The 72,089-nt window shown below is 32.8% G+C and overlaps 4 protein-coding genes and 2 pseudogenes across 4 annotated transcripts; 2 read left to right on the top strand and 4 right to left on the bottom strand.

Annotated features, from left to right (window-relative positions):
* Positions 1-8,889: 8,889 nt before the first annotated feature.
* LOC100925589 (olfactory receptor 13D1-like) lies at positions 8,890-9,831 on the top strand. Its single transcript, XM_031949529.1, has one exon. The coding sequence runs from the start codon at positions 8,890-8,892 to the stop codon at positions 9,829-9,831; it is 942 nt and encodes a 313-aa protein (XP_031805389.1).
* Positions 9,832-21,088: 11,257 nt separating this feature from the next.
* Positions 21,089-22,030, bottom strand: LOC100925331 (olfactory receptor 13D1-like). The gene has a single exon (XM_012543921.2). It carries the CDS (start codon positions 22,028-22,030, stop codon positions 21,089-21,091), a length of 942 nt encoding a protein of 313 aa, XP_012399375.2.
* A 5,597-nt stretch (positions 22,031-27,627) lies between these two features.
* Positions 27,628-28,682, bottom strand: LOC100925074 (annotated as a pseudogene).
* A 5,329-nt stretch (positions 28,683-34,011) lies between these two features.
* On the bottom strand, positions 34,012-34,869 carry LOC100924817 (annotated as a pseudogene).
* A 10,832-nt stretch (positions 34,870-45,701) lies between these two features.
* On the bottom strand, positions 45,702-50,838 carry LOC100923758 (olfactory receptor 13D1-like). The gene is made up of 2 exons (XM_003762771.2): positions 49,933-50,838; positions 45,702-45,737 (listed from the first exon to the last, which is right to left on the bottom strand). The coding sequence occupies exons 1-2, from the start codon at positions 50,836-50,838 to the stop codon at positions 45,702-45,704; spliced, it is 942 nt and encodes a 313-aa protein (XP_003762819.2).
* Positions 50,839-66,288: 15,450 nt separating this feature from the next.
* Positions 66,289-67,240, top strand: LOC100924552 (olfactory receptor 13D1-like). Its single transcript, XM_003762773.2, has one exon. It carries the CDS (start codon positions 66,289-66,291, stop codon positions 67,225-67,227), a length of 939 nt encoding a protein of 312 aa, XP_003762821.1. The 3' UTR covers positions 67,228-67,240.
* The last annotated feature ends 4,849 nt before the right edge of the window (positions 67,241-72,089 follow it).

The following is a 72,089-nucleotide window of genomic DNA, read 5'->3' as shown; positions in this document are numbered from 1 at the left end:
ATGGGTTCTTTCAATAATTATTTTGTTATCTGGCTCTAGCATAAGAGAGTAGTTTGATGATTACTTGAAGATTGCCATCCAAAACTGAGTGCATGCCCATCAATTGGAGAATGGCTGAATAAATTGTGGTATATGAATATTGTGGAATATTATTGTTTGGTAAGAAATGACCAACAGGATGATTACAGAAAGGCCCGGAGAGACTTACATGAACTGATGCTGAGTGAAATGAGCAGGATCAGGAGATCATTATATACTTCAACAATACTATATGATGATCAATTCTGATGGACGTGGCCATCTCCAGCAATGAGATGAACCAAGTCAGCTCCAATAGAGCAGTAATGAATTGAACCAGCTACACCCAATGAAAGAACTCTGAGAAATGACTATGAACCATTACATAGAATTCCCAATCCCTATATTTTTGTCAGCCTACATTTTTGATTTCCTTCACAGGATAATAGTACACTATTTCAAAGTCCAATTCTTTTTGTACAGCAAAATAACTGTTTGGACATGCATACTTATGTTGTATTTAATTTATACTTTAACATATTTAACATATGTTGGTCAACCTGCCATCTGGGGAAGGGGATGGGGGGAAGGAGGGAAAAAACTGGAACAAAAGGTTTGGAAATTGTCAATGCTATAAAATTACCCATGCATATAACTTGTAAATAAAAAGCTATAATTAAAAAGAAGAAGAAGAAGATTGCTATCCAAACTCTTTCTTTGATTATGGTTTTAAATTGTTTCTCCTGGATCTGTTTTCCAGGTCAGTTGTTTTTACAATAAAGGATTTTACTTCTTCTTCTATTTTTTCATTTGTTTTAGTTTTTTGTTTTATTCTTATGTCTTATGGAGTCATTAGCTTCTACTTGCCCAATTTTAGTTTTAATGTATTATTTTCTTTAGTCAGCTTTTGTATCTCTTTTTTTCCCATTTGGTTACTTTTACTTTTAAAAGTGTTTTCTTCAGTAGGCTTTTTAAAATTTTTACATTTGGCCAATTGTATTTTTGAAAGAATTGCTTTCTTTAAGGTGTTGGCTCTCTCTTGAATACCTCTTGTTTTCTTTTCTAATTCTTCTATTATCTCTCTTCAAAGTTTGTAAGATGCTTAATTATGCTACAAAGTAATTTTTTCATTTCCCTGTTGCCTTGATATTGAAAAGGAGGGAGAGATTGATCTTTGTGAGTTTGGTTGTGCCATCATTAATGATGAGAAATTATTTAAAATTGTTTGGAGGAGAATTTAGGAGAGTTCAGATAAGTCCCTGTCTTTTCTCCACCTCTTGGTTCTTCCTTCATTCTTTCTTAATCTTAGTGCCTTCCTTGTAAAAGTACATTCAATATGTCCTAGATATATATTTTGTTTTTATATAATTGTTTGCATGTGTCTGCTCCATAAAACCAAGCTCCTTGAGAGCAAGATGTATTTTCTTTTTGTCTTTCTTTGTATCCCTAGCATTTACCATATTTTCTGACACATAATAACTATTTCAAAATACTAGTTGATTAACTAACATAAACATTTATAGGTTCATGTCTCCTATAAGTATTGATATCAATATTCTAGAATGAAATAGAAGTGGAACTTATGTAACTCTACAAATATTGGTGCGCATGTCCAAGTGTGTGTAGAAGGGAAGGAGAATTGGAGAATAGAATGTCGTAAAATAAATATATTTGATCCAGAGTTTTCAATAGTTGTCATTATACAGAAATTTCAGAGAAATATAGAAATCTGACTTAATCCTACAGATAACTGTGTCACACTCACAATGTTTGACTAGGCAGGAAAAAACACTTTAATTTTTCCCATTTTATGTTCTTCATTGTGCCATCTCTTCAACTAATTAATGTAATTAGATTGTTAGTACTTTATCCCTAAAGCAACAAAAAGTTGCTAGCTTCTACACAGCTCTTTCATACCACTTTAAATTACTTCAGGGAATAGAAACAGTTTCTAAAAACACGGGGGCGGGGTTGTGGTGGGAAGAAGAATGTTAAATTGGCATCTGTAGCTAATGGTTGATCCTTTGGAAATTTCTAGGAAACATTAGTTATAACATACGCTTATAATTGATCTGAAAATGCATTGCCCCTCTCTACAAGTTGTTGTCATAGCAATAGTAAAAATGCTGGCATTCTGTTGATTCTGCCAATTTTTCACAGTATTTCTAAATTGTAAATTGACTCTTTGATCATATCATCTCATAGGAACAACTGAGAAAGAAAGAGGAAATTGTAAACTGGCTTCAGCAGAATTAATTTTATCCTCATATAAAACAGGGATATAGCAGCAGAGAGCATATTTCTGGAAATATGTTTAAAATAATTTATTTGTTCAGAATGCTGGAGAAACATCAGCTAAGTGACCTGGCATAAACAAAGAAGAAGTCTTGGATCTTACTCTGAGAGGTAAATAAAAATGGTTGGAAGAACCCCGGGAAGGATAATTTTCAGAGATGAAAATGGAAGTGGGAATAGGCAATGCAACTTGGGAAAGAAATGTTGAATGTAAACTAAATGTAGGATAGATGTAACCAGGAAGATATCCTAACATGTCAGGTTAATTAGTTTTAAACAATGAAAATACAAATTGAACAGGAGACTTGAAGATATTTTGTGTTGAAGTGGGAAGGACATATTTCTGACAATTAAAATCTCCCATCCATCTTGCTTATGAATGATTGCACTATCATTACAATTTTTATTGAACTCTATCTAGCTTTTCTAGTAATGACACATTTCTGTACTTTTTCTGATAGTCAAGTGTCTCCTTTACAAAAATCACCCATTACAGCTCTCACATTCTGTGTTAATTCTATTAATATTAAACAAGTATCCATTATGCTCTATGTTCTAAGCTTCCTTTCACCTTGCCATTCTTTCTAGCTTCTATGTTCTAAAGTATTGTGCAAAACTGATATTCCAAATTCTTTTCCCTAAAATACCATTTCAACTCTAACATTTTATGTTCCAGTTTCTAACCTCTATTCTCATTTTTAAATTTTTGTTCTGTATCTTGTGTCCTCCAAGCCTTAATGAAAAATAACTTGCTATTGTGGGTAGAGTTAGCCTTGAAGCTTAAAAAAACTTGGTTTCAAGTCACTATGTTGGCTGTGTGGACTTAAGATCACCATTTCTGAGCAATCTGAGTAATTCTAAAAATATGAGTTCAAGAGAAGGTGGGGATCTGCATTGCTAGAGAGAATTCCCTTCCTAATCTATATCCTTAATAATTTATATTTTGATAATTCTAGATCTACTGTTACTGAATTCAAGAAAGTAATAGATAAACTAATTACCAGAGTATGAATTTTAGCAAGAAACCAATTATGCCATCCTTATTTTTCTATTCCAAAGTATTTTCAAGAGATTAGATATTATCAAAAGTAAATAAATCAAAGCAACTGTGGAAAATAAGCATCTAGTTGGTGAATAAGTGTTCATGGGCCTTAAATTAAAGATTTCTTATTGAGGTTGTCTACCCCAACTTGGTAGAGGCAGTTACCTGTAGAGGAATTGTTACAACCAAGGGAGCAGTTGAAAAAATCTGTTCTTGAGAGGCATAATATTTGAGACCTCTTTACTGGCCATGCAATAAGCTAAAATAGATGAAACCCTAACAAAAAAGAAGGAAAGAGTAAGGAGAATCTCAATAGATTAGTAAAAATATATTAGAAGAAACTGGTAGTATAATAGTACAACACAAGACTAAGATCAAAAGAAACTTTCTTTCAGAATAAGGGAAGAAAAAACTTGTTTGTAGAAAGGAAAGACCAAATGAAAAGGAAAAGATTAAAAGAAAGGAAAATAATTGACATAGCAAAGGCATGGTAGGAAAGGTTAGGATCAAGAATATGGACATAAAAATAAGCCTTGGAAAAAAGTAGAGACATTTCTTCCTCACAGATAAAAGCAAAGGTAGGAATATTGAGAAATTTTAAAATTATGAGGAGGGGAATTTAGATAATACAAAGTCTGCAGAGTCTCCTGATTCTGATTTTTTTAGGTCAAAGATAGAAATGAATATATTTAAAACAACTATACATAATTATTTTTAGTTAAAATTCTAGCTAGGGTAGCTAGATGATGTGGTACATAGTGCACCAGGCCTAGAATCAATATGAGAGTTCAAAACTGGCTTCAGATACTTACTAGCTGTGTGATCCTGAACAAGTCACTTAATCCCTATTTGCCTTTGTAAAACACAAAAGAGAAGGAAACAGCAAAACATTCTAGTATCTTTGCCAAGAAATTCAATGGAGTCATGAATACTCCTACATTATTAAATGACTGAACAATAGCAACAAAATCATAGCTACTTTGTGGTGATTTAATCAATAAGTTCATTCAATGTATTACTTCCTAATAGAGAAATAATGGACCAAATATTCAGAATGAGACACACATCTTTGGACATGACCAATTTGGAAATGCATTTTTATTTGAATGTGCAGATTTGTTATAAAAATTGTTATTTTTTCATAACTCAAGGAGTGAGAGGGAAAGGAAACAAGTACTTGTTAATTGAAGCAAATAATTAAAATTAAATTAATTCAATGGAAATGTAGGAGTTAATGTTTCTAATTAGAATTCTAATTCCTCTATATTCTTTTTCCAAGGACAGTGTAAGTAGACTGTGCAGCAAGTATTCTAGTTATGGAACCAAAAAATCTTTGCATGCCCTTTACTAATCATATAACCTTAGGCAAGTCAATTAACTAATATTCTGAGTCTAAATTTAATTATCTGTAAAACAGAAAATAATAACATTTTTTCATTCCCTAAGGAGTTTTTGTGATAATAAAATGAAATAATGAAAAGTATTTTAAAATAATAGAGTGCTACATACAAGTGTGAGTTTAATTATTAATATTGTTGTTATTTATTTTTACTTGATCTGGCCTGTCTCTAGGAAAATAAGTTTCCTATGGTTGAAAATGTTTGAGAAAAGAATACTTTAACTTAATACTTTTTTACTTTAAATTTTATTAATCTCTTTTTTATTTTCGAATTTCAAATTTATTATTTAATTGATTTGTAAAAATTTGTTCTTTTTCTAGTTGCCAGATTTTTTAGTTGCCAGCCCAATTAACTGATCTTCTCTTTGTCTGTTTTATTCAAGTAAGCATCTAGAGATATAAAACCTTCCCTAAGAAGTGCTTTGGCTGCATCCCATAAATTTTAGAATGTTGCCTTATTATTGTCATTTTCTTGGATGAAACTATTGATTGTGTTCATGATTTGTTGTATCACCCACTCATTTTTAGGATTAGATTATTTAGTTTCCAATTAATTTTTATTCTATTTTCTCCTGGTCTTTTTATTGCATATAGTTTTTATTGAATCATGATCTGAAAAAAATGCATTTTTTTTTTACCATTTCTGCTTTTCTGCATTTAATTTTGAAGTTTTTATGTCCTAATATATGGTCAATTTTTGTGTAAGTTTCATGAATGCCAAGAAAAATGTATATTCCTTTTTGTCTTCACCCAATGTTCTCCAAAAGTCTACCATGCCTAATTTTTCTAAAATTCTATTTACCTCATTAACTTCTTTCTGGTTTGATTTATCTTCTTCTCAGAGAGCAAAATTGAAGCAACCCACTAGTATAGTTTGCTGTCTAATACTTCTTGAAGCTCTCTTAACTTGCTAGAAATTTGGATGCTATGCCATTTGGAATATATATATATATATATATATATATATATATATATATATATATAATTGATACTGCTAAATTATTTATGGTATTCTTTATCAAGATATAGTTTTCTTCCTTATCTCTTTTAAATGGATCTATTTTTGCTTTTGCTTGATCTCAGATCAGGATCACTACTCATGTGATTTTTTTTTTTAACTTCAGCTGAAGCATAATAGATTCTGTTCCAGCCTTTTACTTTACTCTGTATGTATCATTCTGCTTGGAATATGTTTCTTGCAAACAACAAATTGTAGGATTCTGGCTTTTAATCCACTGCTATCCACTTCTGTTTTATGTGAGGGTTCATCCCATTTACATTCACAGTTAAAATTGTTAACTCTGTATTTCCTGTCATCTTATTTTCCCTTTTCTCTTTCCTTTTCCCCTTTTCCTCTTCCCTAGTATTTTGCTTCTGACCACCACCTCCCTCAAACAGTTCTCCCCTGTTCTCCCTTCCTTTAGCCTTCCTCTTTCCTTTCCCCTTTCCCCTCCTACTGGTCTACAAGAAGTTTTTCTGTGAAGCTAAATATGTCTGATATTCTCTCTTTGAGTCAAATCTGATGAGAGTAAGATTAACACAATGCTCATCTTCCTCCCTTTCCCCCCTCAATTGTAATAGGTCTTTTTTTTTACCTCTTCATGAGATGAAATGTACCCCATTTTAATTCTAATTTTCTCTTCTTACATACAATCCCCTTTCCACCTCTAGTTTCTTTTTTATATAATCAAAATAATATCAAATTTTACCTACATCTTCTAGGTATCCCATAACATAGATACAGTTCTCAAGAGTTAAACATATCATCTTCCCATAGAGGAATGTAAACTTTTTAACTTTTAAAAGAAACAGTTATTTTTCTTTACTTTTTACCTTTTATGTTTCTCTTCAGTTCTGTATTTGAATATCAATTTTTCTTTTCATCTTTGGTCTTTTCACCTGTTTCATTGAATGTTCATCTTTTCTCCTGAAAGATAGTGCTTAATTTTGCTAGAGAGTTGATTCTTGGTCACAATTCAAATTCCTCTTCCTTTCAGAATTTCCCATTCCAGGCCTCTAAATCTTTTAAAGTGGAAATTGATAGGACTGGGATAATCCTGATTGTGGCTCCTCAATATTTGAATTGTTTCTTTCTGACTGCTTACAATATATTCTCCTTGATCTGATAATTCTGAAATTTAGCTACTATATTCCTTAGAGTTTTTATTTTGGGAGTTCTTTCAGGAGGTGATTGGTGAATTCTTTCAATAGCTCTTTTACCCTCTTATTCTAGAATATCAAGGCAGTTTTCCTTGATGATTTCCTGAAAGGTTTAGGCTCCTTTTTTTCATCATTCTTCTTCCTGGATCCATTTTCCAGGTCAATTGCTTTTCCAATAAAGTATTCTACATTTTCTTCTATTTGGGGGGTTTTGTTTGATTGCTTCTTGATGTCTCATTGAATCATTCAATTCCATTTGGTCAGTTCTAATTTTTAGTGAATTATTTTCTTTAGTTAGCTTTTTTATTTCTTTTTGAATTTAGCTAATTTAACCTTTAAATGAGTTGGTTTGTTCATTGGATTTCTTTTCCATTTCACAAATCATGTTTTTCGATGAGTTGACTTCTTTTTCAAATTTATTTTGTAAGAAATTATATAGTTTTTCTATTTCACCGTATCTATTTTTTTTAAGTTTTCTTCAAATAATTTCTGTTTCATTTTCCAAACTCTCTTCCAAAGTTTTCATTCCTTTCCCCTTTTTTCTTCTAATTTTATTTTAAAATCCTTTTTTTAATTCTTCCAAGAAAGCTCTGTGAGATGGGGAACCAACTCATATGACCCTTTGGGACTTGATCTGAAGATGATTTGCCTTTAGTGTCCTCCGTGTTTGAGGTCTATTCTTCTGTTTTCATAAAAGGTATCTATAATCAGTTCTTTTTTGCTTTTTGCTTACTTTTTTAAAGGTTAATGTCTGCTCTTAAGGAAATGGGGAGATTGTCCCAAGCTTTCTCTATAGGTAACAGTGGATTTATGCTATCCTGAGCCTCTGCTGCTGACTTCCATCCTATGCTGGGTAGGCATGGTCAAGTCTCACATTATTCTGGGATTCAGAAGTTCACTATTTGCTTTTTGTATTTGTGTTTGTTGTCTCACACCTAATATGCTGTTCCACTGACTTTTGAACCAGGGATTGAGTAGCCAAGGCAGCTCTATTTTGAGTAAGAGCCTCCCAGTAGATTCCCCAGATGGACTATACACTGCCCTGTTGCCCTGCACTGGGCCTGTGCTCAGCTGCCTTCCCCTCATCATTCCTTCCTTCCCCTCCTGCCTGATTGAAACAGATATATTTTGACATTCTTCCAAAATATGTTCTGCTATAAATTTGTTGCACTCTAAATATTTGTGGGTTCTGTCACTCCAAAACGAGTTCAGAAGCTTAATCTGGTGTCAATCTGAAAGATGCCAAGAAGATCTCAGACAAAGGCCTGTCTACTTTTCACCATATTGGCTCCCCTTCCCACAGGAATTTTAAATGTTTTAATGAAAATAGTTTTCTAAATTGACATCATACCATTAAGAACTATTTTTAATCCTTTTCATTAGCAAATATGTTAAATGTATGTCCAAAGGACAGGTCATGGGAAGGTGTACAGGATTAGATTTTTTAAAAGTTTTATTGTATTTAATAACCTTCAGCAAGAAACTTTAATCACCTCTTGTTTGCTTAGGCCACACTGTTGACCTTCTAATGGTTCTTTCACTCTTAATTTGATGGTCTACAACTGCTATTGCAAGAAGTTAGATATTGATCTTGCTAAAAAATTGAACAGATAACAACAGTAAGAGCTGATATTTATGTTACACTTTTTGGACCCCTTTAAGCTCTTAAAAATAATGAGGAAACCAAGGAGCTTTTGTTTATGTGAATTACATCCCAATATTTGCCATATTAGAAATTAAAACTGATAAATTTATTATACATGTATAATGATCAATATCAGGTTTTTATTTAAGTTCAAATGTTCCCATTTATTCATATTTGAACTTCTGTACCCAGAAATGGAAACAAAATAAAATTATTAACAAACATAAAAAGTAATATATACAATAAAATATAAATCACTATGACTGTTCAATTGAATTGCTATGACCAGTGTCCTTCCATCACTCCCATAGGTGACACCGATGAAATAAGATGGACAAAAGAAATTACACAGCTGTGACTGAGTTCCTCTTGATTGGACTTTCTCAGTACCCTCATCTCCAGATGCTTCTTTATGTGATCTGCCTAGTGATGTACTTGGTGATCCTTTTAGGAAACAGCATTCTTATTATCATTAGCATCCTAGATCCCAAACTTCATACTCCTATGTACTTTTTCCTTGGGAACCTCTCCTTCTTGGATATCTGCTACACATCTGCCTCTCTTCCCCAAATTCTAGTTAATTTCATGTCTGAGAAAAAATCCATTTCCTTCACTAGGTGTGCACTTCAGATGTTTATGTCCCTTGGATTGGGGTCCACAGAGTGTCTTCTGTTGGCAGTGATGGCCTATGATAGATATGTTGCCATCTGCAATCCCCTAAGATACACAATTATTATGAATAAGAAACTCTGCATGCAAATGGCTGCTTGGACTTGGATTATAGGATGTCTGAATTCCCTGGCACAAACGATACTAGCTATGATAATGCCATTCTGTGGGAATATCATTGAACACATTAGTTGTGAGATCCTGGCCCTTCTTAAGCTTATTTGTATAGACATTTCTCTCAATGTGTTTATCATGACAATTGCAAGTATTGTTTTCTTAATTACTCCTCTTTTGCTCATTTTCTTCTCATATGTTTTTATCCTCTCCACCATTCTAAGGATCAACTCTAGAGAGGGGAGGAAAAAAGCCTTTTCCACCTGTTCAGCCCATCTGACTGTGGTGATCTTGTTCTATGGGTCAGCTCTTTTCATGTACATGAAGCCTAAGTCCAAGGAATCAAAGACTTCTGATGAGATAATAGCCCTGTCCTATGGAGTGGTTACCCCAATGCTTAATCCCATCATCTATAGTTTAAGAAATAAGGATGTAAAAGGAGCTATGGAGAAAATTCTATTCAGAAATTTATTCTTCAGAAAGATATGAAAAGTCTGAGGCTTTCAGTTTATTCTTATGTAGGGGGAACTTATTTCTAGGTATTCAACCATAGCTCAGCTCTTCATGTCTGAATATGACAAAAAGTACTCTTCTGTATACAGATAACAAATATCTGAAGTACAGTATCTCTCACCTCACTCTACTTCTCTACTGCCTTGGCAACTTCGCTACTCTGAAGCCTGGGGTTTATGGTGTCTTTCATTAAAGTATGCTACATACATTCAAGTTAATGACATAAACTGATGAAAAATGAAATTTCAAAATGTCAAATTCAGAAGAATTATTAGAAACTGTTGCTAAACTACTAAAGCTTATCTATAGTCAAATAAAAAGCTATAAATCACTATTGATTAAGGAAATAAAATAAAACAATTCTGAGATCTTACACCTATCAGATTAGCTAATATGAGATAAAAGGAAAACAACAAATGTTGGAGAGGATATGAGAAAATTGGAACATTGAAGCAGTGTTGGTAGATTGTGACTTGATCCAAACCTTCTGGAGAACAATTTCAAAATACACCCAAAGGATTGTAAAATTTTGATCCAATAATACCACTACTAAAGCTTTATTCTAATGATATTTTTCTAAGTGGAAAAGGACCTATAGATACAAAAATATTTATAACAGTTCTTTTAGTGGTGGCAAAGAATTGGAAATTGAGAGGATTCCCATTAAGGAATGACTGTACAAGTTGTGGTATGTGAATATAAATGGAGTACTAAAAGAAATGATGAGCAGGTGAATTTCAGAAAAAAAAACTTGGAAAGAATTAAAGTTTCTGACTTATAGTTTGCAGTTTCCATTTTAATTTATTTTTGAGATTTGGAACATTTATCTTTTCCTATTTCTATTACCTCTTTTGGACTGTACATAATCCTCAAATATCTGTGGCTCAGAATCAGGAATTACAACACTATTTCTCAGTACCATGTGATTTGAGTTCATCACATCATATTTTTAACATCATCTTTTTTGTTATGCTTTCCTGAACAATAAAGAAAAATGATAAATGAGAAGATAGGTACAGATAATTAGAGTGCAAATAAGGCTATGGTAAATATAAAGAGCATTACAGAAAGCTAATATATCATAAGGAAGATATTATTCCCAGGGAAGGTTATATGTAGGAGCTGTCATGTGACAAGGGCTTAGAGAAAGAGATTAAAAACAACCAAACAAAACAATTTCATACCATGGATCACAGATCAGTAACAAAATATATCCATTTGTGTCACTTTTAACTCATATAACATAAATGAGTCAAATTATTTTTAAAAAGAATAACTTTTTAAAAGATAATTGAATGATACAAATGAGAAACATAAGAAGTTATCAACACAACTTCTATTCAAATTATAAATCTTCTTTACAAAAGCCCCAATAAATATGCATCAAAGTTCTGATTAAATATCTCCAGTCATATGAGAATCATTATCTAATGAAACAAAAAATTCCATTTTTGGAAATTTCTAATTATGAGAAACTTTTCATTTATTGAGCTGAAATCTTCCAATATTTGTTATTTTTCTTCTCCATAGTATTTACATGCTCCTCCATTCTCAAAGAAAGAGTAATTTAAATCCCAATTTTTAAATAATATTTGAAGCATTATAAATAGAACTACAAATTGTCAGATTTCAGATATCCAGACCTAAGGGGAAAAGTGATTATCACACTATATGATAAATAGTTTAATTTCACATGATTAATATCCTAAAAAAAGAAGTGACATTAATCTTTATGAAGACTCTGTATTGTAATTGTAATTACATCATTTAGAAAGTAGGAACTGAAAGACCATTGGAGAAAATCTAGGAATCTAGGTGGAGGTAGTTTCAGGAATGGAGCCAAGACAGTGGAGTAAAGACAGGAAATTGCTCAAGCTCTTCAAGTTTCTCTCAAAAATCACATGAAAACATGCTTCTGAACGGAGTTTAATAGAATAAAAACACTCTCTAACTCAAGATAAATTGAAAGTACTTCAATAAAAGTCAGTTTCACTGGAGTGAAAAAGTCCAGCTCAGATTGTGAGTGGAAACCCAGCAAGAGGATCTTAATCAAAGCAGGAAAACAAATACAATCCTTGGTTCTGTCTCAGTAGCAGAGAAGACTAATGAGGCAACCTCCAGTCCCAGCTCAGAAGGCGAATTGACAGCCAGGAAACCAGGCTGTTTCCCAGAGAAAATAAGTAGGGCTACCCTCTGCTGTGAGAAAAATCAACAAATACAAGGGGCCCCTGTGGTCAAAGTCAACAAAGCTTGGAACAGTGCCCCCTGTATTCCAGAAGCAGAACTCGTCCAGAAAAGGAAGAAAAAAGTAAACAGAAAAAGATAAGGAAAGAGAGCAAGAAACAAAAAAAGAATCTTAAACATAGAAAGCCACTATGCCGCCAGGGAAGACCAAAAGATGACCTCAAATGAGTATAAATTGTCCCCAGAGGAAAACTTAAAGCATAATATGAATTGGTTTCAAGCCCAAAGAGGCTTCTTTGAAATGCTCATAAAGGATTTTAAAAGGCAAATAAGAGGGATAGATGAAAAATGAGAAGAGAAACAAGAAGTATGCAAGAGAGAGTCAACAGTTCAGAAAAGGAAGGGAAAAAAATCACTGAAGAAAATAATTCCTTAAAAACATAATTAGCCAAATGCAAAAAAAAAAAAAAAAAAAAAAAAAAACTACTGGAAAAAACAACACTTGAAAAGTAGAAGTAATCCAATGGAAAAACATACAAAAGCTAACTAAAAAAACTGCACATTAAAAATAGCCCCAGAGAAGTAGAAGCCAATGATTTTATGAGAGATCAAAAATCAGTCAAGCAAATTAAAAAGAATGAAATAAGGAAGAAATTTTCAATCATTTCTATTAAAATAAAAGAGCTAAATAGAAAATTCATCATCAAACACAGGACTCAAGAGAATCATAGAAAGATAAACGGGGAAAACTATAGACATTATTTAAAGGTTAAACTGTTTATATCCCTAAATGAAAAAATAATATCTGAAACTTTTGAAAACTTAATCTGTTATTGGGACAATTAGAGGTGACATAGATGGACAGAGGGTGTTATTATGAATGGATCCAGATGTGATGATATCATAGAAATTAAGGTGTGAGAAAATGTCTATATTGGGAAACGAGGAAAGTGGAGGTATAATGGAACATAAAGAGGCACAAAAGACTCATCACAAAAGAGGGAAAGAAGGAAGGGGGATGTGCATTATCTGAAGCTTAATCTCATCAGTTTTGGATCAAAGACCCAAAAAATTACAAAACAAATTAGGCACTGCCCTATCTGCCTAAGGGAAGTTAAAAAGAATCTTTGGAAGAGTCCTTCCAGCTCCAATTGAGAGAGGTTGGTGGGAAATAGAGCAAAAACGGAAGAGTAAAGTCAAGAAGCTGTTGTAGTTCTCCCAGTTTCCTTCCATTACCACATGAAACTAAGCCTCTGAACAGAGTCTGGTAGAATGAAACCCCTCTCCAGCTCAAGACAGACTGAAAAAAACTTCAAGAAAGGGCAGTCTCACTGGAGTGAAAAGGGTGTTTAGCCCAGGTCACATAGACTTTGGGAAAGAGGTGAGAGGGTCTTAATCACAGCAAATCAGCAACTAAGAGCCTCAATCCTGGATCAATAGAAGAGCCTATCAGGGGCAATTTCAATTCCCAGTTAAGAAGCCTAATTCTGGGAAACCAGGTTGTTTCCTGAAAAAAGCAGGCAAAGCTACCCCCTGTAAATACAAGGGGCCCTTATGCTCAAAGCCAATGCTCAGAGCTTCACAGGAAGCTTGAGTCAGCACCCCCTTTATGGAAAGATAGGGGTCAATCATAAAAGTTAAAAAACAAACACCAAAAGAAAAGGAAAGAAAATGAGCAAGAAAAAGAAAAGAACCTTGACCTTAGAAAACTACTTTGGTGAGAGGACAGACAAAGCACAAACTCATATGAGGACAAAATTGTCTACAGAAGAAATCTCAAAGAGTGAGATAAATTAGTCTCAGAGCCAAAGAGACTTCTTGGAAGTCTCATAAATAATTTTAAAAGGCAAATAAGAGAGGTAAAAGAAAAAATGAGAAAGTACATAAGAGATATGCATGAGAGAGTCAACAGTTTGGAAAAGGAAGGAAAAAACTGTCTGAAGAAAACAACTCTTTTTTTGCTTCTTATTTCTTTATTTTATATATTTTTGTTATCTTTGTTATTAAACCTTTTTAATTTTCAAAAGGTATGCATGGATAAAAGGAAAATCAGACACTTTATGAGCAAAACTGCAAAATACTTTCCACACAAATTAAGTCTGATTTAACCAACTGGAAAAAATATTAAATGCTCTTGGATAGGGCAAACAAATATAATAAAGATGACATAATTACCTAAACTAATCTATTTATTTAACGCTATACCAATCAGACTCCCAAAAAACTATTTTAATGACCTAGTAAAAATAACAACCAAGTTTATATGGGAAAACAAAAGGTCAAGAATTATAATGGAATTAATGAAAAAAAATCAAATGAAGGTGGCCTAGCTGTATCAGATCTAAAATTATATTATAAAGCAGCGTTTACCAAAACCATTTGGTATTGGCTAAGAAATAGACTAGTTGATTAGTGGAATAGGTTAGGTTCAAAGGACAAAACAGCAATAACTTTAATAATCTAGTGTTTGACAAATCCAAAGACCCCAGGTTTTGGGATAAGAACTCACTATTTGACAAAAATCCTGGGGAAATTGGAAATCAGTATGACAGAAACTAGGCATTGACCCACACTTAACACCGTACACTGAGATAAGGTCAAAATGGGTTCATGACCTAGGCATAAAGAATGAGATTATAAATAAATTAGAGGAAGACAGGATAGTTTACCTCTTAGACCTGTGGAAGAAGAAGGAATTTATGACCAAAGAAGAACTAGGTATCATTATTGATCACAAAATAGAAAATTTTGATTATATGAAATTGAAAAAGTTTTTGTACAAACAAAACTAATGCAGACAAGATTAGAAGGGAAGCAATAAACTGGGAAAACATTTTTACAGTCAAAGGTTCTGATAAAAGCCTCGTTTCCAAAATATAGAGAGAATTGACTCTAATTTAAAAGAAATCAAGCCATTCTGCAATTGATAAATGGTCAAAGGATATGAACAGACAATTCTCAGACGAAGAAATTGAAACTATTTCTAGCCATATGAAAAGATTCTCCAAGTCATTATTAATCAAAGAAATGCAAATTAAAACAACTCTGAGATACCACTACACTCCTGTCAGATTGACTAGAATGACAAGGAAAGATTATGTGGAATGTTGGAGGGGACGTGCAACAGGGAGCCTTTGTATCACTGATCAACTCGGGTTATCAGGGAGAGACTTGAACTTGCCATAAATCTTTGCATTTTTCTAATTTTGTTTTGGTCTATTTGCTTCACATAGTGTTGGTCAAAATCATAGTGCTGAGATCATCCAAGATAATTCAATGATTTGAATGTTCAGAAGAGAGAGTGTGGAATGTTATGTCACAGTTTCCTTTAATTGTTCTGCCTCAGCCCTCTTTTTAGTGGCCAGAAATTGAAAACTGAGTGGATGCCCCTCAGTTGGAAAATGGCTGAATAAATTGTGCTGTATAAATGTTATGGAATATTATTGTTCGGTAAGAAATGATTTCAGATGATTTCAGAAAGGCCTGGAGAGACTTACATGAACTGCTGCTGAGTGAAATGAGCAGAACCAGGAGATCATGATATACTTCAACAACAATACTATATGATGATCAATTCTGATGGACCTGGCCATCTTCAGCAATGAGATGAACCAAATCAGTTCCAATGGAGCAGTAATGAACTGAACCAGCTACACCCAGCAAAAGAACTCTGGGAGATGACTAAGAACCATTACAAAGAATTCCCAATCCCTATATTTTTGTCCACCTGCATTTTTGATTTCCTTCACAGGTTAATTGTACACTATTTCAGAGTCCAATTATTTTTGTACAGCAAAATAACTGTTTGGACATGTATACTTATTTTGTATTTAATTTATACTTTAACATATTTAACATGTATTGGTCAACCTGCCATCTGGGGGAGAGGTGGAGGGAAGGAGGGGAAAAATTAGAATAATTGTCAATTGATGTAAATTGAGGCAATTGTCAATGATGTAAAATTACCCATGCATATAACTTTTAATAAAAAGCTATAATAAAAAAAAATTGTTCTGCCTCAGTTTCCCTGAATTGTTCTGCCTCAGTTCCTTAAATTGTTCTGCTTCAATCCCCCTGATGGCAACCCTCCTTTCTGACAATTAGGACTAATATAAATTAGGGCTGAGAAGTCTGACCACTAGCATTCTATAGAGCCATAAATGGCAGATGCTTAATCTCGAATGGGAGTGGGATATCTCCTATCTCAGACTCAGTGGCTCCTAGCCCTCCCAATTTATCAAGATTTTTGATCCTTCCTTACCCCTAACCTGTCAGAACCAGATTATGATCCTTTCCTGAAAGTTCCTGCTCACCATTGCTCACCCCCACTCTGCTTTATTCCCCTGATTACTGGAGCCCTATAAGAATCCCTGGAATCCATCAATCACTGCTGGATGCTTTGAAGAACGAGTCCAATTCAGCTGCTGGGTAACATGAATTCTATTTTGCTCCCAGCCCAATCTCTTCCTCTAAATAAAATATTAAAAACTCTCTAATCTCTATCTTGCCTCAGTTTCTCCAACATTACAGAGGAAGGCATTAACAGCTGGGCAGAGATAGGGACTGAAAAATGTTATTTTGCAGATAAGATTTGGGCTGAGACTTGAAGGAAGCCAGGGAAAGTCAGAGAGGCAGAACTGGGGGAAAGATCTTTCTAAGAAGTGAGCTTAGGCAATCAAAACACCCAAAAAGGGGAATGGAATGTGAAGGAACTGTAAGAAGGTCTGGGTAACTGAATCATAGCATATGAGGAGGAGCAAGGTGTATGAAAGAAAGATAATTTATTTAAGACTACAGCTCAAAAGTGATGTACCTGAGACTCAAGTACAAGCTTTTATATTTAATAATTGACCTTACACATAAATAAATCAAATTTATTTTAAATCAATAATTTAGTATAATTTGATTAAATTTCATAGGTATCTTAAACAGAAGACTTTATCTTAGTATGACTTCAGAAGACTTATTATTAGACCCTATAAACCTGGAATGGAGAAATCAGGGCAAATGCTTCCATGTGTCTTGTCAGTTTTATAGAAAACTTATCCACAGATGATGGGGTCCTATTCAAGAACAAAAAAGGAGAATATGGGAAGATAAAGATGCTCTCTAAAGATAAAGGCAATACACTGTCCTTTGTGTCATGAGACATCTTTTCTCATTCTGGTGAGACCCTCATAATCAAAGCAATGGAAAGTAGAATTAAGAATTTCTTTAAAAAAGAGAAGAAGGAATACTTCAGTAAAGCAATTAACATATCAATTGATTACTATATAACTTGGGCAAAAAATGGTTATAAGTGGAAAAATGTTAAGAATCTCTCTTTTATATTATAGTTTGAAACATGATGTCATAGTACTTTGTATTTCATATTGTAATTTGCATTATTGTTATTTATGTATACATCTATAACTTTTTCTCTCATCATCTCAAGATAGTAATTGTATTGGAAAAGTACAATAGAAAATTGCAATAGAATTGAAACATATATCTAATTATAGTTATAGATAATTATGGTTAAATACTATAATTATAACTAGATATAGTTATATTTATAGATTATAACATGTATCTCATCCCCAAATTTCATTTCTAGTACATCAACTGCCTATTGACCATTGTAAACTAGATATTCCAGAAGCATCTTATGCCTATATCTAACATTTAATTCTGTATCTTTTTTTCTCCTAAATGTTCCTCTCTTTTAAGCTTCCCTGTTGAAGACAGAATTCTATCTTTTTGTTTTTCAAGTTCATAATCTGGCATAATCCTAGATTCTTCTCTATTCTTTTCTCCACATATGTTACCAAACATTTCTCCAAAATGTTACCTTCTATATCATGTCTTTTTTCTTATGCTTTTTTCTTAGCTCTATACAAAAATTTTTAGTAGCATGATTGTTATGTACTTTTTATAGCATGATGATTTTCCATTATGGCCACATATTTTTTTATTATAAAAAATGCTACTATAAATATTTTGATCTATTCCACCTCTGAAGACTCTATGATTGTAGCTTTATGATAAATGTTTGTTGAATGAGTGAAATAATATATGATCTATATTTTTATCAGAAAAACATGTTTCTTAACACCAATTTCTCTTAAATATTTAATGGGTAGTTGCAAAGCTCATTTCTTTCATTAGCAACTTCTGAGCAATTAATGGATATATTTTATGTCTTTGTGTAACTTAATAGAAAGTATCAAAATTATCATAAGACCAAGAGACAGAACTGAAGAGAGAGACTGTACAGTAGTAAACCACATACTTACATATATGTATTAACATATACATAAAATTTATCACATACTTGATACTAGGAATAATTTTTTTGTACAATTACAGAAATACTTATCAAGCACCAACTTGTATTCTAAGGATTATTAGGAAATTATTATTAATATTATTATTACTATCACTATCAGGAAAAAAACACAAATAGCCCTTGCCCTCAAGGAGTTTATAGTTTACTCGTGGTAAACTGAATATAGATACATACATATATGCACACAAAATGCATGTAAAATTTGGGGGGTTTGTATGTGGGTATGGGTTCTGGATATGGAAAGATTGATTAGGAGGACATTTTTATAATTCAGTGTAAAAAAAGAAGGCCTGAATTATAGTGGTTATAGTGTGACTAAAGCATGTCACTTTATTCTATTTGTCTTAGTTTCCTCATCTGTAAAATGAGTTAAAAGCAGGAAATGGCACACCACTCTATTATCATTGCCAAGAAAAACCCAAATGAGGTCATGTAGGGTCAAAAATGATTGACAATGACTGATCAATAACAAGTCTCAATGGAGAAGTGATAAATAAATTCTACTGTGAATATAGAGCAAGACTTGGCAACTAATTCTATGAAGCACAGTAATAAAAGAGAGTGAAGGAAGAATCAAGATAATTTCTAGGTTGTGAATCAGAGTGAAGACAAGGATGTTGTGGCCTTTATCAAAATAGAGAATTTTGGAGGCTGATTTCAGAAACATAATGAGTTTTATTTGAACAGAGGTTAAGATATAAACAATATACTGCAGAGGCTATTGATAAGTTGTGGTCAGACAAGAAAAAAGAATGGTAATAGAACAGTTACATGAAAACAGAGAGAAGTGAGATTCAGGAAAGGTTTTACAGCATACATATCAAATGTGTGGCTAGTGGGCTGTATGTAGCCTGCAATACTTCCAAGTGCTGCTGAACCAGATTAAAATAAAATTGGGAAACATTTAATGAAATAAATTTTAAAATACAGTACAACATAGATTATATTAATATTGGTTCTCAAGGTTAATAGTAACTAAAGGGATTCTTATTCATAGTTTAGGAGCCCCCATTTCTCTTTCAGTTTGATATCAGTAGTCTCCAATGTCAAATGTTATGAAAAGACCAAGAGAGATCAAGACCAAGATCATTAATAAACTTTGGAGAGAATAGTTTAATTGACTGAAAAGATTAGAAATCAAATTGTGGATGATTGAGAAGTTGGGCCAATGAATATAGGGAATGCTTTTCCTTAGAAGTTTGGTTGTGAAAGGGAAAAGTCATATGTTGATAACTTGAGGAGAAAGAAAGTCAAGTGAGGATTTAAAAATAAAACAATTAAAGGCACCATGCATATTTGTGAATCACAAAGAAGAAGAAATTGAAAAGAGAAGAAAGAAAAGATAAGTGAGACTAATCTACAATAGGAGAAGGAGGAAGAACATAGAGATTGGCATTGGCAAGAAGATCTGCATCTATCTATCTATTCAGTTATCCATCCATCCACTCACAAATATTTACATTGCTTTTGTATCTGGAACTCTGCTAAATGTTAGGGGTTGAAAGACAGAAATAATATAATTCTATCACTCAATGATTTTACTTTGTAATATTGGAGAAAATGTATATTATATAAGTATGTGTATTATAATATATACATAATAAATGAGATAGTTGTGGGGAGAGAAAAATAAAAGAGATATTAAAAGAGTATATTCAGGAGATTTGGGTATAAAGGTGAAGAGAACTGAATCATGACAGATAGTCTCAGTTTTTCTCTGTAGTAGATGAAGAGAGAGGAGAAAGGGGTTAGGGTAAATGGCTTAAGGATAGAAAAAAAGTTTGTTATAGATACTGTCTGATATGCTTTAGAGAGTCAATCATGGAAAATAAAAATAATTGGTATGCCCTAATGAGGACACAGTTGAGATTAATTATCTGGGTTTGCCAGTAAGGGGTTGTATGACTTCTTCCAGCAGCTTTCAACAGCATGAATAGGAACAGAAATGATGAATGATCAGAGTAATCAAGAGGTGATAGGATGAGGAGAAAAGGGATTCGAGAGTAGAGGGCACTATAAAATTGAATTGACTCACTTCAGAGATATAAATATATATTCATAATTTGAATGGGAGGATAATTAGGCCAGAGAAGAGTACAGTTGGATGGAATGAGAGGGTTGAAATGCTAAAGGTTGTACTGAGAATGGAAGATAGATTTATAAAAGGTTAAAGCACAGGGAAAGAAGGAAAGAAGAAGTTATATCAAAAATAATTATAGCTCTAAAAAGTGTGGCAGTATAACATTTAAAAATGATGATAAAATAAAAAAAATCTATCTCTCTGTGTATCTAAGGTGTAGAGAAGATGAAGATCATGGTAGTTGAGGAAATTGGTGATGCTTAGGACCATAGATGACAGTGTCCATGACCTAGAAGGGCTGTGGTATCTGGATGGAATGGGTCACAAAGGAGGAAAGATTCCTGAGTGATATAGTAGAAGAGAGTCTGTGAATGGCAGTAAAGAGCAAGAGATATATACCTCTTTTTGGCCCAAAGTTTAGGAGGATACAAGTGGAGGTTTATCTAGCACTAGGAATGGTGACTATTCTGGAATGAGTTAATTTCTGTGATTGCAAAATGGAAGGAGTATTAGAGGAAAAGGTCTGATATTAAAGGCAAACTATAAATTAAAAAGGAGTTTTAGAGAGTATAGTGGGAAAGCAATATAAAAGAAATATGGATGACATGAATTAACATAAGAACAGTAAGTCTCACAGCCTTTCATATTTTCCTCAAATATAGTCTTCTGGTCAGTATTTTTCCCACTCCCTGCTTCACCTCCTTGTTTCTCAGGCTATAGATGATAGGGTTCAGCATTGGAGTAACTATCCCATAGGACAGTCCTATGAGTTCATCAGAAGTCTTAGTTTCCTTTGATTGGGGTTTCATATACATGAAAAGGGCTGAACCATAGAATAAGATCACTACAGTTAAATGGGCTGAGCAGGTAGAAAAGGCTTTCTTCCTCCCTTCACTAGAGTTGATCCTCAGGATAGTGGAGAGGATAAAGACATAGGAGAAGAAAATGAGTAGCAAAGGAATGACTAAGAAAACAAAATTTCCAACTGTCATAATGAACACATTGAGGGAAATATCTCCACAGATAAGCTTGAGAAGAGCCAAGATTTCACAGGCAAGATGGTCAATGATGTTGTCACAGAAAGGTCTCATCATAGCCAGCAGAGTGAGTAGCAGGGAATACAGGAAGCCTAACATCCAGGTCCAACTTGCCATCTGGATACAGAGTCCCTTGTTCATTATGATGGTGTATTGTAGGGGATTGCAGATGGCAACATACCGGTCAAAAGCCATCACAGCCAGAAGTACACATTCTGTACAGCCCAATCCAAGAGAAATAACCATTTGCAGTGCACATCCAGTGAAGGAAATGGACTTTCTCTCAGACATGAAATTTACTAGCATTGGAGGAATGGAAGAGGATGTATAACAGATATCTAAGAAAGAGAGATTTGCAAGGAAAAAATACATTGGAGTGTGAAGGCGGGGATCTAATATGCTGATGCTAATGAGGATACTGTTTCCTAATAGAATCACCAGATACATAACAAGACAGAGCACATAAAGAGATATCTGGAGAGCTGGGTAATGAGAAAGTCCAATCAGAAAAAACTCTTTCACTTCTGTGTAATTCTCCTTGTCCATGTTATTCTATCTTGTTGCCTGTAGGATTTAGAAAAGTACAAAGTTTGAAGAACTTAAAAGCAAATTAGCAGTGAATTCCATTTGAAATATATTTTGTCTTTTGTGATGTTCTTTTTTCATCATCAATTTTATTTTGATTTCCATAGATAAGTACAAATATTCCAAAATGGCATTAAGAACAGGAGAAAAGAATACAAAAAAGAAAACATTGCAAGGTAGACCAATGAAATGGTATAGAGCTGATCATAGAGGACAAAATAGATAACTTTGATTATGATTATATCAAATATAAAAGTTTTGTTGTGAACAAAATTAATTCAGCTAGTCCTATGAGGAGCAGGCATATGTGAAACACATTTTCAGCAAATTTTTGAGGAGCTTTTGTGAAAATAGGCACACTAATGCACTGTTGGTAGAGCTTTGGATTTGAGCAGATATAATAGAAAATAAATTGGAATTATATTATAAAAGTCATTAACTTGGACATATGATTTGACCTTGAGGTACCACTGCTAGGTATAGATCTTAAGGAAGTGTTTTTTTAAACAACAAATACACATAAAGAGATATATTTATATTAGCATTTTTTTGCAATAAAAATTATATGAAAACAGATACTCATTGATTAGGGATCATTGATCAGGAATTGGCTGAACAAAATACATCATCTGAATGTGATGAAAAATTATAAGAAATGTTGAAAATGAAAATTCGCAGCAATTTGAGAAGACTTATAGGAACAGGTGTCAAAGAACATAAAAACTGGGTCAATAATTTTACAATGATCACAATAGTTTAAAGGAAAACAACACTGAAAGACTTCAGAATTCTGATCAATGTAATGGCATTTGGTAAGGCATATCTCTTAACTCTTGGTAGAGTTACAACGGACATCAATTGAAGCATGCATTTTCAGGCATGGTATATGGACTAATTTTATTTGCTTCATTGTGCCTCTTTATTATAAGGAACACTGGAAAAAGAGAAGACTCAGTGAGAGTGATATATGAAAAACATCAACAAAATACTTCAGAAAATGTCACTAAAAACTTAATTCTGAATAACTAAAAACCATGTCATGTTCTTGGCAAAGAGGTGGGGTGATGATCCACAAATTGTTAGATAAAATTCTGCATATAAGTTTGGTGTTTTCTTTACAATTTTCTTTGTTACAAGTCTTCAACTATTTAATTTTGTAGCAAAGAATTAGAAGTGATACAGGATGCATACACTGATTTGAAAATAAAAGGCAAAAATGGATTAATTTGTTTTGAAAATTGTAAGAAAATACAATTAAAAAATGTTTAATATAATGCAATGGATGGAAAAAGACACTCAGAACACAGAACATAAAATAGCCCATTAGAAGGGACTTTATAATTTAAAACATAGAATAGCTGACTTAGGAGGGAATAAAAAATATAGAATATTAGAGTCTGAAGTCATCTTAGTCCAATTCTATGATTTATAGAGGAGAAACCTGAGCCAACTAAATCCAGGGCTCAGTAATCAGCAATCTAGTGGAAGCTAATAAAGGATGATATATTAGAATCAATTTTTTAAAAACATTGCTTTCCCCAGTAAAGATATTCCAGTAAACAGAAAACAATAGTTGTTTGTTTTTTCTGCTCCAGCAAAATATGCCCTCCAACCTTTTCAGTTTGGTTTGTACATTCTTTACTTGTAGTTACTATTCCACAGGATACATGCTTAAGCCTGGAACCATCTGTATTGCATTTCTTTACCTTTGACTATTTCTATACTAAGATTATCCCCAGCTTCCAGTTCTATCTCCAAAAATCGCTCTTACTAAGACAGTTCTTTCCCTCATTTACCTCTCAGTATGAGATCCAGTACCCATTTAATTCCAAGTCAGTTGGTTCTTCCATATTTCTGAAAATAAAAAGAAGTTATTCACACAAATTTCTAAAATTTTCTAAATGGCTTAAGACAGCATCAAACATAGATGTGTTTCCTGACTTGACTATTTAACCTTACTTAAATTTGGCTGTAATGTTTGTTTGCACATTATTTTACATCTTTACCTTTCTTTCAACTTTTCCTAAGACAGGTAATGAAGCAAAAATCATATTTCCTATAATTCAGAATAAGGTTACAGTGTTATGATCTTTTAACAGAATACTGCCACTTCTATTTTAAGGCCTCTTACCATTAATTTGTGTAGAGAGCATTATAACATTTTCTTCCTATCCTAAACTGTGCTCCTGGAAAATTCCAAAGGATCACAGATTGGATCAAGATGCTAATTTAACTTCTGCCTTTTTTATCCTTAGGGATTCTCTGTAATCCCCAAAGTAATTTAAAAGTTGTGTTTAGGAACATAAAGGAAGTTAACAAACTTTTGGATGCTTCTGAGAAAATGATCTAATGCTCTAATTATTAAAAAAAAGTTAAGCTATTTTAATTGATACCAACCTTGAACACAATACAAAACAGAAAAATAAATCTCTTGGATTCCACCCTTCTATGTTTTGCATAGAAGCAGATTTATAATCCATATCAAATTGGTTGCCTTTTCAAGGAGGGGGACAGGAAAAAAAGAAAAGAGAGTATTAGGAACTTAACATTTTAAAAAATGAATGTTAAAAATTTTTGATTTGCAATTGAGAAAAAGAATAAAATTAAATTAAATATGGATTTTATTCTGATAGCACAAACAAGAGAGAATAATAAAATTATTTCAATGATTCAATACAATTTCCCAATTTTCTTTTGCTTTCTTTCGGTATTATCAAGTGGAAAAGATTAGTCTAAGGTTACCAGTATCTCTATATAATGACTCCTTATATGAATCCATCTTCTAGGCTGGACACAATTTTGAAACCTGTATTCACAATTGATATTGACTTATACTTTCTTTTATTCAAAATGGAGATGTAGATTGTATAATAAATATGTTTAAACCTAATTTAAGAACTAGATTCAGTAATGAGTGATTGTTAAATTGATATTAGCTTTAAGGAAGGTGTCAAGTAGAGTAGCACAAAGTTCTTTGATTTTTTTTTTTACATTATATATACTTTAAGTTAATCATTTGCGTGCTTTTATGTTTGTGGATGACACAAAATTGAAACTAAGAAATTATATGTCTTTGAAAATATTAGTATCCCAAAAGATCTTAATGAACTTTAGTGATTGGGAGCTTCATCAACTCCAAATTCCTTTAGTCTTTAATTTTTAGCATGATAGAATGGAATGGACCTTAAATAGTTAAGAGAGTAGCTATGATCTGCCATTTAAATATTTTACAAAAAAAGAGAATAGTAAAACAATTAAAGGAAATAAGACCTTCACTTCACAATGGAATGTATTAGTTAAAATCAGTCCTTTAAATAGCTTAATATTGATCTATTAATTAACAATTCCACTAGGTTTTCAAAGAGATTATAATCTCCAATGTTGAAGGACACATCATATGCTAGGTCTCACCAATACCCTCAAAATTCTTATTTAACTATTAAAATATCATAGCCTTATTAAAAAAAAAACAAATTGCAATGTCCCAAACTCATAAATATATAGTCCTCAAATATATAACAAAAGTTACAAATACAAAAAAGCAACTCTGACACTATTTGCATCAGCGCAAGCAAGTCATTTCCCTGGACTTCAGTTTCCTCAGCAGTAAAATGAGAGGATTGTACAAGATAACCCCTAAAATCCCTTCCAGTTCTCCGGTATATGAGTGAATTTACCATGAAGCATTTGTTTCACATCCCAATGCTTTGACTGGGTATGTTTTGGAGCAGTTGTCCAAGCTGTAATATTTAGCAAGCCACCAGGGAGCAGTGTAAGATGGCAACGTAAATTAACTCAAAAATAAATGCATCAATTTTTTTTTCTTTCAACTGATGCTTTGTCTAGGTAGACAATATAAGCCATCTTGGCTGTCTTGCCCTTAAACACTTTCAACTGTTTTCTTTTTCTCTGCATTTAAAGTCTAGGAGCATGTATTCAGTTGTTTTTTAGCCATATCATGTCACATGTCCCACAGTAACCCACTTTGAGGTTTTCTTGTTAGAGATACTGAAGTAGTTTGCCATATCATTCTCCAGCTTATTTTACAGATGAGAAAACTGGGGCACACAGGGTTAAGTGACTTGCTCAGAAATTCACAGCTAGTAAGTGTTTGAGGCCAGAAAGGAGTCTTCCTGATTCCAGACCTGTCTTTGGGCCACCTCACTGCTCCAAGAGTATACACATTGAGTCAATAATGAAAAACTTTCTTGGCCATGCCCTTGTCCATTCAATTCCAACTTCCCTTCCCTTTCACTCCACTGAGGATATTCCTATATGAGAATATTCATCTCCCCATATTCTAATTTATCCTATATCATCATAAATTTAGAGCTAAAAGGGATCTCAATTTAACTCCCTCATTTTAGAAATGATGAAATAGGATCTAAGGGAGATAAAATAATTTTCCAACAGTTAGAGAGTAAGTATTGGAAGTGGGATTTAAACCTAGGTCATCTGATTCCAAAATAAAGTTTTTTCCACTTTGCCATTTGTCTTATTGCTGATATAGAGGAGACACTCAGTTTCAGAGAAACCTGTGAAGACATGTAAATACTGAATATGAAGTGAGCAAAACTTGAAGAATATTTTATATAATATCATTAGCCAGACAATCAATTTGAAAGACTTAAAAACTCTGATCAATGTAATGACCAAACAAGATTCAAGAGGACTAGTGATGGTGCATACTGTCCACATCTTGACAATTAAAGGGTTGGAGTATAGAGTGAGATGTATTTTTCTTAGCTATGATCAATGCAGAAATTCATTTTACTTCATTATGCATGTTGGTTACATTTGGATTTTGTTTCTCTAACAGGGAGGTGGTGTGGAGAGAAAATGGATTAGGTATATTTAAAATGGAGTTTCCTCAGGACTCCAGGGAATTCTTCTGGAGTGAGGATATGAATAAAATTTACAAAATGTACCTCTAACCCATTTGCTGAGAGTAACAAAATTATGATGGGGAAAGGGGAAGGAAGAAGCATGAGGGAACTGTCTAACAGGGCCATTATCTCAACCATCTGTATATATTTTCTGTTTGATCCCAGAATGAAAATTTCAGGGGAAGTTATGTTGAAGTTGTAAGACTTGGTGGTTTGAAATGTATGATGACAAAAATTCTCAAATTAGCTTCTGAATCTGAATTCAGCAAATATATGAAAGGTATAACTTCCCTTTCTATCATTTTGCTTTCTTTACTGGTCATAAATTAGGAAGGACTACAGAGAAGAAAGTAGAGAAAGGACATCTGGCATGATTTTGCCACCTGGTCATGGTAGTGAGCAAATGTCTCTTTTTATCTGTTTTCTGCTTGTTCTTTTCTGAGTGGGTAACCAAGCAACAAACTCAGAGGCATATGTCACAAAAACCATTTAAATAAAGAAGTTCAATGATACTTTTGGTGCCATTGGCAGTCAGAGATGATTAGTGACAGTAGTGCCTTTCTTGAAGATTCAATGCGTTAAAAGTTATTTTTTCAACTAGATGCTTTTAATGCACATGTGAAAATCACAATAGTCTTTTTAACCACAGAAATGTTTCACAAATCTTTTAATGATTAATATAAAGCAAATTATAGAGGAATTTTTATTTTTTGTATTTTTAAAATTTGTATTTTATCACCATTTTAAATATAACTCAGCCTCTACTTACAGAGTAATCCTTTGTAACAAAGAATAAAAAAGAAATAAAAAGAAATCAGTTCCACAAAATTCAATGACATGTGAACTGAAATTGTACTAATTCATAGTTTCCCACCATTACAAAGGCAGGAGAGAGGTACATTTTCTTATGTTCACTTATGGGCCATTCCAAATAAAAAAGCACTATTTTCTTTTTTGTCCTATTTGCTTTCGTGCACTCATGATGTTTCTATTTTTTACTGATTGTGGTTTATTTGTTTTTCCTAAGACCATATACATCTTTCTATAATTCCTTGAATGCTAAATCCTGTATCCTTTTATTCATCATTTCTTACAGTGTGAACATATTCTATTGAATTTATTTTAAACAGTCTGTCAAGTTTTATTGTATGAACTAAATAGAGAGAACTAAATAGAGAATTCCTATGAACAAAAGAAATAGGAGAATTCTTTGTTAATCTTCTTCCTAGACAAAGCCTTGATGACCTCCTCTTTCTTAACCTGTCAATGCTCTTCCTAATGCTTTGATGATTCCTTAGTCTTAGTCAATTGAGCTTCAGCCTGGTCAATTAGGAACTGCTTCTAGGTTTTGTCAGCTTTGAATTTATAAATATGCTGTATGAGGATCTTCTTATTCAGGAATACATTTATTTTCTGCTTCAAATACAGGCTATGGTGCATATGGCAGTCAAACTTTTTGGGTTCTTGATGTCTTTTGGAGTAGACAGCGTAAAATCATTATTCTCATGCAGGTCATTCTTTCAGGTATAAGAGCATTTACCTTACCATTGCTCATATGCCTTTCCTTCTGTTAAGCTATAATATTTTTTCAGCATCTGGCACAAGCGTGGACAGTAACGTGTCAAGATGATCAACCTATCTTTAATGAGTTTCCAGATTTGTTGATGGGAATTGGTGTTAGCAATTTCACTGGTCTCATTGAAGTGAAGCCATATCTTCTTTCCACATCAAAGGAAGTCTCTTCTGAAACCTAAGATCAACCATGGGTGCAGTCACAGTGAAGAAAAGGAAAGGAGAGTGTTTTATTTCATTTTTGTATAAAAATTTGGTTATTCACTTCCCAATTGATATACTTTGATTTCTGGTTCTTTTCTACAATAAAAAGTGCAATTGTAAATGTTTTGCTGTTTATGGGGCCATTTATTTTTTCAATGACTCCCTTAGTGTCTACATGTAGGGTGTGTGTGTGTGTGTGTGTGTGTGTGTACTTAAGGGCATGATCTCTGCACAAAGGCTATGTACATTTAAGACATTTTCTTAACATTATTCCATGTTATTTTCCTGAATGGTTAGACCAATGTATAACCCTACTCACAATGTAGTAGTGTAACTATGTTCCAGAGTCCCTCTTGAAAGGGAAGACATCTTAAATCTATTTTAAATGACATAGAAATAAGTCTTAATAAAAGAAAAATATTTGGACTTAATACCTTACCTCACTATGGGTTAAGTGGATGTGTTTTGGCTATAAGAGTAAAAATGTAATATACCTTCTCATATTACATTGTGCTTTCATTTTTTGTTTTTGGATTGTCAGAATAAATTAAACATTCATAATTATAAAGATAGAATGTATGGTTGCTCAGCAGTACTCCCTCCAAATGTTAAATAATAATTATTAGCTAATATTTTTTCAAAGTACTTAAAAATATTATTTCTCTTGATGTTTATGGTAACCTAGGTGCTGCTACTATCTTCACTTTTCAAATGAGGAAACATACAAATAGAGGTTAAATACTTGCCTTGGATGATACAGCTAATACAGGTCTTATGCTATATTTGAAAGCAATTCTTAATAGAAGTATTCTCACTCCTAACCAAAAGGTTATCTTTGTTGCTATTGTCTCTTGTTTGGTGATGTCTGATTCAATGTGACCTCTTAGACCAAATCTGTGGGGTATTTTGGCAAAGATCGTGGAGTGCTTTGTTACTTCCATCTCCAGTATGTCCTCATTTTGCAGAAAAGCAACTCAAAAATAGAGATTAAATAATTTACCCAGAATGACACAGCTGCTAAGTATTAATGGCTGAATTTGAATTCATGTTTTCTTCACTCCAGGATCATTACTTTATGCCCTATATGACCTAGGTTCCCCAGCTATAAGGTATGCAGTGACAATTTTTGTAACCTTTACTGAGAAGATCACAGAAGAGTAAACAAATCATTTCTTTTACCCAAAATTGAAATAATTGTATTACTAACAAAATCCATGTAAATCAAATTACAAGCCAAACTATTGATTAAGAAAAAAAATTTGCATCCAAGTAAAGAAGAAAGAAATATTTTCACATAATAGACCAATTAGCTTGATTCTCCCACCTGGAAAAAATTCTAAAATGTACTATTGAAGGGATTTTTAGTGACCATTTAGAAAATTGAATGATGGGGTTGAGGAAGCAGAAAAAAAGATAGAATTACAGAAGGAAGAAATACACTGAATTTTCTCATTCCATAATATAAGTCCAAACTGATCTAGAAAACAAATATCATTGATCCAAGAAAAAGTCATTCATTTTTCCAGTCAGCATAGGAAGACAGACTGAGAAGACTGTGTACACTGGAGATGGGGACGGTCCAGAAGTACAAGTGTTTTATTTCAGGACCTAAATACTGAATGAAGATTGTGACTGTGATCAGGAGATAGAAGAGATCTTACTCCCATAATGTGATACTGAGACCTCATTCATGTAGTGAAGCACTACTCAACTGGTAGTTTTGTTTCTTACTACACACTTCTTGGTCACATATCCAAGACAGACTGAGGAGAGAGCTATTATGTTGACATGGAACATTTGACAGAGAGAGAGAGAGAAAGAGAGAGAGAGAGAGAGAGGAGGAGGAGGGAGAGAAAGAGAATTAATCCAAAATATTTGTTAGCAAAACCTCAAAACATATTTTATTCACAAATTCAACCAGAATTTGTAAAAAAAAAATGTAAAAGTTTCAAAAAAAGAGAGAAAATACTTTTATAAGTAAAATGAATGATAGAAGGAAAATTGGAAAAAACATCTAAAAAAATTGGAAAAAGCTATGCAGAAAAGAATTGGAAAAGGATTTCTTGGCTTGGGATAAGAAATACAAAATCTTTTCCAAGTAACAAACTGCCCAAAAATTAAAATGGATAAAACAGATGCTAATTACTTTGTGAGATAAAAAAAAAATTTTTTTGATAATGTGGCTGAATGAAAAAGAAGACTGAATCAAGAAGAAAATGTAAGGTACCTCATATCAAATGTAATCACCCTAGAAAACAGACAGAGAAGAGAAAACTTAAGAATAATTGGACTCCCAAAACAAACAAACAAAATAAAGAGAGCCTAGTCATTTAAAAATATATGTATATTTTAAATTATATACAAAATAAGAAAACCAAAAAAGAACCACAGAAAAGGAAAATAAATAAAACATTGTCATGTGTCCAGGAGAATATTAGGGAGGATCCAAAATATGTAAGAATAAAGTTTCATATCAAGACAATATATATAATAATAGCAGAGATTATCTGTCATTGCTGTCAATGCTTCCTTGTAGGTTTTTTTGTTTTTTTTTTTTTGTTTGTTTTTTTGCTATGCTGTGCTCTTTTGACTGTATTCTTTGGCCCCCTTTCATCTCCTCCATCTTCTCAAGCAGGTTGCATTATGTACAGCCTATATAGATAGAGATATAAATATAGCTATATAGATTTTTTCACCCACACACTCATACACCCCTTATATAGATGTATCTATAGACACACATACATATTACTATACACATACATAGCATCTAACACAGTATTAGTATGACTGATACATAATGTAGATTTCTCTCTTGCTTGGATCTTTAAGTTTGACTTTGAGATCAGTAATTACAGACCCTAATTTTTTCCTAACAAATTCTACTCTTGATCCTAGTTGTACTTTTGTGAATTATCTCTTATTTCCTATCCCTAACTCTTCCAACTTTGCTAATACTTAATCTCCCCCACTCATGGATTGCTCCCTTATATTCTCTCTATTATTTTCCTCCCTCTTTATGCCATTTCCATTAATCTTCATATCTTAATCCAACTCAGGTTACATTCTTCTGTATCCCACCTTATCACTTGCCATTCTTTTCCTTCCTCTTTATCCCTTGACCATTAATCTACACACCTCATCCCAATGTCCCTACACACCCTTATATACCCCATCTTATTCTATTCCCTATCCCTTGTTTCTTTATAGATTTTGGAAGTTGCTATATCCTTCATGGTATGTGTACATACATACATGCATATATGTATATATACATACATATATATATGTATTTGTGTATGCATGTAGGTTTCTCTTTTGAACCCATTCTCAATGTGAGTAGGTTTTAAGAATTACCAGTCCTCCTCCCCCATCTAATGCTTCTCTGTCAGTTCTTCCTCTGAACCTTATTCATATAGCCTAATTACTACTTCTACCTTTTTCTGACAGTTTTGCTTTTTAGAGTCAGATCATACTCAAATCAGCCCCAATCTTTCTTTTGAATTATTCAATTACTGATGTCAATATTTAGCATATAGTTCACATTTCAATGTAAAAATCATAAACAACAGGTCCTTGCTCAATCCCTGGAAATTAATCTTTAATACATGTTAAATTTTCTATTGAATTCACTTTTGGTTGAGTTAATGTTCTGAAATTTTTCAAGTTCTTTGAATGTTCTTTTTTTCATTTAAGTTTATGGTTAATTTTGCTGGGTATGATATTTTTGACTACAGATTTAATTCTTTACATTGTTAATATGTATTATTCCAGGACCTGCAGTCTTTTATTGCAGATGTTGGTAAATCCTGTTCAAGTCTAATTGTAGCTCCAGTATATTTGAATTGGGCTTTTTTGTTTGTTTCTTTCTTTTTCATAGAATATTTTCTTTGATCTAGGGGTTCAAAAAGTCTTAAAAGGAAATTTCCCAGAGCTCTTAGAACCAAAGTGCAAAGAAGAAACAAAGATAATGCAAAGAAATTTCAAAATGAAAATTCTTCAGGAATGTTATAGTTAAAGCCTAGAGCTTCTAGGAGAAATAAAAAATATTAAAGGAACTACAGTAAAGTTAGAAATGCCACTATAAATGATTGCATAGCTTGAGACAGAATATACTAGAAGGCAAAGTATATGAAGTAGTGAAAGTTTACAATGAAAAATAACTTGCCAGGCAAAACTGAGTATAATTATAGACAGAAAAGAATCAATCTTTAATGAAATGAAATCTTTAATTGAAATTTCAAAAATTTCTGATAAAAAAGACCAGAACCAAATAGAAATTTTAAACCATAAACATGACTCAAGAGAAATATAAAAAAGTAAACATAAATTATCATAAGAGATTAATAAAGATAAATTGCTAATATTTTACAATAGAGAAGTGATATGTTTTTTAGAGCTGTATCAATAAGAGTCATTCATAGTCATTAATAAAGCAGAGGATCTGGGAATAGTTTTAATATATCTTGATGATCACTTCAAAATTTTTTAGTTATTTTTAATTTATGAAATGAAATAAGCATTTTATAACATAATAGAATAATAAAAAAGATGATTGCACAGAAAATAGCAAATTTATTATATAAAACTTGCTCTGCCTTTTAAATATGTAATACATTTATGGCATTTGTTTGAAAAAGCTTGGAAAAAGAAAAATTTAATAACAAACAAGATAATGATTTTTATATATAACTATAAAGTTTGCAAATCATATACATAGATTCTCTCCTTTGATGACAGGAGGCATTGTCTTCAATTATTTCAAGTACTTTCATATAAAATAATAATAATAATAAGATAATATTTTCATTATCATAACTACCAAATAACATAGATTAGCATTTATATACTTTTATATGGCCAGTATAAATAGAGTTATACACAACAGTGATGGACTAAGAGGAAGACTTAATATACTGGAAGTTTTTAAGGCATGGTAGATTGACCAACTTGTTGATTAGGCTCTAGATTCTTTTTCAAATACGACTTGTATCAGTTATGTAGTCTCTGAGATTCTTTCTGATATTGATATTTTATGATTCTCTAAAATATACATTGTAGGACTTCCATAAGTTTTTGAATGAATACACACACATATTTTATATTATCTAGAAACATGCATTTTAATAGGATTCTGAAAATATTACTGAATTTATTAAACAGTAAAAGCAAGGAATATGGCCTAGACAAAAAACAAAGGTACTATAAGCCTTGAAAATTTTCACTTTCTCATCAAGCACAGATTTTTCCATCTTTTACCTCCTCAGAGTCTTCCTCAGACTATACATGATAGAGTTCAGTACTGAGGTCACTTACCCAGTAAGATAGGCCAATGAGTTCATCAGAAGTCAGTGTCTTTTGATTGAGGCTTCATATACATGAAAAGGGTTGAGCCATAGAAAAAGATCACAACAGTTAGATGGACTGAGCAGATACAAAAGGCTTTCTTCATCCCTTCACAAGTTTATCTTCAGGATAGTGAAAGGATTAAGACATAGGAGAAGAATATTAAGAGCAAAGGTATAACTAATAAAACAAAATTTCCAGCTGTCATGATAAACACATTAAGGGAATGTCTCCATAGATAAGCTTGAGAAGGGCCAGGATCTCACAGGCAATATGATCAATGATGTCACAGAAAGGTCTCATCATAGCCAGCAGAGTAAGGAGCAGGGAATACAGAAAGCCTAACACCCAGATCCAATTGGCCATCTGTACACATAGTCCCTTATTCATTATAATGGTGTATCTTAGGGGATTGCAGATGGCAACATACCGGTCAAAAACTATCACAGCCAGAAGCACACACTCTGTACAGCCCAAGCCAAGAGAAATAACCATTTTTGGTACACATCCTATGAAGGAAATGGATTTTCTCTCAGACATCAAATTTATAAGCCTTGAAGGAATAGAGCAGGATGTGTAACATATCTAAGAAGAGTTTTTCCAAGGGAAAAATACATAGGAATGTGATGGTAGGGATCTAATATGCTGATGATAATGAGGATTCTGTTTCCTAATAGGGCTATTAGATACATTACTAGGCAAAGCATATAAAGAGACAGCTAGAGATCTGGATGATGAGAAAGACCAACCAGAAAAAAAGTGAGAAATAGTAGTATAATTCCCTTTGTTCATGTTATTGCATTTGGGTTACCTTTAGGATTCAGGGAAGGACATAGTTCATAGAAAATGAAATTGCATAATGTCAATGATTTTATACTTCTAATAACTTATAATCATTTCCCCTATAATTTCATATCCTGTACTTCAGGGTATGTTGGGAAAAAATGAAAAACTGTGACCAAAAATTAAGGTATATGTAGTAGCTTTCTGTAGGTTCCTGTTTGAGCACCAAAAATGTAGTATGCTTTTTAGAGTTCCTAAATTGGGGTGCCAAAATATATTATGCTTTCTAGAGCCTCTACTCTGGGGTGCCAAAATATACCATCCAGATTAGCTCTCTGGAAGATTTGGGGAGCAGCTCAAGTCCTTGGTCTTAGTGGAGGAATGAAGAAAGCAGGAGATTCACAAGGATGTCAAAGATGGAGTGTCTATTTCAAGTCCTCTCAGCCCTTAAATATCTTAATATGATTACATCATTACAGCACATTAAGCATGTGCCAACTAGAGAACATTATATCATCAAATCATATTGAGCAAGTGCTAAGTAGCATTACATTATCATACCACACAATGCATGATAAGCATCCTGCTATTGATATGTAAATGCCTCTCTTTACTATAAGTATCCCTTGCTTCAAGTAGATCACAGGTGGTAACTAGAGAATCATTACATCATCACATCACACTGAGCAAGTGCTAACTATAGTAACTTTATATCACCACAGCACACTGTGCAAGTGTTTCCTGCTATTGATATGTAAATGCCTCTCTTTACTGTAAGTATCCATTGCTTCAAGTAGAACACAGGTGGTAACGCCCTCCGGAAGGCTGAGAGCCCTTAGGGGAGATTGGGAGTCAAACCAGTCATTGTCAGTATGTTCGGTCTGGACTGAAGGGTCTTATACCCTCGCCAGAGTTCCCCCACTGTCTGTAGCCCTCTATAGGTGTATATTACTCCAGGTACATGAAAATACAGCTAAGGATAAATTTAAAAACATTGGCAATAAATAAACATAAATACATATATGTATATATGTATCTGGCACTCTATTTTCATATTTTTATTTCATTTGGTTTTTTGCAATAACTATGAGGATGATATATTGAATTTACTCATAACTCAGGCACAATATGTAGTTCCTTATAATCTTATTTTTCCTAATTATTCTTCCATATTCTACATAGAACATTTCTGTTTACATCTCTGTGTAAGATTCGGAACTCCTTTTCAGTTTATGCCAAGGCACTTAGGTAGGTTATTCCACCTTTCAAAAAAAAAATTTAAATTTAATTAAATTAAATTTCCTAAGTTTCAATACAAATGCAAATGGTTTTTAATGATGTTTGTTTATATAGCCATCTGTTTTCTATTATATTTAATACTCATCATCGGACTAAGGATTGGATTTTTATAATTCAAATTAAGAAATATTTCAAGATATTGCCAGACTTAACATAATGTTGTCTCTTTCATCCTAGTGTCATGACAATATTTAGAGAAGAAAGTAGCATTATTTTTTCCATAAAGCTTAAATGTTTATTTTTATCTGTGGACTCTGCAAAGTTCTTAAAGTATAACTATTTGTTCTAGCTGTCAATTTAACTCCCCTCCTCATTTCACTGTTTTGAATCCCAATGTTGCTTACGGACTCTGTGTATTCCCAGAAGTAATTTAAAGTTGTATGTAGAAACTATTTGGAAGTTAACAAGTTTAGGATGATATATGGATAATGCCATAAGTCTAATTACACAAAGCTTATTATGTTGTTTTAATTAATGCCACATTAAAATATTTAAAAAAGAAAGACCCTTGGTTTTCATTTTGCCAACTCAAATAGCAAGAGACTTAAGCAATTATCTGGGTAACTCAGCCTAATTTGCCACATTTCCTTTACTTTGCTGGGAAGACAATGCTGGTTTTTCTTCTTTGATAAATCTACCACCCTGGTTCAGGTCCTCATCACCTCAAAACTGGACTACAGAATTAATTTGCTGGTTTATCTGCCTAATTTGATACTCTTCCTACTCCAGTCAATCTTTCACTCAGCTATCAAAGTGATGTTACAAAGATAGATCTGATCATGTCATTTTCCTATTCATTAAACTATAGATATCCCTATTACTTTCTGAATCAAATTTTAAATTCTGTTTGCCTTTAAAGCCCTTCATAAACTCACCCCTTCCTAGCCTTCAGATCTTCTTATACCTTACTCTACTTCCATACATTCTGTATTCCATAGGGATGCCCTTAATATTCCTTTCACAAGATTCTATCTTCTGATTGTGAGTAATTTTACTAGCTATCTGTCATTCATGGAACTTTGCTCTTTCATAATGATGTATTAGTTCCTAGTTTCCCTGTTTTCCTTCAAATCTCAGCTAGAGAACAACATATATCAAGAAACTTTTTCAGTTTTTCATTCAGATAAGCACCTTCTTCTATCTGCAAGTATTCTGCATATATATTGTTTGTACATCGTTGTTTGCATGTTATACTCCTTATCCCAATAAGACTGTAAACTTCTTGAGAATAGAAGTTTTTTTAACTTCCTTTATATCGTTAGTGCTTAGCACATTGCTTGGTAACACGGCACATACTTAATAAAAGTTAACTAGGGGCAAGAATCCAAATCTTAGTCTAGATTAGCTTGTCTACATTTCTAATAGTTAATGACAAAACCCATATTTTCCTTGTGATGAAAATAGAATATTGACATATATGTGGTAGGATTGACTTTGTTACTGCTAGTAGAATGGGTGGATCCCATGAGTAACAACTACCAGATTCATCAAGACTTAAAGAGAATTCTTAAATGGAGTCCTAAAAGCAATTCTGTAATTGTCTCTAAAATTGATTTTTTTCTCATGTATTCCTTAGCATTTTTATCAATAACATTGGCATTTATTCTATTTGTTTATGTGAAAGATATACTGATTTACAGAACTGAAATTCAATAAAGAAATCTTGACAATTTAATATAATGACTTCCTCATCAACCTTAATGTGCATGGAGTAAAGACTCTCGGTACAGTGGATTGTCTCTAGACTTGGAAGAAAAGATTTTGATTCTCAGCCCTTTGTATACCAGAATAAAACATGGAGGCTTCATCAAAGATTTGCGACTGTAATTATTGTGACTGAGCCACAAAAACAAAAAAATCAAAAGATTAGAATCTAAGCAATGGAGCCTATAAAGTAAAGGGATGTAATACTGAATGATAACTAAAAAAAAGATTTTTACCTAAGGAAGCAAAAAGAAATAAGGCTTTGTGTCTTTCCTCTTTTGAGATTAGTTAAGTCTTTTTTGGAAAATTGTCTTTTTTTTATTCCAAAGTGAGAAGGCATATACTCCCTGAATTTTTATTTTAAAAATATTTCCATCTCTTGCTAACTGACTATGGGGGCAGTCCTGTGATTTGGAAATATAGCTTATACTGTTTACATGAGTAATAAAAAAGCTAGTATATTTAAGCCTTCTTAGAGCCCTGAAAAGATAGTTAAAGAAGTATCTTCATGATATATATATAGATATCCATATATCTATATATCTATATATATATATATATATATATATATTTGTATCTTCCATACTCTTTTATTATTTTTTAACTTTAAAAAAAACTTTTTTATTTTCAAATCATATGCAGGGATAATTTTTCAATACTGACCTTTCCTAGCAAAACCTTGTGTTCCAAATTTTCCCCATCTACCCACCCCCTCTCCTAGACGACAAGTGATCCAACAGATGTTAAACAAGTTAAAATATGTTAGATGCAATATATGTATACAAATTTATACAAATATTTTGTTGCACAAGAAAAATCAGATCAAAAAGGTTAAAAAAATGAGAAAGAAAACAAAATGTAAGCATATAACAAAAAGAGTGAAAATGCTATGTTGTGATCCACGCTCAGCTCCTAGCATCCTCTCTCTGGGTGTAGAAGGCTCTCTTCATCACAAAATCATTGGAATTGGCCTCATCTTGTTGTTGAAAAGAGCCACATCCATCAGAATTGATCATCATATAATCTTTTTGTGGCTATGTACAATGATTTCCAGCTTCTGCTTATTTCACTTAACGTAAGTTTATGTAACTCTTTACAAACATCTCTGAAATCATCCTTCTGATCGTTTCTTATAGAACAATAATATTCCATAACATTCATATACCATAACTTACTCAGCATTCTCTAATTGATGGACATCCACTCAATTTCCAGTTTCTTGCCACTACAAAAAAGGTTACCACAAGCATTTTTGCAAATGTGCATTTCTTTCAAGTAGAAAAAGTGTTGGATTAAAGGGGATGGATATTTTGATTGTCCTTTACGCATTGTTCCAAATTGCTCTCCAGAATTGTTAAATCAGTTCACAACTCCACCTGCTATATATTAGTGTCCCAGTCTTCCCACATTCCCTCCAACATTTGTCATTATCTTTTCCTGTCATCCTAGCCAATCTGAGAGGTGTATAGTGGTACCTTAGAATTGTCTTAATTTGCATTTCTCTGATCAATAATGATTTAGAGCACCCTTTCATATGTCTGGAAAGGGTTTCTTTATCAAGAAAATTGTCTGTTCATATTCTTTGACCATTTCTCAATTGGATAATGGCTTGAATCTTTATAAAGTTCTGTCAGTTCTCTATATGTTTTAGAAATGAGATCTTTATCAGAATCTTTGAAAGTAAAAAAATTTTCCAGGTTATTGCTTCCCTTCTAATTTTGTCTGCATTGATTTTGTTTATACAAAACCTTTTTAATAATAAAATCACAATTATCCATTTTGCATTCAATAATGTACTAAAGTTCTTCTTTTGACACAAATTGCTTCCTTTCCCACAGATCTGAGAGGTAAACTACTCTTTGATATTCTAATTTGCTTATAATATCACTCTTTATGTCTAAATCATGAACCCTTTTTGACCTTATTTTGGAATATAGTGTTAGGTATGGATCAGTACCCACTTTCTGCCATACTAGTTTCCAATTTTCCCAACAATTTTTTGTCAAATAGTGAGTTCTTATTCCAAAAGCTGGGGTCTTTGGGTTTGTCAAACACTACATAGTTATAGTCATTGACTCTTTTGTCCTGTAAACCTAATCTATTGCACTGATTGGCTGTAGTGTTCTGGTTGCTTTTCTGGATGTCTCTGGAGCAACCTTTGTTTCACCAGAGTAATCACCATGAGAATAGCCAGGTGTTAAAGTCCAAATTCTTTATTGTCTCCTTGCCTGAGGCCTGGGCTAGCTTGATCTCAGTGAAGGAAATGCAAGAGGACAGGCCAGCCACCACAGTGGTGTGTGATGGAATGAATCTGTCTCTGAATCTGAGGGTTTGTGCTCCAGCCTCCAGCCACCACAAAGGTGGGAAATAGAATAAATGTGTCTCTAAGTTCCACCCTGGCTGAGTTTGTCCCAGTTTATATGCTGAGTATAAATCAATCATTATATCACTAGGGAACCATTATTTGTTGTAAGATTAAATCAATCATACTGATCTAGAGAACTATTAATCACCATGCTAAACTAGATAACTATTGTCTTATCAATTCCACTGAGTTAGCACCTTGTAAGAATCCGTCTTTCATGTACAGAGTTCTGGCCTGTAACAATTGGCTACTCTGTTTCTTAGCCTACCAAATGGTTTTTCTAGACCACTGCTTTATAATATAGTTTTAGGTCTGGTACAGCTAGGCCAGTTTCATCTGCATTTGTTTCAAGAATCCCCTTGAACTTCTTGATCTTTTGTTATTCCAGATGAATTTTTTATTATTTTTTTCTACACCTGTAAAATAATTTCTTAGACGTTTGGTTGATATAGAACTAAATAAGCAGATTAATTGAGGTAATGTCATTTTTATTATATTCACTCAGCCTACTGAAGAGCACTTGATATTTTTCTAAGATGATAGATAAAACTTTATTTGTGTGGAAAGTAATTGTAATTGTGTTAGAACATCCTGACTTTGCCTTGGGAGGTAGACTCCCAATTATTTTATATTATCAGCAGTTATTTTAAATGGGATTTCTCTTTGTATTACATGAAACTGGACTTTTTTAGTAATATATAAAAATGCGGATGATTTCTGTGGATTTATTTTGTATCCTGCAACTTTGCTGAAGTTGTGAATTTGTCTATGTGTTTTTTAGTTGATTCTCTAGGATTCTCTAGATATACCATCATATCATCTGCAAAGAATGATAATTTGGTTACTCATTACCTACTCTAATTCCTTTAATATCTTTTTTCTTCTTTTATTGCCATACTAACACTTCTAATACAATATTCAATAGCAATGATAATAGTGGACAACCTTATTTCAGCCTTAATCTTATTGGGAATGTTTCCAGTTTGTCACCATTACATATGATGCTTGCTAATGGTTTTAAATAGATGTTATTGGTCATTTTAAGAAAAACTTCATTTATTCCTATATTCTCTGGTGAGATCTGGTCTTTTTAATAAGAATGGATATTGAATTTTGTCAGATGCTTTTTCTGTATCTACTGAAATAATCATTTTTTTTTGTTGTTATTGACATATTTAATTATGCTAATAGTTTTCCTAATTTTGAGCTAGCCCTGCATTCCTGGCTTAAATTCTACTTGGTCCCGGTGTATCATCCTGGAGATGACTTTCTGTAATCTCTTGCTAATATTTTATTTAAGATTTTTGCATCAATATTCATTAGGGAAATTGGTCTATAATTTTATTTCTCTATTTTAACTCTACCTAGTTTAGGTATCAATCCCTTATCTGTGACATAAAAGAAATTTCTTAGGACTCCTTCTTTCCCCATTTTTTCAAATAATTTGCATCATATTGGAATTAATTGTTCTTTAAATGTTTGGAAGAATTCACATGTAAATCCATCTGTCCCTGGAGGGTTTTTTCTTAGGGAGTTAATTAATAGTTTATTCTATTTCCTTTTTTAAAATGAGACAATTTTTTAATTCCTAAGTATTGCTCTAATTTCTGCTTCAATTGTGGAAACTTTTCCCTTTTAATTTTTCATAATAACAATTTGTTTTTTTTTCTTTCCTTTTTCTAAATAAATTAACTAAAGGTTTATCTGGTTGGTTTTTCATTAAACTGACTGTTGGCTTTATTTTTAATTTAATAGTTTTCTTACATTCAATTTTATTAATTTCCCCTTTTATTTTCAGAATTTCAAATTTAGTATTTAATTATTTTTCTAGCTTTTTTAGTTGCAATTTCAGTTAACTGATCTTTTCTTTCTCAATTTTGTGCAAGTAAGCATGGAGAGATATAAAATTTCCCCTTATCACTTTGGCTGCATCCCACAAATTTGGTATGATGTCTCATTATTGTCATTCTTTTGGATGAAATTAGTGATTGTGTCTGATTTTTTCTTTCACCCATTCATTCATTAGGATTAGGTTATTTAATTTCCAATTAATTTTTTGTCTATTTTCTCCTAGCCTTTTATTGCATGTAATTTTTATTACATCATGATCTGAGGGAAATGCATTTACTTTTCCTGCTTTTCTGCATTTGACTTTGAGGGTTTGTGACCTAATACATGGTCAAATTTTTGCAAGTTTCATGTACTGCTGAGAAAAAAGTATATTCTTTTCTGTCTCTATTCAATTTTCTCCAAAAGTCTATCATCCCTAACTTTTATAGGATTCTATTTACTTTCTTAACTTCTTTCTTATTTATTTTGCAGTTCAATTTATCTAGTTCTGAGAGAGCAAGGTTGAAATCCCCAACTAAAACAGTTTTGCTGTCTAATTCATCTTTCAGCTCTCTTAACTTTACCTCTAGGAACCTGGATGCTATACCACTTGGTGAATTATATGTTTAATATTGATATTACTTCATTATCTATAGTACACTTAAGTAGAATGTAGTTTCCTTCCTTATGGCTTTTAATTAGATCAATTTTTGCTTTTGCTTGATCTGAGATCAGGATTGCTACCTCTGCCTTTTTTTTTTTTTTTAACATCAGCTGAAGCATAATAGATCCTGCTCCAGCCTTTTACCTTTACTTTTTTACTACCTATCACTGTTTTACATGTCTTGTAAACAACAAATTGTAGAATTCTGAGGTTTAATCCAATTTACTATCTTTTTTTCCATTTTATAGAAGAGTTCATCCCTTTCACATTCACAGATAAAATTACCAACTCTGTATTTCCTTCATCTTGTTTTGTCCTAGTTATATTTTTCTCTTCTCTTTTCACCTTATTTTCCCAGTATTTGTTACCGAATACCCCATTTCTCAAACAGCTCTTCCCTTTTACAACCCCTCACCCTTTTTTATACCTTTCCCGGTCTACTTTTGTTTTGCCATCTATTAGCCTCCCCCTTTTCTTTTCTCATTTCCCTCCTACATTCCTATGGGATGAAACAAGCTTCTCTGTGTAGGTAAATGTGTCTTTGAGCCAAATATAATGAGAGTAAAACACACAATTCTCATTCCTCTCTTCTTTCCCTCAATTGAAATAGATCATTTTTACCTGTTCATGAGATGTAATTTACCCCATTTTAACTCCATTTTCCCTCTTCTTCTAATGGTTTATTCATTATATCATCACAATAAAATCAAATTATACCTGCATCCTCTAAGTATACCCATAACAGAGATCCAGCTCTCAAGAGTTAAACATATCCTCTTCCCATATAGGGATATAAGCTTCTTAACTTTTAAAAGAAATTTATTTTTTTCTTTTTTAACCTTATCATGCTTCTCTTGAGTTTTGTATTTGAAGATCAAATTTTCTATTCAGCTCCATTCTTTTCATCAGAAATAAATGAAGTTCACCTCTTTTATTGAATGTCCATGGTTTTTTTTTTTCCCCCTGAAAGATGATGCTCAATTTTGCTGGATAGTTGATTTTTGGCTACAATCCAAATTTCTTTGCCTTTCAGAATTTCAGATTCCATGCCCTTCAATTCTTTAAAATGGAAGCTGCTAGATTCTAGGTAATCATGATTGTGTCTTCTTGATATTTGAATTGTTTCCTTCTGGCTGCTTGCAATATTTTCTACTTGATTTGATAATTATGAAATTTAGCTATGATGATCCTTAGAGTTTTCATTTTGCAGTCTCTTTCAGGAGGTGATCTATGAGTTCTTTCAAAGTGTATTTTACCACCTGATTCTAGGACATCTAGGCACTTTTACTTGATGATTTCCTGAAAGATGATGTCTAGGCTCTTTTTTTTTAATCATGATTTTCAGTAAATCCAATAATTCTTATATTTTCTTTCTTAGATGTATTTTGCAGGTCAGTTGTCTATCCGGTGAGGTATTTTACATTTTCTTCCCTTTTTTTTTTTTGGTTTTGTTTGACTAATTCTTGAAATCTCATTGAGTCATTCACTTCTATTTATTCCATGCTTATTTGAACTTTTAAATGAGGTGTGTTGTTCATTGCATTTTTTCCATTTCACAGATTTTGTTTTTTAGTGAATTGGTTTCAATTTCATATCTATTTTGAAAGGAGTTACATGTTTTTTTCCCATTTCATCAAATCTATTTTCAGTTTTCTTCAGACAATTTCTGATTTTCCTTTTCCAAACCTTCTTGCAAAGATCTCATTTCCTTGCCCCATTTTTGCTTCTCTATTTTAAGATCCTTTTTGAATTCTTCTAAGAGAGTCTTGTGAAATGGGGAATAAGCCTCTGTGGGGCTTCATCTGGAGATGATTTGCCTTTAGGACCCTCAGGGTTTGAGGTTTCTTCTTCCCTTTCTACATAAAAACTGTCTATGGTCAGAGTTATTTTTGCTTTTTTACTCATTTTTTTAATGGTTGAGATCTGCTCTTAAGGCAAAGACTCAACGGCCTATTTAGTTTTCCCTGAGGCTGGTAGCTACTGGTGCTGTGTAGGCATGGCCACATCCCCCATTCTTCTGGGTTCTGAGGATCACTGTTTATCTTTTGTATTTACTTTGGGTGTTTCACATCAAATCTGCCAAACTACTGTCTTGTAACCAGGACAGAGTAGCCTAAGCACCTCTCAGTAGATTTCCCAGTTTGAGGAAGCTGCACTGCCTTGACTCCCTGCTCTGGCTCGCTGCCCCAGCTCCCTATGTTGAGTGTGGGCTTGGCTGCCTCCTACTCTGTTCTATTGAAACAGACTTTTTATGAACTTCTTTCAAAGTATCTTCTTTTGGAAATTTGTTGTGCTCCAAATATTTGTGAGTTCTGTCACTCCAAAATCAGTTTAGAGGCTTGATCTGATGTTGATCTAAGGGGTACTTGAAGGAGATGAAATACAGACATGTCTACCTTCTGCCATCCTGGCTCCACCACCTGAACTCATGTCTTAATAGAATTATTATGATACCTAAGTAAAATGTTCTTATTTCTCTTGTCATTTGCTAATTCATATTTGACTATATATGAATTTGACTATATGCAACATCTTAGAAAAAAATCTGTGGAGGTTTTTTTTGCAAAGTGGCTGAAGTGGTTTGACATTTCCTTCTCCAGGATGTTCTCATTTTGCATAGGAGGAACTTGGGCAAATAGAGATAAAATGACTTACCCAGAATGACATAGCTAGTAAGTGTGAAAGGCTGTATTTTAATTCCTATCTTCTTCACTTCACTGCTTTATACCCTATATCACCTCAGTGTTCCAACTATAAAGTATGCTGTGATGTTTTTGTAATCTTCAGAGAGACTTTCATTAAAGGCAAAATAAATAATTTCTTTTACCCACAATTGAAATAATCATATTCTAAACAAAATTTATACAATTAGAATGAGAGAAATCATTGATTATGAAAAGTATTTGCATCCAAAAAGAGAAGAAAGAAGTAATTTCACCCAATAGATCAATAAGCATGATTTTGTAACCTGAAAAAATTCTAAAAAATACTATTAAAAGGATTTTTAATGATTGTCTAGAAAATGAAGTCGTGGAGGGCGTAACCAAGATGAAAAGTAGCAAGGAGAAATATAGTGAGCTTCTACCCTCCAAAATACAATTTCAAACAGATCTAGAAAACAAATGACATTGATCCAAGAAAAAGTCAGTCATTTTTCTAGGTCAGAGTCAGCATAGGAAGACAAAGAGGTCCATATACACTGAGCATAGAGACTGGCCAGAAGCACATGAGGTGTTTTATTTCAGCACCCAGAGACTGAAAGAAGACTGGGACTGTGCCCAAGGTATAGAAAAGGTCATATTTGCTTACTGAGACCTCATTTGTAGTATGGAAGAATACTCAACTATTTAGCTTTGTCTCTCCTTACCCACTCCTTGGTCACAGATCTAAGGAAGATGGAAGAGAGAGTTATTATGTTCACAAGAATATTTGACAAAAATGCAAAAAGATAAGGAGAGAGAGGGAAAGAGAGAGAAGGAAAAGAAGAGAGAGAATTATTCCAAAATATTTAATAGCAAAGTCTCAAAAGAAAACACAGATTAGTCACAAATTCAATTAGAATTGTTAAGACAGTTGTTGCAAAGGTTTTTAAAAAGATAAAAATATTTTTATAAATAAAATGAATGTTAGAGGAAAATTGGAAAAAGTAATGAGAATTATGCCAGAAAGAACTGGAAAGAGATTTCTTAGTTTTGGATATGAAATTAAAAAATCTAATTCAAGCAACAAGCTCTATGAAAATTTAAATGGACCAAACAGAAGCTCAATGAGATATTAAAATATGAAAATATAGCCAAATAATTGAATAATGAAGAAAATGTAAGATAACTCTTACCAAATGCAATTGACCTAGAAAACAAATAGAGAAGAAAAAATTGAAGAATCATTGAACTAACCTGACAAAAAAAAAGAACATAATCATTATGTTTCAAGAAGTCTTAAAAGGAAACTTCCCAGAGCTGTTAGAATCAAAGAATAAAGAGAACTTAATAATAATCTCCTGAAAGAAATTCCAAAATGAAAATACCCCTGGAATATTATGTCCAAAATTCAGAGCTTTTAGGGCAAAGAAAAAATACTTCAAGCATCCAAAAAGAAAATATTAAAACACTAAGGAGCCACCTAATTTAGAATTGTACCATGAGTAAATAGCTTGAGAAACAATATTCTAGAAAGAAAAATTTATGATGGGATGAAGGAGTACAACTAAAAGAAACTTTCTTAGCAAAATAGTATAATTCTAGAATGAAAAGAATGAAAATTTAATGAAATAGAAGATTTTTATTAACATTCTAATTAAAAAAGAACCATGCCAAATAGAAAATATGAAGCATAAACATGAATCAAAGAAACATAAAATAGTAATCATGAATGAACAATTATAAGGGACTAAGTAATAATAAATTACTAATATGTTTATGATAGGAATATGACATATTTTCTCAGGCCCTTTTAAAATTTATATAAGGCATTGATGAGTATAATTTTTTTTATTATTTTATTTTTAATTCATGAAATAAAACAAGCACTTCCATAACATAACAGAATAATAAAAAGATGATCATATGAAACTACAAATATGTTATATACAACTGACTATGTCTTTTAAATATATAATGAATTTATGACATTTGTTTGAAAAAAACCGGAATATCTAACTTGGAGAAGGAAAAATTTAATAAGAATAACAATTTTAATTACCAAAACATTATGATAATTTTCATTTGGCATTGTAAGGTTTGCAAAGCACATACATGGATTTTCTCCTTTGAAAACAGGGGATATGAGTACTATTTCAATTATTTCAAGACCATTAATATCAAATAATAATATTATATAATATTATTTTTTATAGTTTTTTTATTTACAAGATATATGCATAGGTAATTTTTCTGCATTGAAAATTGCAAAACCTTTTGTTCCAACTTTTTCCCTCCTTCCACCCACCCCTTCTCCCAGATGGCAGGTTGACCAATACATTTTAAATATGCTAGAGTATAAGTTAAATATAATGTATGTATACATGTCCATTCAATTATGGACTTTGAAATAATGTACAATTAGCCTGTGAAGGAAATAAAAAATGCAGGTGGACAAAAATAGAGGGCTTGGGAATTCTTTGTAGTGGTTCATAGTCATCTCCCAGAGTTCTTTTGCTGGGTGTAGCTGGTTCAATTCATTACTGCTCCATAGGAATTGATTTGGTTCATCTCATTGTTGAAGATGGCCAGGTCCATCAGAATTGATCATCATATAGTATTGTTGTTGAAGTCTATAACGATCTCCTGGTCCTGCACATTTCACTCAGCATCAGTTCATATAAGTCTCTCCAGGCCTTTCTGAAATCATCCTGCTGGTCAGTTCTTACAGAACAATAATATTCCATAATATTCATATACCACAATTTATTCAGCCATTCTTCAACTGATGGGCATCCACTCAGTTTCCAGTTTCTAGCCACTACAAAGAGGGCTGCCACAAACATTCTTTTTTTTTTTTTTTATTTTAATAGTCTTTTATTTACAGGTTATATGTATGGGTAACTTTATAGCATTGACAATTGCCAAACATTTTGTTCCAATTTTTCCTCTCCTTGCCCCCACCCCCTCCCCCAGATGACAGGATGACCAGTAGATGTTAAATATATTCAAATATAAATTAGATACACAATAAGTATACATGACCAAACCGTCATTTTGCTATACAAAAAGAATCGGACTCTGAAATGTTGTACAATTAGCCTGTGAAGGAAATCAAAAATGCAGGTGGGCAAAAATATAGGGATTGGGAATTTAAGGTAAGGGTTCTTAGTCATCTCCCAGAGTTCTTTCGCTGGGCGAAATTCCATAATATTCATATACCACAATTTATTCAGCCATTCTCCAGTTGATGGGCATCCACTCAGTTTCCAGTTTCTGGCCACTACAAAGAGAGCTACCACAAACATTCGTGCCCATACAGGTTCCTTTCCCTTCTTTATGATCTCTTTGGGATATAAGCCCAGTAGTAACACTGCTAGATCAAAGGGTATGCACAGTTTGATAACTTTTTGATCATAGTTCCAAATTGCTCTCCAGAATGGCTGGATGTATTCACAATTCCACCAACAATGTATTAGTATCCCTGTTTTCCCACATCTCCTCCAACATTCCGCACTATCTTTTCCTGTCATTCTAGCCAGTCTGATAGGTGTGTAGTGGTATCTCAGAGTTGTCTTAATTTGCATTTCTCTGATTAATAATGACTTGGAGCATCTTTTCATATGGCTAGAAATAGTTTCAATTTCTTCATCTGAAAATTGTCTGTTCATATCCTTTGACCATTTATCAATTGGAGAATGCCAGAAACATTCTTGCACATACAAAGGGACCTCCCTTTCCCTTCTTTAAAATTTCTTTGGGATATAAGGCCAGTAGTAACACTGCTGGATCAAAGGGTATGCACAGTTTAATAATTTTTTGAGCATAGTTCCAAATAATTCTCCAGAATGCCTGGATGTATTCACAATTCCACCAACAATGTATCAGTGACCCGTTTTCTTACATCCCCTCCAACATTCTGCATTATCTTTCCCTGTCATTCTAGCCAATCTGACAGGTGTTTAATGGTTTCTCATAATTGTTTTATGCATTTCTCTGATTAACAATGATTTGGAGCATCTTTTCATATGTCTAGAAATAGTTTCAATTTCTTCATCTGAGAATTGTCTATTCATATCCTTTGACCATTTATCAATTGGAGAATGGCTTGATTTCTTATAAATTAGAATCAGTTCTCTATATATTTTGAAAATGAGGCCTTTCTCAGAACCTTTGACTGTAAAAATGTTTTCCCAGTTTATTGCTTCCCTTCTAATCTTGTCTGCATTAGTTTTGTTAGATCAGCATTTATATAAGTCTATATAGAGAGAGGAGATTAGATATAATTTTCAGGTATGAGTATCAATGATATGGTCTCTGAGATTCTTTTAAACTTTGATATTCTACATTTCTGTAAAATATATATTGAGGAGTTAAATGCTTATTTGAATGAATACACAAATATAGTTTATATTATCTAGAAATGTGCATTTGTAATAGGATTCTGATATTATTACTGAATTTATTAAGCAGTAAAAGCAAAAATGGACTAGAAAAAAAAAAAAAAAACAAGGTACTATTAGCCTTGAAATATTTCACTTTCTCATCAAATACAGATTTTTTATAAGGACTTTTTCAACACCCTCTTTTACCTCCTTGTTCCTCAGGCTATAGATGATAGGGTTCAGCATTGGGGTTACTACCCAGTAAGACAGTCCAATGAGTTCATCAGAAGTTTTGGTGTCCTTTGATTGGGGTTTCATATACATGAAAAGGGCTGAGCCATAGAATAAAATCACCACAGTTAGATGGGCTGAGCAGGTGGAAAAGGCTTTCTTCCTCCCTTCACTGGAGTTGATCCTCAGGATAGTGGAAAGGATGAAAACATATGAGAAGAAAATGAGTAGCAAAGGAATGACTAAGAAAACAAAATTTCCAACTGTCATAATGAACACATTGAGGGAAATATCTCCACAGATAAGCTTGAGAAGAGCCAAGATTTCACAGGCAAGATGGTCAATGATGTTGTCACAGAAAGGTCTCATCATAGCCAGCAGAGTGAGTAGCAGGGAATACAGGAAGCCTAACATCCAGGTCCAAGTTGCTATCTGAACGCAGAGTGCCTTATTCACTATGATGGTGTATCTTAGGGGATTGCAGATGGCAACATACCGGTCAAAAGCCATCACAGCCAGAAGCACACACTCTGTACAGCCCAAGCCAAGAGAAATGACCATTTGTAATGCACACCCAGTGAAAGAAATGGATTTTCTCTTAGACATGAAATTTACAAGCATTGGAGGAATGGAGGAGGATGTGTAACAGATATCTAAAAAAGAGAGGTTTGCAAGGAAAAAATACATTGGAGTGTGAAGGCGGGGATCTAGTATGCTAATGATAATGAGGATGCTATTTCCTAATAGAATCACCAGATACATTACAAGGCAGAGCACATAAAGAGATATCTGGAGAGCTGGGTAATGAGAAAGTCCAAACAGAAAAAATTCAGTTACAGTGGTGTAATTTCCTTTGTTCATGTTATTACATTTGGGTCACCTGTGGAATTTAAGGAAGGACACAGCTCATAGGAGTTGAAATTGCATAACATCAATTATTTATGCTTCTAATAATATGTAATCATTTCCCCTTTTAGTCTTACATCTTGTACTCCTGGGTACGCAGGAAAGGAAACGAAATAATGGACTACAAATTAAGATACGTATTATTCCATGTACATAATAGTACAATTAAAGATAAATAAAAATACTGACAATAATTAAACATATCTTTATCTATCATTGTATACTTTACAAGATGTTTTTGTATTTTTGTCTCATTTGATTTTTCATAATAACATTATGATTGAAATGTGTTTAAATCCTGATTTGGATATAGTTTAAATGGGTGAACATGAGCAAATCCCATAACCTCAAGAATCCCAAGGAAACTTTATAAGCTTCTGACAGAAGACTATACAATCTGCATTGTTGCAGAGAATTTATATAATGTAACTTTCTCACACTGATATCTTCTCATATTTGGACTGAAACTCCCAAGACTATCTCCTTCTCCTACAAATTTGCTATAACTCAGGGTACATTAAGTTAGCTGCCTTTGGCTATACAACCAGTAAGTGGCACTGTCAGGACTAAAATACAAAGTTTTGGCTATGGATATATAGCCCAGTGCTTGAAACATGATTAAGATGTATTAATTGTTTTTGCAGTAATTCATTTGCTTTCACCAACCTAGGGTTTTACACTTCAACTTTACTTATAAAATGATAATATGGGAAAAATAAATTAAGCATTATATATTCCTGTATTGCAATTGAATAAATTATCTAAATGTATATTAAACTTAAATTAATTAGATCTAGTTGGTTCAAATGAGTTCATTTCTATTTCTTACCTAAGTAATAATAAAGCATCCCCATCAGTCTCCTCAATTTTTTTGAGTTCCTTATTTCTGAGAAAGAAGCACTTTTCTGCTTGATAAAACTAACCTTTCTGTCTCTATTTTTGACTTTTTCCCAAGACTTTGCCCCAGCAATTATTCATATCCTTTTCTATTGCTCCTTCTTCACAGATTCCATGCTCCTTGCATATATATTCAGATCTTCCTTTTTCTCAAAGAAAAATTCTCTCCTGGTCATGCTATCATCTCTCTATCTCTTTTTCATTATTGTTAAACTTCTTTTGGGGCTATTTTAAATTTACTCATCAGTCAGTCATACTGTAGTTCCTTGTAATCTGATTTTTACCCCTAACTATGCTATCAATTCTTTTCTCTTTCTTCCATATTCTACACATAATAATTTTTGTTTACCTTCCAGTGTGAGATTCAAAGCTCCTCTTCAGTTCATGCCAAGGCACTTTGGTGGATTATTCCACCTGTCTAAACAAAAAAAAATTGTTTTAAGCACATTTATAATAATAACTTGGTGTTTTGAGATAGCAACAAACACATTTTTCTCCATCTTCATTTTTCTTAGGTTTCAATATGGATGCAAATAGTTTTTAAAAATTTCTTTATATAGCCATCCTTCTCTTCAATCATACTTAATACTCATCATTGGACAAAGGATTGGATTCTTATATTTCAAATTTAAAAATATTTCAAGATATTATCAGATTTAACAAAATGTCTTTTTCACTAGTGTCATGGCATTAGAGAAGTGAGTAGAATTATATACATTAAATATTTGTTTCTGTCTGTGAACCCTGCAAACTTCTAAAGGTACAACCATTGGTCCTATTTGCCAACTTAACTCCCCTTCCTTTGAACCCCATTATTCCTTAAGGACTCTCCATGTTCCCTGAAGTAATTTAAAGTTGTATGTAGGAACTAAGTAGACGTTAACAAGTTTAGGATGCTTTATGGATAATGTCATAAGTCTAATTACACAAAACTTATTACACTGCTTTAATTGATGCCATATTAAATAGTATGTAAAATAGAAAGACACTTGATTTTCATTTTGTCAACTTAACTAGCATGGGACTGACACAATTATCTGAGAGACTCAGCCCAATTTCCCACATTTCTTTAATTTTTCTAGAAGCAATGCTGGTTTTTTTCTTTGATACCTCTATCACCCTGGTTCAGGCCCTCATCATTTCAAAACAGAACTATAGAAGTAATTTGCTGGCTGATCTTTATACTTTGAGTCTCTCCCCACTCCAGTCAATCTTTCATTCAGTCTTTCACTTAAGAGTGTGAGAATGGAGAGTTTTTTTGCCTTTCTTTCTATCCCCAGTGTTTAGTACAATACCTGGTAACATAGTCGATATTTAGTAATGCTATCTAGTCTAATAACTGACAGATATGGGGCATTCTAAATTAAAAGTCTCATCCTCTTCACATATGCATTTTCCCCAAATCTTTACATAGAGTGTGCATGCACATTGTTATTGATTGAGTCATGAATCTAGTTCCTAGAGTAGATTAGCTTTCTGATCATGAATGAGACTGACCAATAATTTTCTTTTGGCGAAAATGGATTGATGATAGATGTATAGTAGTATTTTTGGATTGACTTTGCTGCTGATACAATGACTAGACCCAAAGAGTAATGAATATTGAATTCATACAGACTTAAAGGGAGAGCTCAAATAAATTCTTTAAAGTAAGTCTCATGGTAGAACTATGATGATGGAGTAAAGGCAGGAGCTTACCCAACCTTTCTCTCAAACCACGCCAAAATATTTTAATGACTAAATAAATTTCAGAGTGTCAAAGTGTCTTAAAGAGATGAAGTAGAACATTTTCCAGGCAAAAGCAACTTAGAAGGTCAGCAGAAAAAAGTCTTTAGAACCAGGATGGGAGCCCAGCATGCAATTGTAAAGCAGGCTGCATCACAGCAGTTCTGGTACCAGTCCCAGTTCAAGCCCACGCCCCTGCCAGTAAAGCAAGAACAGATCTAGGGACCTCTGCATCAGAGGCAGAGTTGACTTCCAGACCTCTCAGCCCAGAGATAACAAACAAAAATTTGAAGCAGAAAAGTTCTGTGGCAACAGGATGGGAGTCCAGCATGCAGTCCCAGCACAGCCTATACTGATACAGCTCTAGCTCCAGCCCCAACCATGGCTAGAACCACCAGAACTAGCAAAGCAGTACTCAGTTGCTTTAGCACAGGAAATCTTATAGCTATAGTGGCGTGGACACTCTCTTAACAATCCCAGGGAATAAAAGAGTGCTTTTGGTCAGGTTTCTAGATAGTAATAAAAGAAAGGGCAGATTGGGGAAGGGAGTAGTCGGTAGCAAAACACTTTGATAATGGAGGGAGAGAGAGAATAGAATAAATGGGAGGGGGAGAAATACAGTTAGCAATAATAATTATTAAAAAAAAAAGTATTTTGAAGCAAGTTTCTTTGATAAGACCTCATTTTCCAAACTTAAGAGGGAATTGAATATGTTATAAAAAATAAGAGTTATGCCCCAATTTATAAATGATTAAGAGTTATGATCTATGCCCAAAGGACTATAAATTCATGCATATCCTTTGACATAATACTATCACAACTAGACAAGTATACTAAAAGAGATTTTTTTAAAAAGGAAAATGACCTATATGTGCAGAAATATTTGAAGCAACTCTCTTCTCAGAGCAAAGAAATGGAGAGTGAGGGGATGCCCATCAAGTGAGTAATGGCTGAATAAATTGTGATGTGCAATTGTCATGGAATATTATTGTTCTATGGAAAAAGATGAACAGGATTCTCTCAAAAAAAATGACACCTAGAAAGTCCTCTATGAACTCAAGCAAAGTGAAATACACAGTACACAAAGGAAGAGTGATGTTTTAGAATGACTAATTGTAAATGAGTTTGATATTCTCAGCAGGATAGTGATCCATGATTACTCTGAGGGACTTATAATGAAAAATCTATCCATACCCAGAGAAGAAACTGATTGTGTTTGAATATAGACTAAAGCATTCTCTCTCTCTCTCTCTGTCACTGTCTCTCTCGTTTTCTCTCTGTATCTATCTCTTTTATTGAGGGTATTTTTTAGTTGGAGATCTATGTTTTCATTCACAACATTACTTTTATGAAAATGTTTTGCACAAGTTCACATTTGTTTTCTTAATGGGGACTGGGGGTAGGGATAAGGGAGAGAATCTGAAACTCAGAAGTTTCAAAAACAAATGTAAAAAATTATTTTTAAATGTAAGTGGGGAAAAATATTAATGATTTTTTAAAAAGAATATCTATTGTTTTAAAAAGTCAGTTTCAAATCATCCCCAAATTATTTCATTTTCATATATTCCTTAGCATTTTTATCAATAACATTGATATTTATTTAATTTTTGAATAATATAAAGTTTTGAGAGAAAGAAAATATACTGATTTACAGAACTATGATTCAAACATATATTTACACATTAATATAATGGGTTTCTTCATCAACCCTCATTTATATGTCTTTACTCTTATTAGAGTGGGTTGTGCTGTGGATTTGGATGAAAGATCCTGAATTTGATCATCTTACTCTTTTAGAAATCAGAAGAAAAGACAGAGGCTATACTGAATCGTATACTATAATTATGATACATGAATCACAAGAACAACAAACCAAAATATCAGAATGTAGAGAATGGAAACTATGAAGTAAAAGGAAGTAACACTGGCTGATATCTAAAAGAGGTTCTTCAATGTGGAGGCAAATAGAAAGGAGTCTTTGTATCTTTCCTCTTTTGACATAAATAAGACTTTCTTAGAAAATTGTCCTTCACTGATTCCAAAGTGAGAAGGGATATGCTTTTTGATCTTTTACTTTAAAAACATTTCCATCCTTTGCTAACAAATTACTAGGACAAACCTGTATTTGGAAATATATTTTATCCTATTTAAAAGAGCAAGAACTCATCAAAGTTATTTAAGCCTTCTTAGAACCCTAAAAACTGGGGAGAGGGCTTCTGTAGAGGGCTGAAACTTCAAAAAGGTATGCTTGAATCAGACAACCAAGCACTTAAGGTTAATTACCTATTTTATGTGAAACAATGACTCTATTAGCATATGTTTGGATAAATGGCTCTTCTTAACTTTGGTGCTTGCAGAATGTTTAGTATTAAGATAATCATAGGCAAGAGAGAGAGGGTCCAGAGAGGCACTTGGCAGGAGGATGAAGAGCAGAGAGGCTGGTGATTTAGGACCCCAGAATCTAGGAGAGATCTTTGGCAAGCTTTGTGGCAGTTTGCCTACTTCCTTCACTTCTTCCCCTAAAGACCAAGGACTTTGATTTATCCTAACTCCAGCTGACCCTGAAGCCCTCCAGGGAGCCAGCCTGTACTCTACAGGCTTCTATTCATTTTTTTAATTAAAGCTTTTTATATTTCAAAACATATGCATAAACAATTCTTCAGCATTAGTCCTTGCAAAACCTTGGTTCCAATTTTCTTCCCCTTCTGCCATGCCCTCCCCTAAATGGCAAGTAGTCCAATACATGTTAAACATGTTAGAAATATACATTAAATCCAATATATACATACATATTTATACAATTATTGTGCTGCACAAGAAAAATAAAATCAAACAAGTAAAAAAAAAAAGAAAGAAAGAAAGAAAGAAAGAAAGGGAAGCAAAATAAAATGCAAGCAAACATCAAAAAGAGTGAAAATGCTATGTTGTGAACAACATTCAGGTCCCACAGTCCTCTCTCTCCAAGTGTAGATGGCTGTCTTCATTATTGAACCGTTGGAACTGATTTGAATCATCTCATTGCTAAAGAGAGCCACGTCCATCAGAATTGATCAGCATATAATCTTGTTGTTGCCATGTATAAAGATATCCTGCATCTGCTCATTTCATTTAGCATCAGTTCATGTAAGTCTCTCCAGGCCTCTCTGAAATCATCCTGCTGGTCATTTCTTTCAGAACAATAATATTCCATAATATTCATATACTATAACTCATTCAGCCATTCTCCAATTGATGGGAATCCATTCAGTTTCCAGTTTTTTGTCACTACAAAGAGGGATGCCACAAATATTTTTGCACATGTGGGTCCCTTTCCCTCCTTTAAGATGTCTTTGGGATATAAGCCGAGTAGAAACACTGCTGGACTAAGGGTATGCACAGTTTGATAACTTTTTGAACATAAAATGTCAGTGATTGGGGTTAGCATGCTAGTAAATATGATGTAACTGTCCTAAAATTGTTAGAAACAATGCAGGCTGTCATGTATTTACAGACAAATGCTCTCCTAATTTGTTTATGGTATCATCCTTTATGTCCAAATCACATATCTATTTTGACATTATTTTGGTATGAGATTTGAGATGTAAGTATATGCTGAGTTTCTGTCATGTTATTTTCCAGTTTTCCCAGCAATTTTTATCAAATAATGAATTCTTATTCCAGAACTTGAAGTTTGGGGGCTTATCTAATACTGGGCATAAGCCTTGATTATTGTGCCATATATATCTAATCTACTCTGCTGATCTACCATTCTATTTCTTAGCCACTGCCAAATGATTTTGATTACTATTGCTTTATAATATAGTTTTAGGTTTGGTACTGCTAAATCACCATCTTTTTTTTCATTAATTCATTTGATATTCTTGACATTTTGTTATTATTTTTCTAATTCTATAAAATAGTTATATAAAATAAAATAAAAAGTTCTATAAAATAATTTTTGGCAATTTGATTGGTATGGCACTGAAAAAGTAGATTAATTTAGGCAAAATTGTCATATTTATTATATTACCTCAGTCTATTCATGAGCAATTGATATTTTCCCAATTGTTTAGATCTGATTTTATTTGTGTGAGAAGTGTTTTATAATTGTGTTCATATAGTTCTTGGGTTTGTCTTGGAAGGTATACCCCCAATTATTTTATTTTATCTAGAATAATTTTAAATGAAATTTCTGTTTCTATCTCTTGCTGATTGTCTTTGTCAGTAATATATAGAAATGATGATGATTGTGTGTATTTATTTTATATCCTGCAACACTGTGAAAACTGTAATTTTTTGAATAATTTTCTAGTATTCTCTAAGTATATCATCATATCATATGCAAAGAGTGATGGTTTTATTTCCTCATTGCTCATTTTAATTCCTTTAATTTAATTTTCTTTTCATATTGCTAAAGCAAAAATTTCTTGTACAATGTTGAATAATAGTTATGATAATGAGCAATGTTGTTTCATCCCTGATCTTAGTGGGAATGTGTCTAGCTCCTCTCCACTACAAATAATGCTTGATGTTAGTTTTAGATTTGTCTGATTCTGAGAGGGTAGAATAGTTCCCTAGAATAGTTGTTCTATTTCTTCCTGTAATTGGCTTAAAAGTCTTCTCTACAAATTTGCCTTCTCTACCATATAGTGCATACACATTTAGTATCCTTACTACTTTATTATTTACCATGCCATTTATCAAAATGGACTTGCCTTCCTAATCTCTTTTAATCTATTTTTTACTTTTGCTTTATCTGAAATCAGAATGACTACCCCTGCTTATTTGACTTTAGCTGAAATATAAGAAATTCTGTTCCAGCCTTTTACCTTTACTCTATGTCAACAACGTTTCTTGTCAACAACATATTTGTTCCGTTTTATGGGAAAGTTCATTCCATTCACATTCACAGTTATGATTACTATCAACTCTGTATTTTCCTCCATTCTATTTCCTCCCCTGTATATACTTTTGTTCTCTCTTTTCACTCTGCCCTTAGTCCTGTGTTTTTTTTTACCCACCCCACCCACTAGCTTATCTCTTATCACCCCTTTTCCCTTCTTTTAATAATATTTTTTCTTAATCCACTCCACTCACTAGCTTATTTCTTAATTTTTCCTTTCCTTCTTTTCTTATCTTTTTCCCTAGTGTTCCTTCCCTCCCTTCTATCTTGTCCCTTTCTTTTCTTTTCCTCTTTCTCCTCCTACTTCTTTATAGGGTTAGATAAATTTCTATACACAACTGAATGATTAAATTATTCCCTCTTAAAGTTAATGCTGAAGAGGTCAAGCTTCAGACAATGCTCATCCCCCTCCTTTTTTTTCCAATCATTGTAATAGGTCCTTTGCACCTCTTCATGTGAACTTTCTCCCATTATACCTCCCCTTTATTCTTTTTCAGTACAGACCTCTTCTCACCAGTTAATGTCTTTTTCTTTGATATCATCACATCAGAATCCATTCACAATCACACCCTCAGTCCATCTGATGTCTCCCTCTGTCTGTCCTAGTGACAGACAGTTCTGAAGAGTTGCAGATATTGTATGTATGTAAACAGTTTAACCGTTAAATACATATTTTCCCCTATTTACCTTTTTATGGTTCTCTTAAGTCCTGTATTTGTAGATTTGACATGAAAGACAGAAGAGAAAGAAGTTTTTTTTTTCATGTTTTGCTACCATAAAAAGATAAAATAAAACAATTCAGAAATACCAATATCCTACCTGCTAAATATGTTTCAGTGCAGAAAGTGCTGAGCAAACTACAAATGCATGGGGAATGGAATAAGCCTATAAATACATTTGTTATATGCTAATTATTCAGTTGGTTTCAATTGTGATTAACTTCTCATAACTCCATTTGTTTTTTTTCTTGGCAAATATAAAAAAGTAGTTTGCCATTTCCTCATCAAGCTCATTTAGATGACTAAACTGGGGCTAACAGAGTCACACAGCTAATAAGTGATTGGTCTGAGGTCCTAGAGCAGGTGTATAAGACCACATTTGCCTTATACAGAAAGATGATTCTTTTTAACTCCAGGCCCAGAGCTCTATGCACTATGATATTATCTACCTGCACTAAATGTCAGTATTATAGGCAAAACTGAAAAAAAAGACTTTACCAATTATAGAAAATGTCTTCATATTGGTTTTGTCAGTGGTATATACCCTCACATTTAAAGGAAACAACAATGAATTGCTAACCAGAGCAGGTAAATAAAGTTTATCCCTAAACTAAAATTGAATAAAGTAAGATAAAATAGAGGATCTATCAAAATTTGAAGAGAGAAAAGTTGAAGAATCAGTCAGTATGTAATAATAAAACAAATAAAGAAAAACCCCTAAAAACTAATTTTAAAAATCATAGAATACTTTTTTTGCTAATAAGCAGGCCAAGAGAAGCTTACCACAGGAAGACAAATGATACAGTCATTTGGGGACACTAGCAAAAAAGTTGGTCCCTATTTTAGGGATTGAAAAAGGATTATGTATCCTCTAGAAGAATGACTAGTTTCTTTTACAATTAGTATTTCATATGGGTTAATTTATATATTTTTTTGCTTTTTATTGAATATTTATGAGTATCTTGATTATATTAACCTATTAGCAAAGATAAGTGTGCAAAGATTTTTAATTTTAAAGACTATTGAGAACACATGCCTTCTTATTTTTCATTAAATGGCGTATAATTTCCAAGACAGAAAAGAAAGTATAGAGACCTCTTTCTCTTTGAGTTTATAATGGAAAGTGTTCAATGAAAAATCTAGAAGTTATATGAATAAAATGAATGATGGGAAAGAGCACATCTTAAATCTTAAGTTTATTTTGGTGAGGATATGGGCATTATTAGACAACAAAAATTAATAGTGTATGAATTATCAGAAATAATTTTGGACCTGAAAAAATAAACTGAAATTATACAACTCTGTCCTTTTAGGCAGAGGGCAGGGTTATAGTTGTGGAGTATTGAAAACAAATGAAAAAAAGTGTCAGACTCAACTGATATATTGGTTGCTTTTTTGAACTATTCTTTCTTCTCTTTTAAAAATGAATTCTTAATGTTCCTCTCCTCCACTGCTTTGATTATGAGGGTCTAATTACCAAAAACAAATCTTTCTTTCATGATACAAAGTACACTGTGTTTCCTTTCTCTTTGGTGAGCAGTTTTATCTCCCCATATTCTCTTGTATTGCTCTTGAATGGAACCCCAAAGACTTCATTTTGTTCTTTTTTTCTCTCATTATTCCTGGATAAGATTTCTATAACACTCACAAGACACATGGAAATATTCACCCTCCATTCCAGGTTTATAAACCCTCTAAAGTCATATTGAAGAGAAGGAATTCTGTTTAAGATGCCAGTGGAATTCAGTCAAATTATGCTAAAAAATACAATAGAAGGATTTTTCAGTGAATTTACATGTACTAAATATCTAAGCCATTGTTTTAAAAATACATTTGGTTTATTTATGTGTAAGGTCAATTATTAAATATAAAAAACTGTACTTGAGTCTCAGGTACATCACTTTTGAGCTGAAGACTTGGACAAATTAGCCTTCTTTCATACATCTTGCTCCTTCTCATATCCTATGAACTAGTTATCCAGGCCTACTTGCAGTTCCTTCACATTCCACTACCCATCTCTGGGTCTTTCTACTGCCCAACCTCACTTCTTAGAAGGCTCAGTTCTCTCTGTCTGATTTTCCCTGATGTCCTTCAAGTCTTAGCACAAATCCTATTCACAGCATAGCCTTTTTAAGTCCCTTTCCCTGAACCAGCTGCTAATGCCTCCTCCTTTCTGATTATCCTGATATACTCTGTAGGTATCTTACATGGAAATAGTTATTTGGATACTTTGCCCACATAAGAATACATGATTCTTGACAAGTGTTTCTTGACAAAATTTCTTTGTATGCCCAGCACAGCACCATATGTCACAAAAGAAGAGCTTACTAAATGCTTATTGACTGACTGACCAACTTAATATCTGAAGATTTCAATGCTGTTGTTTGTAAAGTGAGTACAATAGTATCTCCCATGTAACAGGATCTTTTGAAGATCAAATAACTATGCAGGGTGTTTTGAAAATATAAAATATAAACTAATATGAACTAGTAGAATTAGTATTACCTCTGCTTGGAGTAATTGATATACCAAAGACAAGCATCAATTTTTCCTGGCCTTCTTATTGTTGAGTTTCATACTTTGTCTATCAAATTCAGCTTAACTTGCTCTATAGTTCAAAAGGAATTAAAGGAATAAGAATTTGAAGCCATTTATTCATTCTTGCTTTTACCAAGCTTGTAGAAAAAAATTTTCAACTGAAGCATTTACTTCCTCCAAAGGAAGATTAGAAACACATAGATAATGACATGAGAATAAGTAATAGGAGGAGCAAACCTGCAAATATTGATCCTTTTGTCATTTTAAGAGATGAAATATATCTGTAGCTTAAAATAAGGAGAAAAGTCAACCATTGGAATAGAATAAGGAAGCCAGGTATTTGTTGTCTGTTGACTACGTCTTCAGAGCACGTCTCCAAAATTTTTTCACAATAACAAGACAGATTCTACAGAAATCAATATTAAAACAATCTAAGTACAAAACATGAGTTATGTCTGGGAATGGGTTTGTGTAGTGTGAGATCTTTCCAAGCAAATTATATATGTTTAGAGAGCAAATACTTCATTTTGTTCTTTTTTTTCTCATTATTCCTTGCCACCTAATGGCTACACTATCAGGTAACAAAGTATTTTTCTTAGAGACAGGAAGTAGCCCTGTTGATTTCATTAATCTCTGTGATGCCATGGTAAAGAAACTATCTCTACCAATGCACATTCTTAAAGAATTTTCTAGAGCAACAAGAGGAAAAATAAATTGTTCATTGTCACAAAGATAAAATCTGTCAATGGTGGAATTTCATCTTTTATCATCCTAGATATCTTTCCATTAGATTATGAAACTTCTGTCAGTTTAATAATTTCTTTCATTTAATTAAACTCATATAAACTATATTATTGTCTAGAATGAACATTCAAATATGTCTTTGCTTAAAATAGTGTAATGTAACAAGTTCCCAGTAATTGGGCCTTGGGGGCATTATTCCTGAAGTATCAGGAAGTTTTCTCTCTCTGTATATATCCAAGTCAGAACTTTAAATTGCTTTGGGGACAAAAAAATCCCAAAAAGGAAGAGATTTAAATTGGCATCTAAACAATGTGGCTGATTCTTTAGAGATTTGGGGGCTTCTACTATGGGGTCAAAGCAATGGCTCTCATCATTTTTCTTGGCCAAATGAAATTGAGTAAACCTTTGAAAAATTCTTGAAAGAGATTTAATCTACTTTTCTTCTGTGTTTCCCATCTCTAAGCAAATTTGGTTTCTTTTTGTTAATACAACTTTGGAATAAATAACAACACATGTAGATAAGGCCATAAAATCTTGGAACAACATATCTCCCTATGAGGAAGGAATTTTGGAAACCCATCATCATACTGAAGAGCTTCCTAAAATAGGAGACAATCAATTGCTTTAGAAAAAAATCAAGGCAAAGCAATCTTCAGTGTGCTGAAGCCTGAGAAGAAGATGATCTCCCAATCAGAGGTAATGGATGTAAAGACTGAAGATGTGATACTCACTAAATGCTAAGGAAGACTCTAATCATAAAGATAGATTAGATTTAAAAATTTGGGGTATTAGATTTTGGGGAAACAAATGTAGATTCTAAAACTAAATCATCTGAGAAAGGAAGGACAGAGCAAGGAAAATGTAACAAGACAAAATTCTACCAAAAAAAAAAAAAATGAACAGAATGAACAGAGATCGAGAATTAACATCTCTGATTTACATTAACAGGTATTAAGTGCTAAGTTGAGGACTGGTAATCTTGTTTTCAGAGTATGAAGCACACAATAAATTGTATAGGAACATTTGCTTAACTGATTCACTAAACTACAATGTTTGCATTTTTCCTATAGCAGTTATTATTTATTATAAAAAGCAATCTGATCTCTGTTGTGGAAAAGATGATAAAGCAAGTAGGATAATGTTTCTCCATTATTCAGATTTTTAGGGGTATGATAAAGGAATAAATAAATAAATGCTTGCCTGAATGAAAACCATTTCTTAAGCCAGTATGTGCAGAACACTGTGCTAAGCATTGAAGATAAAAAATAGAAAAGTTATATAAGTGCTTTTCTCTTGGCACTCATTTTCTAACAAAGGGAAACAATACATGTAGGAGGATTCCACTGAAATTTGGAAAGAAGGGTTACATGGTACAGCAGCAAAACAAACACATCTTTTTTAAAGTCATTTCTCCAAATAAAACCACAGTTATTTCTGATATTGAACTATTTGACAGCATGGAGCATTTTGATGAAAAGAAATTTATTTTTTGGTCTTTAGTAATTATTGCTACAGACAGGTTAGTGGGTTATAGCACCTGTAGATGCAGCTCTCAAATCTTATTCCAAGGTCTGATTCTCTGGATGTTGGTTTCAGGGACTAGGCTGGAAACAAGGCCAGTCTTCTTCATCTTGAAGAGATGCCCTACCCAATCAATTAAACAGTAATATCATTTGTATGATGAGTCCTGGTGTCTATGATTCCATTTTCCAGATAGTAATGATGAATTGTAAATGAATATCTGAGTGATATATCCCTGACCCTCCAGTGGAAGAGAACAGGGTATAGTAATTATGATCAGGGTAAGGTAAATAGATCTTTTGGGAGATAAGAGGTAATGCTAATATCACTGTCTCTAGCCTCAGTATTATTCTTCAAACTTTTGAATTTTTTATTCTAAGAAATAACACCTGTAGGCACTTGGCATCTCCTATCCAACAAGTAATATTAATTGTTAACAGAAACAAATAGCTCTGCCCTACAATCTTTACATAGTAAAGATCTCTTTCTATGTTTATGACTTTAGGGGCCTTATGCATTGTCCTTTTGTGTAGACCTACATTTGATTATCTCTGGAACTGAAGACTTGCCTGACTGTAATATGACATCTAATTTCCAAGGTTCTTAACATTGCCATGGTTCTTTCAACATAAAGAGGTGACTTACTCCATAAATGACAGACAGCATCTGGTGAAGTAGGTGCAGGATTGAAATGTATTTTGGGTTCAGTAAAGGTAGTGTGGGGAACAGAGCTAATTGAAAATAGATGCTTACCTTTAATATACTGCAGATGGTGTCATGATTGGGGAAAGTTATTGGTGTAACTGTGCTAGAAAAGAGCAGAATTAAAAAAAACATTATACCTACAACGTGGATTTTAGCATATTCCTGAAGATAATTTTCAGTAATGCATATATTTTCTCTTCTGAAGAAAAATACAACTTAATAACTCAGCATGTTTTTGTTTTGTTTGCTTTTAAAGTTTGATGCATAGCACATTTTTCTCAGGAGGTTAAATGGCTTACATTTGTGCTTGGTGAATTCTGGTTAGGTAAAGGAAAAAGGAAAAGATAAAGCTAACATGAGGGTGCTTTGGATACACTAGTGTGGAGATATGGCCACTGTGCAAAAATTGACTTAGTTACATGATATTTTACATTTATAGTCATGTGTTAAATATAGAATTCTCAAAAGTTAAAGTCATATTTGAATTAATTGTAGTTTGATAAAATCATTGTTTTTTCTTCTTATCTGAAATGTTGAAAACTAACATCTCTAATAATTATTTATGATTATGACCTAGATTAGTAAAATTAATCATATCCTTCTGCCAAAAAGTTTTTAAAATTCACAGAGTATTATATTCCAAAGATATCAGATATAAGGCCATGTTATCAACAATCTTAATCTTTAAATAGGTATGAGGGTCTTGCAGTTTGTGGAAGAGTGTAATATAAGCAGAGATTAAGTGTGAAAAAAAAAAACAAGAATGTGTGGAAAGGAAGAGAAGGATTACTTTCTTATTATGATTATGTAAGCATCCAACTATAAGTAAGAATGTATGACATTGAATATGTCACAATGCTATTCCAGGTATGGATTCTAGGCCAATAAAAAGTTTTATTTTAGGCTTCTGTGTCAAATCCTCAGTAAAAGTTCTCCTTGAATATTATATAGGTCACTAAAAACTGTTTCAGTATATGGAAGGAGACACTCCTTTTCTTGAATCTGGCAAGAAAATCTGACCACAGTGTTTGTGCAACTGCAAATCCCTCCAAAGTGAGTAGGCACTTGGGAAACTGTAAGAATGAAACCAGTGAATGTAGCTATGTGATGGACTGAATTATGACCCATGTCAACTTCTAAATGCTCTTCAATTAGAAAATGAAAATACCTAGAGTAGTGTGAAATGATTCAAAATAAAAGAGGTGTCAGAAAGGGGTGCAGGGAGAGAGAATGTCAATTTGGAAAAGAGTCCCCATTTCACATGATAATCAAGAGCTGATCTGATGAAACAATTAGTAAATCCTACCAGGAGCAGTTAGGTGATGCAATGGAAGGAATGCCAATCCTATTGTCAGAATCACCGCTCTTCATGAATCCAAAGCCAATGACAATTTGAAATCCTAGCAGTATTTCACACACACAAACACAAACACAACTCTGTGAATACACATCAAGCCATCACTAGGTTGAAAGTGAAGGTGCTTTGGAAATATTAGTATGAAGATAGGGCTACTGTGCAAAATTTCATTTGGTTACTGGATGTTTTGCATCTATAGAAATGTGTTAAATATAGGATTCCCAAAAGTTAAAATCATATTTGAATTAATTGTAGTATGGTAAAGTTGGTGCTTTGTCTTCTTATCTGAAATGTTGTAGGTGGAAGATAGAGAACAAATGGAAACACACAATAAGACCTCTGTGACTATGTTCTTTCTTCATGGTCTTGCTGGCTATCCTGTCTTTTATATGGTTTTCTTTCTGTTATGCCTTATTATGTACATTGTAATCCTGATGGGCAACAGTTTTCTCATTACAATCAGCATCCTGGACTCTCACCTCCACACTCCCATGTATTTCTTCCTCAGTAATCTTTCTTTTTTGGACATCTGCTACACATCTTCTTCCATTCCCTTGTTACTTGTGAATTTCCTTTCAGAGGAAAAATCTATTTCCTTCATTGGATGTGGATTACAAATGTTCTTTTCCTTTGCCATGGGATCCACAGAGTGTGTGCTCCTTTCTGTAATGGCATTTGATCGTTATGTAGCCATTTGCAATCCTCTGAGATATACAATTATCATGAACAAGGGCCTTTCTGTGAAGATGGTGACTGGTTGTTGGATGGCAGGTGGGTTGACTTCAGTGATACAAACCTCCCTAGTTATGCGTCTGACATTTTGTGGGAACGTCATTGACTATCTCACATGTGAGATCCTGGCTGTGTTGAAATTGGCCTGTGAAGATATTTCTCTCAATGTGATTATAATGGTGATATCAAATATTTTTATAATAGTGATTCCAGTGGTATTCATATTCATCTCCTACTTTTTCATTCTATTTACCATCTTGAGAATCAATTCTGTTGAGGGAAGAAAAAAAGCCTTTTCTACCTGCTCTTCCCATCTGACTGTAGTGATTATGTTTTATGGAACTATCACCTTCATGTACATGAAGCCAGAGTCCAAAGACTCCCATGCAACAGATGAACTGATTGCTCTCTTCTATGCTGTGGTCATTCCTATGCTGAATCCCATCATTTACAGTCTGAGGAACAAGGATGTGAAAGCAGCTGTGATAAAGCTCAGCAAAAATATCTTCTCACAGAGAACATGAGAGACTGTAATAAACGTCATATAAGGAGGAGGGGAACTACCCACATTAAGAATTTACTTTTCAAAGCCTGATTGTTTTTCTTTTGCACTGATATACCTTTCCACAATCACCTATGGTAAAGAATAGTCATGGAGGGGACTATAATGAAAAATAGACAATATAAAACTTTTTTCTGTTTGGAAACATAAAGCATTTAAGATCTAAATTAGTAGAATGTTGATGCTGAAGCTAAGAACAAAAAAGGTAGAAGTTAAAAGCAATGCTAGGCAAACTTTTCCAGAAATCAGAGCTTCATCCAAGTGGAATGGATTTCACTGAGAAGTAATAAGTTACCCCTCACTGAAAATCTCCAAGTAGACTTGAGTAACCTCTTTTGGGGAATTAGAAGTGTTGGAGGAGAAGCTTCTACTCTAAGAAATCTAAATGACTTCTGAGATGATAATAATGATAAGGATAGCTTTTATCTATTTTTAAAAAGTTAATAAATGTTTTACACAATTTATCATACTTGATCCTCACATCAACTTTGTGAGAAAGGTGTGACTTGTGACCAATTGAAAGATTCCAGAAGTTAAATGCTTGCTTAGGGTCACACACTGGGTAAAATGTCTAAGGTACAATTCAACTTAGATCTTCCTGACTCCAAGGACAATATTTTATTCACTGCAGGATGTGGCTGCATAGATTCATTACCATTTCCACATTTTGTGATGTTATTAAGTCTCTTTAAGTTGTGAAATCATTCTATAACTTGACCCCACTTAATTTATTCAACTTTCTTCCTTCTAAATAACCACAAATAAAAACATTATTCCTCTTAGCTTTATTTCATCATTAATATCTCTGTGTCTCTTTCTCTCTTTAGCTGTGTGTATAAATATATATATATATACCTACATACACAAACACAGATAGATAGATCTATCCATTCATTCATCTATCTATAGTTGATTTCCAATTCTGGGAATATGTACTTATGGTTGCTTACCAAGAACATGCTTCTTTTTTATTTTTTAACAGAAATGTCAATTCTAATCAGTTTTCAAGGTGAAAATCATGTCTTATTTTTTCCATCAACACTGACTACAACTAAAGTTTATAGAGATGCTATTTGGTTATGCACTCTTGTAAAATCTTGATCCATTTCATACATGCTCATTTAGTTTCTCTAATTAGATTTTATTTAGAATTCTTGGGAGTATAATTCATTTTATATCATGCATGTATCTTGTGTTAACTTCAAGGTTTAAGAATATAAATTGTACTTAACAATTATTTGTTGATTAATAGGAAACATTTAAATTTTGTTTTCCTGAATGGCTCAGTGCACTGGGAAGACTACCTTCTGTGTTGGCAAGATATAACTCAAATTGAAAATGACAATTATCAATTGTCATTAATTCTCAGACAGTTGATTTCCTCCAAAATCACATTTTGCTGCTGTTGTTCAGTTGTTTCAGTAATGTCCAAATCTTTGTGACAGTACTTGGAGTTTTCCTGGTGAAAATACTGGAGTATCATTTCCTTCTCCAGTTAATTTTTCAGATAAAGAACTGAGGCAAACAGAATTAAATCACTGGCTGAGAGTTACATAGCTAGTAAGTGTCTGAGACTACATTTGAACTGATGAATATGAATATTTTACTTTAGGCCCAATACTCAATCCACTATGCCACCTGTCTTATTGTACATATTTATTATGCATATTATATAAATTTATCTATCTATATATATATATACATATATGCTCACACACATATATATGTATGTATATACACACATTTATTATATCTGGCTATGTCATTTGTAAAAGCTAACTTTTATAGGATATAAACATATCCTATAGAATAGGAGGAGGAAAGAAGTGTCTATTAATTGGAGAATGAATTAGCAAATTGTGATATGAGGCAATGAAAAATCATTTTTTCATTAGAAACAATATAAAGAAGTTTAAGAAATATTGGAGGACCTCTATGAACTGATGTACAATGAATAACAAAGACCCAAATTAAAGATAATGATAATTGTTGAAAAGTTCCAACCATACCCATAGTAGTAAGAGTAAAAAAAGGTTCATAAAAACAATAATGATAATAACTATACTCCTCTAGAGTAATAAAGTCAATATTCACAGTTTCTTTGGGAAGGGAGAGTAATCATCAATGAGCAATGGAATCTCTAGACACTCAGAGTCATTTGTTTCAGGTTACATGTTCTTTTGTCATATTCATTCATATGTTTGAATACTTGTAGTTATTTATGAGTTTAAAATAAAATGAACTAAAATAAATTAAGTAATTTTACACATTTTTAAAATTATAATACAGAATAAGCAATAAAATTAATAGAATTAAAGAATGTTAAAATGGAGATAGATATTAGAGATCACCTAGTGTAATTTCATTTTACAGATGAAATAATAAAATGTGTAATTTCATTTTATAGATGAAATAATAAAATTCCAAAGAGAACAAGTAACGTTCCTAAGATAAAACAGCTGTTGTTTGGTTGTTTTAGTTGTATTCTTCATGTCTCCCTTTGGGGGTTTTCTTGGCAAAGATGCTGGAATGGTTTGCCATTTCCTTCTCTTGCACAGTAACTAATTTTATTTTTTGATTTCAAAGCAGATTTCTCTCCTTGTGATGAAGATAAATCCCAAAATTTCTTCTTTTAAAGGTATTTTGGATAAAGGTAATGGACAAGTTAAGAATCATTCTGGGATTATATATAATCCCAATTATATATAATTGCCAATTCCTTATGAAAGATCACAAGATCATTGAGAAAAAAAGCATTCAATAAAGAAAAATAAGAAAGCATTAAAATCTCATGGTTATTATTAAAACACAGAGCTTTTATTATAGGCCTCCTCATTCTTAATTTTTCTTATCCATTTCCCCCATTAGTCCTTTCTGATGAACCCTCAGTTTAACAAAACCACAAGAAACTCCACCAATTACTACCTAAAAGAGATCTTACAAAGAAAACAATCAAGAATATCATTGGTAAATTTCAAAACCCTCAGATCAGAGAGAAAATGTTACAAGCAACAATAAGTAAAATATGCTACAGCTACATTTAGAGTCACAGAAAACTTATCAATGGCTACAATAAAAGACTCCAGATTCTGGAACAGTATATATTGATAATCAAAAAACCGAGGCTTATGACTGAAAATAATTTATCCAGCATAATTAAGTATAACACTGAATGGGAAAAAATGGACATTCAACACAGTGTCAGATTTTTGGGATATTGTTGCAGACAATCTGAAGTCAACAAAATTTAATGTATAAAAGTCAACATCAGAGTCTAATTTTAAGGAATTCAATAAGGACAAATTGTTTAAGTTTTATACATGGAAATGTAAACTATATCTCTAAGACTGGTATTAATAATTGGGTAGTCCAAAAAAAGACTGGGGTAGAGCTGAATATGATGTGATTATAAAAAGCAAAACTATGTAGGAAAAGGTAAAAATGGGAACTTTGCTATATGAATGATATGTGAGAAAGAATCAATGCAGAGGAATTGATGGTGGAGGAGAGCTGGTAGTTTTGAAATCCTACTCACACTGGGAATGGGGTAAAGAGGGAAGAATAAATGTATATTCTAAAAATGATATAGGATTCTCTAAAATCTATGAAGAAATAAAAGGTTGAAGGAAGAGAATAAAAAGGGGTATAGAAAGGTGTGGGGTTTAACAAGAGCAGGAAAAGGATATAGATTAATGGCAAAGGAATGTAGAACAAGGGAAAGGATGGGGAAGAAGATATGTGAGGGATTATTTGGGGGAGGTTAAGTAATTGCAAGGCAATTTGAAAGGTAGAAGTAAAATAGAAAAGTTAGCAGGGAAAGGAAATGACAGATAATACAAATATGTATATATTTGTGTGTATGTGTATGTGTGTGTGTGTATCTATGTGTGAGTCCACATGTTTGTATATACGTATATTTATATACATATACATTTGTGTAAACACAAATATATCTGTGCTCAAACTGTAGCTTATTTGGGGGAAATGAGGAGAAAGAAAGGAGATAAAAAGAATTAAGTAAAAACTGCACAGCAGTGAACTATAGATAGATAGATAGATAGATAGATGAAAGCAAGGATGAACAGTTTTGAATACAATATGTTTCATTATTATACACACTTTATTGAGATGGAAATTTATTGTTACATATTTTGAATCCTCTTAAATGTTCTGTTGTGCACATAATAAGTTTTTTTTTTTTTACTTTTCTATTTCATTTTCTTTCTATTTAGACTTTAAATTAAAAAAAATTAAAAAGAATATAGCAAATTCTTTTATTTTCCTTAGTTTCTGACCTTTAGCTTAGACACTCTATCAAAGTCAGAAGCAGTATAAATCAAGATTTTATAATACTTTGTTTGTATACATCTCCTTAAAGCTAAGTCTAAGACTACTTTGTCTACGGCTATAGGGAACTGGAGAAAACCCCCTCAAACCTCATTTTGAGGCTCTCCTTCCCAGAGGAAATAAGAAGAATCTTCTAAGTTGTTAATGTTTTAAAAAAGATGAAACATTATCTATAGGTATACTAATAACAGATGGAGGCTATTTAAAGTTAAGGAACTTGTAAATTATTGTAGAAATGAGTAGTAAAGAGCCTCCAGAGGTAGCAAAAAAAAAGATAGTTGCTGAACGTTAATCATAATAGGGAAAAGCAGTGACCAGAAATGTATAAAGCTGAGAAAGATTTCAAATACTTCTAGAGTGTTACCTGGCTGTTTGATTTATAGTTAAATTATAATAAACTACCAAAGTAGATTATAAGGGACTGAGGAATATTGTTACCAAAGCACCTGAACTTTTTAACTTTGTTGCTTTTTTATT

This window comes from Sarcophilus harrisii, chromosome 1, assembly GCF_902635505.1.
Source record: "Sarcophilus harrisii chromosome 1, mSarHar1.11, whole genome shotgun sequence".
NCBI lineage: Eukaryota > Metazoa > Chordata > Mammalia > Dasyuromorphia > Dasyuridae > Sarcophilus > Sarcophilus harrisii.
Note: the sequence above shows the minus strand (reverse complement) of the source record. Positions and strands in the feature narration are given on the sequence as shown.

Coding starts and splice junctions, on each gene's coding strand:
- LOC100925589 (XM_031949529.1), top strand. CDS start 8,890: ATGGACAAAAGAAATTACACAGCTGTGACTGAGTTCCTCTTGATTGGA.
- LOC100925331 (XM_012543921.2), bottom strand. CDS start 22,030: ATGGACAAGGAGAATTACACAGAAGTGAAAGAGTTTTTTCTGATTGGA.
- LOC100923758 (XM_003762771.2), bottom strand. CDS start 50,838: ATGAACAAAGGAAATTACACCACTGTAACTGAATTTTTTCTGTTTGGA. Junction 45,738..49,932: donor TAAAAGAGGGTGTTGAAAAA/GTCCTTATAAAA, acceptor TTCATTTTCTAG/ACAATCATTAAAAATCCTTT.
- LOC100924552 (XM_003762773.2), top strand. CDS start 66,289: ATGGAAACACACAATAAGACCTCTGTGACTATGTTCTTTCTTCATGGT.